Source organism: Rhinoderma darwinii, chromosome 8 (genome assembly GCF_050947455.1).
Source record: "Rhinoderma darwinii isolate aRhiDar2 chromosome 8, aRhiDar2.hap1, whole genome shotgun sequence".
Classification (NCBI taxonomy): domain Eukaryota; kingdom Metazoa; phylum Chordata; class Amphibia; order Anura; family Rhinodermatidae; genus Rhinoderma; species Rhinoderma darwinii.
In genome coordinates this window covers 8,586,363-8,643,005 of record NC_134694.1, presented here as the reverse complement: position 1 = coordinate 8,643,005, position 56,643 = coordinate 8,586,363, and the positions used below count along the sequence as shown (strand labels likewise).

Here is a 56,643-nt window from a genome sequence, read left to right as displayed (position 1 = left end):
TGGGCCTAATAGCAATACTGGAAACGTTACATTTGATGCAGAAAATGCATTTAATTGGGTGGCCTGGCCCGTCTTAGTCTGGTGCTTAAAAAAAACGGCATCACTGGTAATTTTTACAAATTTGGAGCATATATCCATTCCAGGGCTTATCACGCCAAGTTCTGGGCTATCAAGAGGGACTAGGCAGGGTGTCCTTTATCTCCTTTACTATTTCATTTAAGTATAGAACCTATGGCCAGATCTCTACTAAAAAACAAGAACATTCGTGGTATTAAAATAAGCAATTGGGAAGTTAAACTCGCAATGTTTGCAGAGGACCTTTTGGTCTTTTTACATAATGTAGATGAAGACCTTTCCAATGTCGTGGATATCTTAGACGAATATGGCCCCATCTCAGGATTCATTGATGAAGTACAAAATGCTAAAGATCATTCTGAAGTTCAGCGACGGGAATTGAAAATAGCAAAACAAGAGATCAAATATTTAGGCATAAGGATTGGACGCTCAAAGCAATTAGTTTATAGGAACAATATACAAACACTATTACTGAATAGTGAAAAAACTCGACAGAAATGGAAGGATCTTTAGTGAAGATGGTAATACTTCCAAAAATTTTATATATATTCCAAATGTTACTTTTTTTTAATAAAAAATTAAGAAATAGGAGCTTTTCTCCAATTTGTATGGAGAGGGAAAATACATAAAATGTCTCTTGAGAGATTACAAACTACCGGGTGTGGAGGTGGCTTACATTCCCGAATTTAAAAAAGTACAATTGGGCATGTATCACGAGATATCCCACAGAATGGATCCCATATTCTTCCTATTTTTTTAAATACTGAACTCGAGGAGGCTTTACTTTCGCCGTTCTCACTCAACTCTATAATTCTGTCACGGAACGGTGACATATCGGTAGTACAGAGGAATATGACTTTGTTTAGAGACATTTGGAAAGTTTGGGGTATGTGTTCTACAATATTTGGAATCTCTCCATATATTACCAGACTTTCCATAGTAGGAGATCATCCGACATTAGTTGATATTATACCTATAAGAGTGAAAATGGCAAGAACTTGGGCTGCAGGATATTATGCAAGTAATACACCGAGAAAATTGGCTTATTTATACCTTCCGAGAAATATGAAAACAATTTATCGGTGTCACCAAAGGACTATTTATACTACTACCAGTGGCGATTTGCCTTCTAATTTATGGAATCCAATGGATTTTTACTAAATAATACCTAAAATAAAATGGAGACGCTCAATATCGGGCATTTATTATATATTACATATAAAACAAACTATAAAAAGCTAAATAATAATTGTTTTAATAAATGGGTAAAATAAATTTACTCAGATATTAAAATATCAATACTTCAGATTCAGGAAAAAAATATACAAGGTTTGGAAAGATGCTAATGTTGAATTGAATCGGAGATAGTAAGTTTCAGAGTCTCAGAGTCTATGGTGCTTTTAATGTCGGATTTACACCCAAAACCACTGGGAACTAAGAAATCCTTGAGAAACCTCCTACTGATATTTTTGAAAAATGTGCATTTCCAAAGGCTGGACTCTGGCGCTTAATTTGGACATGTCCTTAAATCCAGAAGTTCTGGCGATCAGTGGTTTTGTTTATAAACACCGTACTGGACCAATTCGTAACTTTAAAACCCTGTCTTTAATTCTGACCTAGAAATTAGGAGAATGGTTGAACCTCATTCAGTTTAGAGCACGTCCACCACATAGACCTTATATATTTTACAAACAAATGTCCAAGGGGGCTGCACAAACTTTATATGACAGCTGACGTTGGGGTAGGGGGTAATATACAGATAGGATTTCTCATGTCCAATTCTAATTTTTAACCCAAGACACCAACAGTCGCTGATTTCTGCCTTTTCATAGAATTGACAAGGACTAAGTCGAGCCAATAATGCCCGTCAGTGGGAAATTTGGGCATTGTTAGTGTTGGCCAATCTAATGGAAAAATAATCTTCAACCATTTAGATGGAATAGAAGGGGACCCACGTAGTTATTTCATTTAATTATCCCGTCCGAGTATAATTCTCATAATTTCTAGGAACAGATTAGGCGCCAACGTAATGGCAAGTTTATGTTCGATTATGTCTATGTCTAGATTTAATTCGCCGATTTCCACCCAACTGTTCGTCTTTTGGGGCCATTCAACCTGTTTTTTTTTTACAGTTGTATGATGTTTCTTTCTGTTGAAGAAATCAAAGTATCCGTTTTTGTAATCTGGAATTTTTGGAAAATTACCAATTTTTGAAATTTAATCCATAAGAGCATAAAACTTGACTTTTATAATTATTGTAGCTGAATTTGGTTTTATTTCTGAATGCCAAAATCCTGTACTTTGTGTCTTCAAGAGCTAAAACAAACACAAACACAATAAATGATATGCCCATCAATTCCCAATCCTGGTTCAAAAGGCAAAACCTATGTGATCCTTTAGCCCATTGAGTCCACTGAAATTTTAATATGGACTCTACACAAAGACTTCCTCCAAGTAGAAGCTCAAGAGGAGTCTGCAGAACATGAAGACCACCTACAGATCTAAAGTGGGCCATGGACACACTAATTATTGTATTTGGGCTACTGTTTTGGGCCAATTGAAATTTGCGTCATAGGTCAGTCCAGTGAGTTGTACAGATTATTTTCTTATTGCTCTAATTGTAATTTTTTGTTTCAGAAAGAAGTCTACCTGTTTCTGAAAAATATATGGAAATTACTCTTTCTGTATACCCTTATGGGGGTCATTGTTCAGGTCCTTTTTTAATTAGCTACTGCTGGAATCCAAGGTTAGAGTACCTCTTAGGTCTTGAAGAACCTATAATACTTTGCTTTTCCAGCTAAAACAATGACATGTTGTCTCCCACCATGAAAACAACTGAATTTGGGGACAATAATCTTGTCCCAACTGGAAGACTCTCATAAGACCTGCTTAGATAATGGCTCCAACATTGAAATAATTGACCAAAATTCGCGCTCTAGATCCTAGCTGGAACCTGGAACAGTAAAAGTTCATTTATGGATCCATGTTGTGGACCTGTAAAAAGACACCCAAAAATATATACGGGTCCGTACTGGGCCTCCATATGCCTCCAATTTTTTTTCTGTAAAAGACACTGCAGTATTTTTTTTTATGCCAACGTTGGCAACATGCCCCATATTTACCAACCAACTGAATCAGAGGTGTAACTTTAACTTACATCTCCTGAATGCCAACTACTCTAAAAGTCATTCATATTGGCATACATATACAATGTACTAGACCTTTTGTCACCCTCGCCCATAAGTTGTGAACAATTTATGGTATTTTTGCAATAAAACGAAACCTGTTGGACATGTGACACTATTGAGACCCGACTCCAAGTGTCTAGACTGAGAATGTGGCTCTCTCTCCCCGGCCCCCGTTATCAGCTCATCTTCCTGGATCCTCTGCAGGTTCTTGCATATATATTAGTTTCCATTGTGAATGCAATGCACACAGGATCTGACCTGATAGCCATTTCTTTGAAGCTGCAGGAGTGTTAGAATTCAATGCCAAATTTACCTCCCCCACCCCAGTCTACCTGACCAGCAGGGCCCAATACTCCTTGTAATGTTAATGTACTCAAAAAACCTTGCTAAGTCCTGAAATATATGTTATGTTTATTCTATTAGCCTAGAACGAGTAAAGGTGGCCATTTTTGGGGTATATGGACGGTCGTATCTTAGCTGCCCATAGACATTAAGTTTTTGGTGGTGAATCCTGGTAAATTCGGAAGGACCACCAATAATTAGAAACTTTGACGGCCAGAAGATTCTTGCCTTGGGCTTTGTGTTGGGATCCGAACCTATTGTTTCTCCTAGTTAGTAAGCAATATGGAAATAGTGGGTACATTTTTGCATAACCAGACACATCTGTTGAGGAACTGTGGGAGTTGTAATGGTGGCCATATTCATTGTTAGCTATCTTTTACACAACAGATAACTAGAATTTTTATCAACTTGACAGAGAACGATAACTCAAACGGTTTATATTTACTGGGTTATATATGCCTTTCACATGCTATATTCTCCCAAGCAGGGGTAGTCGTTCACATCTAGTAGCACTTGGCATAGAAGAAGGCCATGCCAGTGCTATAGGGAGGGTGGTGGCAGTAAAGAACTATCCCTATTAGCACTATATGGACTGTGAAACGCTGTGCAGTTGTGAGACTGACCCAAGGGGTATATGCAGGGCCGGCTCCAGGTTTATATGGACCCTTGGTCCACAAACTTAGTAGGCCCCTTTGCGGGGAAACTCATGGCTGCAGTAGAATGGCAGAAAAAGTTACTTTGTCCCCCGATATAGAAGTTAGGCCCTGTTTATGCCCCCATATATAAGTTAGGCCGCCAGTTTTTATCACCATACATTTAGTGCCCTCTGTAGATAGTGCCACATAGCCCCCCACCCAGGTAGTGGTACACAGTCCCCCTCCCAGGTAGTGCCATAGAGCCCCCCTCCCAGGTAGCGCCATACAGAGCCCCCTGTAGATAGTGCCCTACAGCCCCCCTGTATATATCGCCATACAGCTCCCCATGTAGATATCAACGTCCGCGTGATCCAGTGACGTGGCCTGTAACCTAGTAAATGGCAGAGCAGGGCGATACCTCCCTGCTCTGCCATAGTGTTCAATAGTATCTGCCTCCTAATGATGCAGATACTATTGAATGTGGTGTCTCTACCCTCTACCGCTGTAGCAGCCATGGCGGCTGCTAGCGGCGCCAACGTGCATGGGGGGGCCCGTGACGGCGGGTGGCATGGGCCCTCTCATGCCGTAGGTCCCACAATAGCCGCTATGGCTTAAACAGTGGTTGTTATGCCACCTCCTAGTCAGGGGCTCCGTCTAGAAGCAGTATCCCCGACATGAGCTTCGGCAACGCTCTGGTCAGGGATTATAATCCTGGATGAGCCATGACGGCAGCATCAGCACCCGGCGGCCAAGTGGGCCCCCATAAGGGTAGTGGGTCCCAGCACTTGCCCGGATTTGCCAGGTGCTGACGCCAGCCCTGGTTATATGCTGTTGTTGTTGTTGCCGTATGACCACATAGTTACATAGTTACATAGTTACATAGTTAGTACGGCTGAAAAAAGACACATGTCCATCAAGTTCAACCAAGGGAAGGGAAAAGGGAAGGAAAAATTTCTACACATAGGAGCTAATATTTTTTTGTTCTAGGAAATTATCTAACCCTTTTTTAAAGCCATCTACTGTCCCTGCTGTGACCAGCTCCTGCGGTAGGCTATTCCATAAATTCACAGTTCTCACTGTAAAGAAGCCTTGTCGCCTCTGCAGCTTGAACCTTTTTTTCTCCAGACGGAGGGAGTGCCCCCTTGTTTTTTGAGGGGGTTTTACAAGGAACAGGATTTCACCATATTTTTTGTATGTGCCATTAATATATTTATACAAGTTAATCATGTCCCCCCTTAGTCGTCTTTTTTCAAGGCTAAATAGGTTTAATTCTTTCAATCTTTCCTCATAACTTAAATTCTCCATGCCCCTTATTAGCTTCGTTGCTCTTCTTTGTATTTTTTCCAACTCCAGGGCATCCTTTCTATGAACTGGAGCCCAGAACTGGACTGCATATTCTAGATGAGGCCTCACTAATGCTTTGTAAAGTGGCATTATTACATCCCTGTCCCGCGAGTCCATGCCTCTTTTAATACACGACAATATCCTGCTGGCCTTTGAAGCAGCTGATTGACACTGCATGCTGTTATTGAGTTTATGATTTACAAGTACACCCAGATCCTTCTCAACAAGTGAATCCGCCAGTGTAGCGCCCCCTAGGACATATGATGCATGCAGGTTGTTGGTACCAAGATGCATAACTTTACATTTATCTACATTAAACTTCATTTGCCAAGTGGACGCCCAAACACTTAGTTTGTTTAAATCTGCCTGTAATTCATGAACATCTTCCATAGTCTGAACTATATTACATAGCTTGGTGTCATCTGCAAAAATAGAAATAGTGCTATTAATCCCTTCCTCTATATCATTAATAAATAAGTTGAATAATAGTGGTCCCAGCACTGAACCCTGGGGTACACCACTTATAACCGGGGACCATTCAGAGAAGGAATCATTGACCACAACCCTCTGGATACGGTCCTTGAGCCAATTCTCAATCCAATTACAAACTATATTTTCTAAACCTATAGTCCTTAATTTACCCATTAGGCGTCTATGGGGGACAGTGTCAAATGCCTTTGCAAAGTCCAAAAACACTAAATCCACAGCGGCCCCTCTGTCTAGACTTCTGCTCACCTCTTCATAAAAACAGATTAGGTTAGTTTGACAACTTCTGTCCTTAGTAAAACCGTGCTGGCTGTCACTTATAATGCTATTTATTGTCACATAATCCTGTATATAGTCCCTCAATAGCCCCTCAAACATTTTCCCCACGATGGATGTTAAGCTTACTGGTCTATAATTACCCGGGGAAGACCTAGAGCCCTTTTTGAAAATAGGCACCACATTTGCCCTGCGCCAGTCCCTTGGCACTATACCAGTCACTAGAGATTCTCTGAATATTATGAAAAGGGGGACAGAAATAACTGAACTAAGCTCTTTAAGAATTCTAGGGTGTAACCCATCTGGTCCCGGAGCCTTGTGCACATTTATTTTATTTAATTTAGCTTGGACCATCTCTACATTCATCCAATTCAGTATATCAACTGATATATTAACAGCACTGGCACCGGCTACATCAGCTGCTCTTTCTTCTGTTGTATATACAGAGCTAAAGAACCCATTTAGTAACTCTGCCTTCTCTTGATCCCCTGTGATCAACTCCCCATTACCATTATCTAGGGGTCCTACATGTTCAGACCTTGGCTTTTTTGCATTTATATGCTTGAAGAATTTTTTAGGATTTGTTTTACTATCCTTGGCCACCTGCCTTTCATTTTGTATTTTTGCTAATTTTATTACATTTTTACAGATTTTATTAAGCTCTTTATATTTTACAAAGGCTACAGCTGTACCCTCAGATTTGTATTTTTTAAATGCCCTTTTTTTGTCATGTATTGCCCCTTTCACAGAAGGTGTAAGCCATGTGGGGTTTAATTTGAGTCGTTTATACTTATTACCTGTAGGAATAAATTTTGCACTATAATAACTCAAAGTAGATTTGAAAATCTCCCATTTATCATTTGTCCCATTATTTGACATTAGTTCTTCCCAGTCTATATCCTGAATTGCAGCCCTCATCCTGGGGAAATTGGCTTTCTTAAAATTAAATGTTTTTGCCCTCCCAGCCTGCGTTTGTTTTTTACAGTATAGGTAAAATGTAACTATATTGTGGTCACTGTTACCGAGGTTTTCACGAACATTGACATTCCCAACAAGATCTGCATTATTAGAAATGACCAGATCCAACAGATGTTATACATATATATATATGTTCATGTGTATTGAACTGTTGTACTGTGTGAATTGTGCTTTATACTTTATTGTGGTAATATGTTACTGTAAAGAGGCGGCATTTGTCTAGGGCAAAGGGCCAGGCTGGGAGACAGATGGGGCAACCTTCTGTTATTATTGCTAGAATGACAGCGGCCGTAGCAGCTCACTTGCCATTCCACGAGAGGGTCTGTCAATTTTACAGGGACCATTACCAGGGGTCCCCGTTAGTTGGCCAGTTGAAGCCCTTAATTGTGTGCACAAGTAAGTGTGTGCTATCTATGTCCAGCAAAAAGTCTCCGGGGTGACGCAAGGTCTAGAGAGAATGAGAAGCAGCCGCCGTGCAGGGCTGGGAGCTGCTGATTTATGGCCCAAGGTAGAGACAGAAAGAGAAACGCCATTCGAGACGGTGCAGTGTTTTAGAGAGTCGCTATTACCTCGTGATGTGGACCAGTGAGGAAGACACAAGGTCATACCAGGCCAACAGAGGTGTGACAGGAGAGCCCCTCATACTGGCAAAGACAATGTAGGCTAGTGGAGCGTTACCGCATCTAAACCCCACAGACGTGGGGCGGGCGGATGCAGCCATTCCTTGAGTGAGTGATCCCCAAGCTTATGAGACAGGTGCCACTACTGGGTTCCAGCCAGGCGGTGACAACCAAAGTTTCCTCCTGAGACTTTTCTAATTACATTGCCATTGCGGCAGTCAGAGACTGTGTTCCTGCCATTGTAACCACCAAGTGTTGAGCTTCATGACCGAGTAGAAACTGCTGGGAGTTGTACCTCATCTGAGAATAAAGATTTGTGTTGTGATATTCCTGACCGGGACTGAACAGCAACCCCTTCACCCCAGTCCGGCCATCTTACAACTTTGCCCACAAAGCTGACCTCAGTTGGTGGTGGAGTGGTTTGGCCAGTAGAAGATGCAACTGGTGGAATCGTGGCATGGGGTGGTTTGTTGCGAATTTGATGTGTACGGCCACCACTATATTTAGACATATATGACTTGGGATGCTGCAGAATGTGCAAGACTATAACCACCGAAAAAAACCGAGAAAGGTGCACATTATGAAGTAGCACACCCCCAATACAGTGTGTTGAAAAAATATTTTATTAATTTTATTATATTCGAAACAAAACAAGTTAAAAACATCTAAGACACACAAAGGCCAAATAGCTGTAATGTAAAGCAGGACAAGCCACAGAAAAAATATCTCTAACAGCATGAAACCCGGGTCTGCAAATAGCGCACTCAATACAACTATGTCTGTTATATTGGTTTGGACTGGACTGTAGAACCTTTAGTCCACCATTTAGTAATAAAACATTGAGGTCAAATAAACCTGAATTATGTATGTGCAGTATATCTGAAAAACAACCACGTAGAAAAAAAATAGTTCGAAAAAATATATTGGGTGCGCACCACTTGATAATGGGGTCTTTCTCTCTTTTTTCGGGGGTGGTTTGTCCACTGGTCCATGATGTCCACCATTGAAGATATTTGATCATTATTACCAAAAGTTGTGATTATCTGTGGGACATGCATGGGGCGCATCATACAAGAAGACGTCAGATGGGCCTTCATGGATATGTTGATTAAATAGAGCCGGTTCGTTAGGGTCAGTTAATCAGGATGCAAGACTTCGAGGTGTGAGTTGGTTTATTTTGTTTCCTGCATGTTGAATATTCGCATAGGGAGAAATTTGCAATTTAAAGGACTCTTAAGGATGAAGGGAAAGGTGTTGATATGAAAAGTAGATTAGCTCAAGACAAAAACTCTCCCTCCTCAGAGCAGGATAATACCAAATGGGCCTCGGGCCAAATCCATAATATGTCTCTAAATTCTAATGTATTATTGTCTATGCCTGGCCCTATTATAGGGAATTCCCATCTCCTTATCCATTACCATCAGATAATATTGTTCTGCTTGCCTGTCTATGAATTTGGGGGCATTTCTAGGTGTCCACACATTTGCCCAGTTTTTTTCCCAAAAAATGTTCCCTCAATAAAGGGATGTTTAGGAAAATATATCTGCAATAATGGGAGTTATCTTCCATGTCCAATAACAAGCAAGTGCTATATTTAGTTCTCCAACCAATGGTCCCAATTTCCACCAGTCAGAACCAATCACTTTAGTAGCAGAGATGATTATCGTTCTACCATTGAATAAAATTTTATGAAGAATAAAGGTGCCCACACACATTAGATGTACTTCTGCTGATCCCTCCAATTTTGATGGGACCGGCCGAACATCTAATGTGTATGGCGGTGACACTTGATGGCGAATTTCGTAAAAATCTCTACAGGAGATAAACCGCCACCAGAGGTGTCTGGCAGTGGCTTATTCTTTGATACCCATTAAGTACCCATGCATGCACGGTCGAGCCCAGTATAGATGTGTATGGGGTGGGCAGAAGGTATGGCTGTTGGCTGAATGAGCATTCAGCCGACAGCTATCTAAGGTGTATGGCAACTTCAAAGGGGTTCTCCATTTTGGACAATACCTACATTTTAGAAGATGTCCTTGATAATAAGCAGATCAAAAATTGTCCCATTTTGGGGGACCACAGCAATTAGCTGTAATCTATGGGGAAACCTGGCAGCATGTGATAATAAATTTTCCTGCAGCGCCACCACAGGGGAAATTAAGCATTACACAGTGACCGTTCAAATCAATGGGTTTTATGTGTAATACAGGATAGGACGGGTCCTCCAGAGAGAGACGCTCTTTGTAACCGCTCTTCACTATGACGAAGAAATGAGGATCCTAAACAGAGTACCCCTCTGTATTAACTCAGAATTCCCTAAAAAAGTATATAAAATGGGGGTTTCTAAACTGGACAACCCCTTTAAGTGTTCACAAGCCAAATGGCCCAACATATGACTGTACAAAAATGGATTTGTCAAATTTGATTACTTGGCCTATCATGGTTCACAAGGTCTTATTTATTCATATAAAGTGAGGCCGAATAGTCAATGTCTCTTTCTAAAATAATTTTTGGAGGACAAGTTCTATCATCATACCTATAGACCCCGTAGCGGTTCTCAAATTTTTAATTTGTCAACACTCTGGAATTAGTCGGGAACAGTTGACCAACTTCCCCGGGACCTAAAAAGTAATCAGACTGATATGACTAGATGGTTGTCATCCAAATGAATGGTGTCCTAACAAATGGTGGTCCACAAAATAGAGAACTGCCCGTTAATGTCTCTAAAAAAAATGTATGCACTCTATTAGGGTGTACTGACTTAATAGAGGGAGTCCCCCTTTCAGGACTTGGCATGTGATACATTAAATGGTGAGCCCATTGATTTTAATGCAAACTACAAGATGCTTAATTTCTCCTGTAATGGCGCTGAAGGGGAATTGATCTCTTACTGCTGAGTTCCCCCACAGATTATAACTGATCGATGGGGTCAAATCAGATCCCTTTCAGGTGACCCTTATGTGGACAACCCCTTTAACTGGGAACTTCCCAGAAAGCATAGCACTGGCTGATATACCCTAATGAAAAGTAATAATTATAAATAATATATAATAATTGACTGGAAGTCGTTATAAGAACCCAACTGTGACCTAAAAATAATAGGATAATTTATAGGGAAAAATTCCCTAAATTCATCCTATACAACATGGCACCTCGACCCCCAGCAAAAATATCATTGACTCCCGAATCTAGACTACATTTCTCCAGTTACCTCCAACTAACTTAATTAGTGAACAGATAACAATTTCAGAAGCAGATCATCCACTTCAGCTTTAAGGATGTAAACATCCCCTATTGTCTCATTGAATGTGTCTTCCCACCATGAATAGATTTCAATCTCTATTTTAATTCAACATTTGGTTCCAAAGGCTTTCTTTAATCAGACCCCCTCACCCCACCCCACCCTGGTTTGTTCACAGTTAAACAATACCTCTTCCAGTGATATGCAAAACAATCGAATGATGTCGTATGAACTTGATTGGGTGGTGGTCTTCTTTGGAGACCCTTTAAAAGGCTGAAGGTTTTGCAGGAGACTTGAGATGACCTAGATGTCCAGGTAAGTTGACCACATCTCTCTATGGTTCCTTTTTTATATTTTACCTTGTCTCTTCTCATTACTTTTCTAACCTTGACCAACTCTTCTTGGGTGGCAATAAGCCTACCACATTTTTTAAACCCTACTTGGGTGCACTCTACTAAAGTTTTTTTTTATTTCTAAAAGTGATTCTAAACTTTTTGCTACTTCATCTTCTAATTTTTTTTTTATTTCCATTTTTTAATTCTCTTTCCTCTACTTTCCTAATTTTTTTCTCAACTATGGGCCAGTGTCCCACTGAGCAAGGCTGGTTTAGAATTAGTATTTAAATAATCCTTACATTTAAATAATTTTTTTCCTGTTTTTTTTTTATGTGGTCCACGTTGTCTACAGGGCACAAATTCTAGTTTTGTCCTATTACTACATTTCAAATGTATTTTTTGTTTATTTTTGTTGTTTTTTTTTTTTTTACATTTTCTTTCTTTTCATTGAAATTCTACAAAAAAGCTAAATGTGATCCCATTGATGTAGTATAAGGCCATTCACTCTACTTTCATGGATGTCCCTTTATGGGCCATGTACCTATTATTATAGGTCAATATAAATAATTCTAATTATCGCCTGTTACTTTTTGTACCTCTTTTTATTATTTATATCATCATTGAATCATGTTATACTTAGGGTTTCTTTATTGGTTTCTCTTCTAGGCATCCCATAAACTAAAGTGCGGTCTGGATAACAACTCCCCTTTGGGGCATCCACAGCTTTGTGACTCTTGGGTCAAGTCATTAGGAAAAAACAAAGTTCTTCCATGTTATCTGCTTGTGGCCGAAAAGACCTTTGTGTCCTACCTTATAATCCTGGCTGTTATCTGCCTGCACATAACCCTAAACTAAGTGCTTTCCTGTGTGTGTGGTATTTGGGGAAAATGCTTAATTGTTTGGGGCATTGTGTGGGAAGGCCTACTTGGGTTTTCCAAGGGAAATGTTAACCTTGCTAAATTTTTTGGATGTCTTCTTGTCCAGTATCTCCAACTAATCTTCTCATTGTCTCCATTACACTTCTACTCATGTTCTTCTAATGTATTAACCATTTTGCTTATGTTCTTATAACCATTGCCTTCTATGGGATTTCCTCCCTCCATTATCCACATCTCCTACATTGGGGGTCCTATTGAGTGCCTTTTCATGGAACCCTCAATGTCACCAATCTTCATGTCCTCTAGTTTGTTGTTCCTCAAAGATCTTCCTACATCTGATTGTTTTTGTTTCGCACCTCAGCCAAACTAGGGTTCTCTCTCGTTATATCCTCCCGAGTAAGTGCTTACTAGTTCGGTTGGTATGCAAACAATATATACTTCGATTTTTGGATGTTTTTTTCTAATGTTTTATCCTATGTTTATTCCTTGAGTATTATCTTCCTTCACAAAACCCTGAACTGAGCACTCTTCCTGTGTTCTCATATATGGGGAAAGTGCTTTAATGTTTGGGGCATTGTGTGGGTAGCATTGAATTCAATGGAATGGGACAACCTGAAACATTTCCACCCCACCACCCAGAAAAAATAAGCCCTTGTAAGTAATGTTTATGGTGGTCAAATTGGTTCCCTTCTAAAAAATATGTATGTCTACTCAAGGCAATTTTTTTGGGGGAAAATTTTGTTCTTCATTTTCATGATTCTTTAGTTTGACCTTTCCTTGTCCCTTCCAGTTGACCTTCAGTTCTATAGATTAACCCCTCTTATAACTTGCCTATAATGTATGTACCTCCTTGTTGAGTTTCCTGTGTACCAGCCGAACTAGGGCCCTCTCTTTTTATCATCTACGAGTAAGTGCTTTCTAGTTCGGTTGGTGTATTGGCAAACAAAGCAGCAAAGATCAAATGTTTCAGGATGGTCATGTTGTAGAGCAATGTCTATACAAGTGTCTGTACAATACCCTAAACTAAGCACTCTCCTGTGTTACAATTGGGTAAGTGCTTCATCGTTTGGGGCATTGTGTGGGGACAATGATGTAGAAATATTCATCCCATTTTCGGTTATTCACACTTTACTTGATACTTTCTTCATCCAACTATCCTCCCCCCCCCCCCATGGCATCAATTTTGTGTCTGCACATCAACTAAACTAGGGCCCTGTCTCGTTATTGGCATCCGAGTAAGTGCTTTCTAGTTTGGTTGGTGAGTGGATATATTAAAACTAAAAGATATAGTACCAAAAAATAATGGAGGAGCCCAACAAGGTCTTGTCTGGACATTGGTTAGCCAAACAAGAGCGCTGTCTTGTTTGTACTAGTGAGAAAGTGCTTCTTGTTCGGCTGATTTGTGCACCGGGATATCCGACGTCATTTATTCCATCTCTTCACGGTTTCCCCTAAGATCTGAATTCAAAACACCTCAAACAAAGCCCTCTCCTGTATACATATCAGCTGGGTAAGTGCTTCTTGTTTGGGGCATTTTGTGGTCAGCTAAGAATTGGGGTCATGATATCCTCCTCAAAGAGCATAGCATGTCCACCTTAAATTTAAAAAAAAAAAAGTCCCTAAATATAAACCCTTGCGTCGTCCTCTTCTGTCAAGTCTACAAAAATTCTATTCGGCCATTTCTTAATGGACGAGTGGTATTTTAAAAAACTTGACATAGAAGGTCAACTCAAGGACATATATTTACAATAATATTTTTTTGAAAATTTTTTCATTTTATGTTTTACTTTAGCTATTCAGATACCTTCTCTACAGTTGCCCAACTCTTTTAATATTTCTACTATGCATACTATAAGCTCCAGACCTAATGAAAGTCAAGTTACAGCCATGTCGGGATGCTTCTGAAGAACCGTGGAAGGACAGTGGTCACCTCTGCTCATGGATCAGCCAAACCAAGGTGCTCTCTTATCTTTCACAGGAAGAAAGTGCTTCTTGTTCGGCTGATTCATGTACCAGAAAACCTGCAGATATTTATAGTACATTTTATATTATCTATCTATCTCTCTATCTCTCTATCTCTCTATCTCTCTATCTCTCTATCTCTAATGCATTTTTTTCAAGCTTATCTATCCAGTCTTTAAAAAGTTGAAATCATTCTCTGCACATTGGTATTGTATCTAAATGTGAATAAATAAAAAAAGTTATCGTTTACACGTTTTTTTTTGTGCCTTTTGTTTCATGTGTGCATATGTGCATACTTATGTATAACTATCCTATAAGGTCTATCAGATTTATATGAGTACATGGTGGATTGGGGCCCCTGGGGAAAACATTGTGCGGGAAGGTCTCCTTCTTGCCATACAGTACATAAATAATAGCACCATACACAGTTCAATATCACCACCCCATAGTGTATAAGGCATACTGCCACATAGTGCCCAAAAGGCAATGTCTTATAGTGCCTAAATAATTGCACCAAACAACTAGTCAGACCTAGAGGTCTGTTGGCTGCTTGGCATTTTCTACCCCATTAATGGCCCCCATACTGGGCCTCCCAGGTGGTCAAGGAACTGAAACAATTGCCTTCTTTGCCCCTGCTTTATTCCAGTCCTGTATCTTTAAGTGATTCTGTTGCCAAATGTACTGACAATGCCTCAGTCAACGGATCCTATTATTTGGTTATATTACATTAGGTATTATAAGGTCTTTTTATATGTTCAAAATATTTCTGTTTCCTGGGTAATACAAGCTATCAAGTCGAGTTGTCAAATTTCAGCCATTACTGGAAAACTAAGGGACAGCCAATATGGTCGGCATCACAGCTCCCACAGTGGTTGTCACCCAACTTTCATAGACATACCAGTTCTACCTAATTATGAAATGATACTTAATACTATCAATGTAAATCTGGCATTTAGGGGCACTGGAAAGCTCAGTATGACAAACATCTGAATAGAATTAAATGTCCACTATAGGACTTACTTGTGATTTTTTTTTCTTTTTGAGGGGGAAATGCTCTTTAGAAATAATTCATAATCCAAAATTTCTCATTTAAAATAAATAAATAAATGCATAAATAAATACAATTTACAGTAGTGAAACACAAGGGTAAAATGAAATGGTTAACTACAGTACAATACCCTGACCCTGTCCAGGTAGGCCAAAGCACCCCCACCGCAGCCCATTCCCAGCACCCCCCCCCCACTGAGTCTTTTTGCTGAAAGTCACACTGTTTATATTGGCCAAACCTTCATCTAACTTAATTAGTGAACAGATAACAATTACAGAAGCTTTAAGGATGTAAACGTTCCCTATTGTCCAACACCAGAGGTCTTTTAAATGCGCATTCCCACCATGAATAGATCTCAATCTTTATTTAAATTCAACTTTTGGCTCCGAAGTCTAATCTGACACTCTCATCCTCCTAGTTGTTCCCAGAAAGACAAAGCAGCTTCCAGTGATAAGAATGTAAAATACCTGATTACTGTCATGCAAACTCAGGCCCATAAAGAAGTATTTAAAAACCGTGAACCATTCCATGGGGTCATCTGCAGGAGTCGCAGTTAATTTCTAGTGTATCTTTGTATTGAAAATCCGGAACATTAAATAATCTAATATCAAATCCCAACATTAATATAGATTCAGAATTACTTTATTAATGAGACTGTTGGCACCGCCATGGGCACCAGCAGCAAGCCCAACGCTGAATACCTTGCGTTTCCAGACTTCCTACAAGGACATTTCTTCCCATAAGATCCTTCAATATGATGAATTACTAACTCTGCCCTACAACATTTAGGTTTATCCTTTTAGATTCATTAATGTTGTATTAATATCATGGCTGAGTGGATGTAACTCACATTTCTTGTGCTCTCCAGATTAAATTAATGCATCTAGACCCAAGTACTGTGTATTAACCCATGTGGAGGGAAAACTTGAAAATTTTAAATCTCCCGCAGCTGCCATAGATGAGCTGGTAAAAGCAAAGGGGCCACTTTAGTGCCCATGCCCTCTTCTCTCTCTATTGACAGAATATATGCTGATGGCACGTGGAGGCCAACAGATGAAATTTAGCTTCTCTATGGCTGACCTGCTGTATAACCCAAGTTGCATCTGGTTGTAAATCGTGATACTGTATATGTTAGGGGGTTGCCAATAATGCAGATTGTTTTGCTTTAAATAGGTGGAGCTTTACTTTAAATATCTTTAGGTCACAATTTTTTTTCTTTTTTTACTTATTTACTTGGAAATGCTATTAGCAGCTCTGCTATAAACAAATAAACTTACATGATAGATTTTATGGTTCTGCCACAGTCCTAAAGAATATTTGGCTAAAACGGGCCATGTCTGAGGCAAGAAAAGTAGGGTAAAAACAAATGAAATATAATAAAATTATAATTAAAAATAAATAATAATTATATATATATATATGTATAATATTAACATATCATATATATTTAGTTTATTATAAACTAGAGTTATCTTGAATATATTTCAACAGATCCCAACCTTTGCTTTTCAGAAACCCAAGAGAACAAGTCACAAATCTGACAATGTCCCCAATGAGATTTATGAGATTAAATAAAACTCTTTGTATTCCCAGAAGAAGAGACGACCTGAGTATAAAGGGTCAGAAATGACTATGAAATTTATTTATTGTGACAAATGATTGAAGGTGAGTGTAATATCCTATATATATATATATATTTTTTTCTCTGTCCATTGTGTCCTATTTTTCGACAATTTGGTTTGTTTTTTTGTTACCTTCAGTCTATTCATTCTAAGTATTATTATTATTATTATTATTATTATTTTTCAGTTTTAGGCTACATTCAGATGAGCATGTCTGATTTGCGTGCGTAAAAAATGCTGCGTTTATTTGGCATTACATGTCCGTGTGCCAATAGTGTGCTTTGCGTATTGGCATCAGTGTGTTTTGCATGTGCATGCGTTTTTCACGCCGGTGCAAGCACCTCTTTTTTTTTTTTTCTTCTTTCTTTTTTTCTTTCTCTGCATTTCTTTAGTAACTGATGCGTGAAACATGGACAGCACACGGATGTCGTCCGTGTGCTGTCTGTGGTTTTCATGCACCCATAGACTTCAATTAGTGCGTAGGTGCGCAACAGTGCACCAATATAGGACATTATAACAGACACGCATGTGTGAACAATCACGCATGTGTGAATAGCCCCATTGAAATGAATGGGTCCGAGGCTGTCAGTTATTTCAACACACAGCACACGGACGAGGAACACGCTCGTCTGAATGAGCCCTTAAGTTTTTGGATAGGATGCAGATTTTGGATCCAATCAAACAAGAAGAAACCAACCAACCAACCAACCAACCAACCAACCAACCAACCAATAATTCGACATTTTATCCATTATGCTGGGACAGGATAAAAATAATTCCTGTTATCCTCCATAATATGATTCTACATTTTTTTTAAGTTCACCACGGGGTGCACCATACCCGAATGCAACTGTCTATATCAGAGACGGAAAGCCCAGACCCCTGTACTGACACAGAATGCCAGTAGTGCTTATACAGTGCCCAGACAACAATGCTTAGGTACCGGGTCTGTGGCATCAGAGCCTTGTAGTTGCTATCACTTGTCCATAAAAGGGGAAGGAGGCCCCTTGATGGTGGAGATACCAGGGCATTTGCCCTTTTAGCTGTGGCCTCATCAATAATACAAATGGTTAAATATGGGTGCAATATAACCGTTTGTGGAAGACTTTGCTTCTTGAGTGGTAGGGTAGGCTTTTTGTTGTAAAAATGTAATAAAGGATGAGTAATAGGCTAGCCCTGATGACAGTATGTTACAACTCAAAAGGTTCTGGGAAGGTACTGGTTCACCTTGCGGAGATCCAGCTGGTATAGGAAGTCTTACATGCAATGATTCCTGGGAATAGTATGCAAATTAGCTCTCCTCCAGAAGGAAGAAATTTGTCTCTCTAGTGCCACCTATATCTCCATATTCTATCAAGTAAATTATGAGAAACATTACAATTAAAGGGGATTTTACTTTTGACAAGTCTGGTCAAATAGAACTAGGATGTGTATTTCACGTGTATTACACAAAAAAAGGGGTTCAAATCAGTCAATAGTGACCACCATTTATTAGCCGAAAGGTATAAAATTGCTAATGAGCATAATAATCATAAATATGACAGACCCCAATCCTTCGTTCTTCATCTTATTGCTTAGGAGCAGTCCCCTGCCTACAACTAGGAAGCAGACTTCAAACCAATTAGCTTGTTGCAATCAATTACTGTAGGTGGCAGACTTCAGAGAACAATGGCTTTTTCGTCTTTGTATCCATATTAGTCCCAACATATAGATGTGTTACACCTCTCTATAAGGCCATGATCACACAAGCAGTTTTAATGCAGTTTTTGGTTTCGATTTTTAGCCCAACGCAGTAGTGGGTACAGAAGAAAGGAGATGCATCAGTCTTTTCTTCATACCTTTCCTTCCTTTTGGATCCATTTTTGAGTCAAAAACTGAGCACAAAACTGTGTGTGTGATCGAGGCCTTACAGCGAGGTGCAACATATCTATTGTTTTTGCCTGTTTGATATTCAAGGGATTGGACATTTGTAATTAAACATAAAATGTGGACATATAAGCAAACACTCCTGGGCCCCCAAGATCAGCCCTCGGGGGGGTTACACGTTATGACATATTCTTTGTGAAGGCCTTGTGCAATGATGATGTCTACTCTTTCACGTGTCGTCGTTCTTGTTTTGTAAAGTGTCACTGTTGCTACAGCTGCTAGTAAGGCGACTGATCTACTTGAAGTTTCCTTTGCTTTTAGTTGCTACTAAACCTTTTCCACTCTGAGGATAGACCTAAACTATCAATCCATTTCTACTTTCCACAGGGACCAGTCTATGGCGGCCATCAACCCAACCAACACCACCACCATCATATTTGTTCTTCTGGGTCTACCTAACACCCCTCAGCTTCGTTGTGTATCCTTTGTGGTCTTCTTGAGTATTTATTTGATGACGTTAGTTGGCAACTTGGCTATCCTCACAGCTATTGTCTCAGATGCCCGTCTTCATACTCCCATGTACTTTTTCCTAGCCAACCTTTCTTTACTGGAGATGTGCTACACAACCGTCACGTTACCCAATATCCTCAACAACATAATAAGAAAAAGTAATCTGATTTCCTTCCAGGCCTGTATCTGTCAGGTTTATCTCTTCACGTTCTGCGCCACTGTTGAGTGCATTCTACTTGCCATCATGGCCTATGATCGGTATGTTGCCATCTGTATCCCATTGAGGTATGGGATTATCATGGACCAAGCAATGTGTCTACAATTGGCATCTACCACATGGTTCACCGGTGTCTTGAACTCCATCATCCAAACCCTCCCAACATCTCTCTTGCCTTACTGTGGTCTCAACAAGATTGACCGACTCTACTGTGAGGTCCAACCTCTGTTACAACTGTCTTGTAGTGATACTTCCCTCAACAAGATGCTGACCACTGGGTCGGCCTCATTATTTGGCATTGGGTTCATGACTTTTATTTTGGTTACCTATATCTTTATAGTTTCAGCCATTCTACGAATCCCATCCATGTCGGGAAGGTTAAAAACCTTTTCTACCTGTAGCTCCCACATCACGGTGGTCATCATGTATTACGGAGCTCTCATCTTCATGTACTTAAGGCCGACGTCCAGTGTCTCCTGGAGAATCGATAGTGTTATCTCTGCTATGTACTGTATGGCCATCCCAGTCTTGAACCCCATCATCTACAGCTTGAGGAACAAAGATGTGAAGCGTTCAATAAGAAACTTTTTGGTGTTGAAGAGATTGACTTGAGGGGTGACGGGTGCGGTGTTTGATAAATGTGAACATAAAAAGGTCAATCAATGATTAAATAGAATCAATAAATGCCATGTTTATGTTGTAGAAATTAGAAGAACGTACATTTTTTATTTGGCGTGTGGGCACTTTGATAAGAGAACAAACATGTTTATGAACTGATTGTTTATCACATGAAAATGAATAAGAGGTTGTCACCCCCCCCCCCAAGTTTTATACATATACTAGGGTCCTGCATTTACCAGATACCTCTCCTCTCCAACCTGGACACTCACTTTAATTAACCTCTTAAGGACCAGGCCAGATTTAGTTTTTTAATTTTTGTCTTTTCCTCCCCCGCCTTCCAAAAGCCATAATTTTTTTTATTTTTCCGTCGATACAGCCATAGCTTTTTGCGGGATGAGTTGAGGTTTTCACAACACCAATTATTATACTATATAATGTACTGGAAAATGGGATTTTTTTTAATTTGTGGAGTAGAATAAGAAAAACACTGTGATTTCTCCATTTTTTTTGGCTAGTTTATACGGCGTTCACTGTGCAGTAAAAATGGCAAGTTAACTTTACTCTGCGGGTCAATAAAATTACAGCGATACCAAATTTATATATATTTTTTATGTTTTACCATAACTTTGCCATAACTTTTTTTTAACAGTGTGCGGGCTTGTTTTTTTGCGGGGTGAGCTGTACATTTTATTGGTACCATTTTAGGGTACATGAGGCCTTTTGATCACTTCTTATTAAATTTTTTGTGGAAGACAGGGTGACCAAAAAAACTGCATTTTTTTACGGCATTCATCGTGCGGGTTAAATATCGATATAATGTAATAGTTCCGACTTAAGGATGTGGCGATACCAATTATGTTTATTTTTATATTTTTACGTTGTATTCAGGCAAAAATGGGAAAAAATGATTTATTTTTTATTTTTTTTAAAGTCCAGCTAGTGGACTTGAACCAGCGATTGTGTATTCTATTATATTGTGTTTTTATAGGCTTCTGGAAGGGCTGAAAAGGAGCAGAAGGATGGCAAACCTGGGGGCCTTCACTAAGCCATGACAACCATAGGCACACTGAGATTGCTGATTGGCTGTTGGAGGGGACCACCCCCTCTTTTTAACAGATTACATGCAGTGGTCAATGTTGACCGTGGTATCTAAGGTATTAAAACAAGCAGGATCAGGGCTATCAGCTGACACCTGCTTAGTATGGAGCAAGCTCAGTCCGTGAGCTCAGTCCATGAACCTGCTCTATACTTCCCCTTGCCGGCTATAACATAACCCTACGTCTAATGTTGGCACAGGGTTAAGCATGCGGTAAAAATTACATGTTAACTTTATTCTTAATATAAAATTTATATCGTTTTTTTATGTGTTTTATTACTTTTACAAAATATATATTTTTTTTAAAATAGTTTTGTGTTGCCATATTCTAAGACCCCTAATTTTTTTTCCGTCGATGGAGCGGTGTGAGGGCTTCATTCTGGCTGTAGGCTGTAGTTTTTATTGGCACAATGCATACGACTATTTGATCACTTTTGATTCCATTTTTTTGTGGAGGTAAGGTGACCAAAAAACAACAATTGGCGATTTACTGCTTTGACCGTCGGGAATAATTAACGTTTTATTTAATTTTTTTTGCTTTGTTACAAAAGCGGCGATACCAATTATGTTTATTTTTTTGCTTATGTTATATGGCGTTTTTTGAACTTTTAATATTTTTATTTTGTATATTGTTGAAAACGTTCTTAAACTTATTTTTCCATTTTTTTTTTTGGTCCCACTAGGGGACTTAATCGTGATCATTTGATTGCTTGTACAATACACTGCGATACTTATGTCTAGCAGTGTATGGTACATTTACATGGCAGACCTGGGGCATCAAAAGAGGTTAAATGGCCGGGATCGAAGCTCTCTCCGATCCCGGTCATTAGAGCGAGGTGTGAGTTATAATATACAACCTGCTTCATGCTCTCACCCTCGCCTGCTATGACGTACATATACGTCATTGTGCGGGAAGGGTTTAAAGCTGGCCATACACATGCAATAAATTTAAGGCTGATCCTCATTTGGCCAAAAAAATATTTAACCCGACATCACCATAAACATGCAAAGCGTGCAACGAGGAGAACGGAATGAGCGCCCTCTGGCAGAGGCTTATCACCCAGAGGAACAGAGGATCGGGCATGTTAAAATCCATTTGAGACGTCTGGGGTAGTTCGGAAGGCCCTTATACATATTAGAGGGTTGACTCACTTTGATCTAATGTGTATCTCCAGCTCAAGACTTGTTACCGTACCTAAAACATGAGGTGGTCTCCCGTGTGCCCCTAAGTTAACCCAAACAAAACTCTTCCAAACTTTTACCAATGGTCAACAAGTTTTTCGGTACCCCACAAAATGCCGGTCCATCGGAATGGAGAAAACTGAGTAGAATTGGTAGCAATATTTTAAGAATTTTTCTTGACATCAACTTACAACCCTGAACTTTATCAAAATAGACTTTATTTACCTGCATAATTGTAGAGCTCTACACAAGAAACACAATAATTAGCAATTGCAAAGATCTTGTATAAAAATGTAATCATTAGTCCTAACAGCTGATTAGAGAATGGGTTTCTATGAGTAATAAAGCCACTTTTACTCCATTTTCACACATTCGGTCCAATGTTTGATTCCCCCATTAGATTGGAAATTCTTAAAACTATGTGGGTGTTCACAGAGGCTGCCAGGAGCAAAGAGAGTGATGGTAGGTTGGCAGTTACTATAAACATAGGAGGCAAACTGTAGGGGGCAGTCCAGTTAAGAAGCCTACTAATAGTTGCTCTGCCTAGATATACTTGTACTTAGTGTTAAAGCCAAGATGGTACTTCATTGGGTACTTTTTAACGTTGGCATTTTCTAAAGAAATCGATGGGCAAGTTGAGAAAAATAGTACTCATTGGGTTGTAGTCTCATTGACTTCAATGGGGATGGATTGGGTATGTTTGTCCACCTCTTGGCCAGTATACATTCAATTGGGAAGGTTGCAGCCACCAGACCATTGACCTACATGACTGGTCATAATCTTCTTAGACCATAGACAAAGAGTTTCGGCATTCCAACAAATGATCGGATATCTCAGGATCGGATATATTGGCCAAGTTCTCTATATAGCATCTGGGCTATGTAGAGTAGAATGAAGCCCAATAGCAAATATTAAATCCCCCCTGGTACTGGTTAACAACAGCTCATGTCTACATCTCAGCCTCGATCATTGTAGGACAAAAGGGTGATGTGAAGCTCAATCATTTCCTCTCCACCTTGTTAGCGACCATTGGGGTGCCTATAAAGAGGCAAAGCCCTACAAATTTCCACCAGAGTTATTGGAAAGGGTATTGAGCCAAATTGAGCTAGGGCTCCAGATCTCCAAATTCACCATAGCATATGTAGACACAGTTAACATGAGAATGGTTCATTCTGTCATGCATGACTTATTCTGCTGAAGAGCTTCCTCGAAGCCTGCTGAACATCCTTGTTCCTCAAAGTGTATATAAAAGGGTTTAACATGGGAGCAAGAGTAGTGTACATCACACTAGCTACCCTGTCTTTGGTCAAAGAGTAGCTAGATGAAGGGCGAAAGTACATAAACAATATTGTCCCAAAGTAAAATGTCACCACTGCCAGGTGGGAAGAGCAGGTGGAGAAAACTTTTCTCCTTCCTTCAGCAGAACGGATTTTGAGAATGGCAAAAATAATGCGGACATAGGAGGCTATGATGAACAGAAAAGGACCAGCGACCACAATGGATCCTTCAGTGAAGATGACCAGTTCATTAATGGTGGTGTCTGAGCAGGAGAGTTTAAAGAGAGGCACCATGTCACACAAGTAATGGTTGATCTGGTTGGACTCACAATATGAGAGTCTTGATGTCAAGGTAGTATGTAGAATTGCATTTGCTGTAGACAGTATCCAACATATGGCAACAAGTTGGGCACTTAGTCTTCGATTCATTACCAGAACATAATGGAGAGGGTCACAGATGGCTACGTATCGATCATAAGCCATGACGGCAAGCAAGAAGTCCTCAACGTTGGCAAATGTCAAAAAGAAGTAGATTTGGGTCATACAGCCACCAAACAATATGACTCTTCTCTTCAGATCTATCAAGAAATTCTTCAACATTTGAGGAACTGTCACCAAGGACAGGCAGATGTCTACAAATGACAGGTTAGCCAGGAAGAAGTACATTGGGGCTTGGAGATGAGGGTCAGAGAATATTAGCGTAATGATTGCCAAGTTTCCTGTTATGCTAATGGTCAAGATGGAAAAGAATACCACAAAGAGCTCAAGCTGGTAATCATGGAGATCAGCAAATGTGGAGAGTATGAACTCCGTCACCGATGAAGAGTTGATGGTCTCCATATCTCTTGGGTTTGCGCTTATATTTCTTAGGCAATGAAAGAGAATGGCAATTAAAAATTAAAATTATGATTTGCTCATCAAAACCCAATTTTCATGATATTGGAATAGAACAATAACATAAAATTTATCATAATGGTCCTCTGGATCAGGTCCCTCAAAAATATGGGATGGGTTAGACATTTTGGTTGGGGATAACCTTCAATCTGCCCACATGTTACAATAATCTATATATAAGTCATAGTTTCGAGCTCCAATTTATATGAACAGCACCCAAAATTCCTGCCTCAGTTGGATACCGTGTGGATATCTGGGATTCATCTGGGCATAATGCACTGGTGCATGTATAGAGCCATCAACCAAATGTCCTATTGTTGGCTGTAATATGTTGGAGGTGCTGGCAGCTGTTGCCCACCTATATCATGTAGGGAACAAACAACATTTGTCAGATCTAAGTAATGTTACGACCTTTCGCAGAGTTGGACTTGGAGTACTTTGGGTTCACCAGAAGTATTTAATTTGCTCATCCTCCTCATAAAAAACTTTTTTTTAGGATTTCATACAGTGTTCACTAAGGATTCATAGATTATTTAAAAAAATTACCCCAAAGAAAGTGATGAACCACAACAGTAAGTCCCCATTGTTTACTTGAGGTGGGTTAACCCTCAGCTAAACCTCATGGTCTGGGATGTATTATTGTCAGAACCTGGATCCACTGGGGAATAGTCTGGTGTTCCGGTAGGCTATATCCCCATACTATGTTGGGGGATGTCACCGAAACCTAGCATGTCTTCCGCACCAATAACTAAAGCAAAGAGGCTTTGGCATTGAGTGGAGTCTCAAAACACCTTTTCGGAGCTGCTCTGAGATTTTTGTACTGGACTTCTTTGACAAAGAGCTTGTGATATAGCTGCATGGATTGCATGTTACCTATGAATTCAACAAGCCATATATTGTAACCAACAAGAAGCCACAAATGATACCAACTTATGATGGCCACTGGCATGGCAACACTGAGCTGCTATGAAAATTCACTTGGTACCCAAATAGATGCCCAAACTCCTAGTTGAAACTTTACGACATCCACCAATTCCCATATGAATCGACCACTATGTGTTACCTAGACTCGGGAGTCCAACTAAAAGGTTCAGTTTCCCTGTTTAATCACTGCAGCGCCCACTGGACCTTAACAGCAGCTCTCTAAAAAGACAATTTATTGTTATCAATATGGATACCCATCAGTCATAACATTAAAACCACTGACAGGTGAAGTGAATGACATTGATGATCTGGTTACAATGGCGTCTGACAAGGGGGGGGGGGGGATATATTAGGCTGTAAGTGAACAGCCAGCAAAAAAATGGGCAAGTGTAAGGATCTGAGCGACTGTGACAAGGGCCGAATATTAAAGTCTAGACGGCTGGGTCAGAGCATCTCCAGAACAACCGGTCTTGTGGGGTTAGGGGGCCGGTCTTTATGGTAGTGGTATTCCCTAATGGCAGTGCCCTCTTTCGGCAGAATAATGCCCACGCCACACTGCAAAAAAAATTCACGAATGGTCCGAGGAGCATGACAAAGAGTTCAAGGTATCTACTTGTCTCTAAATTACCCTGATCAATCATCTGTGGGATGTGCTGGAAAAACAAGTCTGATCCATGAAGGCCGCACCTCACAACTTATAGGATTTGCTGCTTACGTCTTGTGCCAGATGCCACAGGAACCTTCAGAGGTCTTGTAGAGTCCATGCCTCAAAAGAATCAAAGCTGTTTTAGCAGCACAAAGGGACCTACATAATATTAGGCAGGTGGTTGTGATGTTCTGACTGACCAGTGTATATCACCTCATTTAAGAGGAAAATGGGATAGGTCCAAATATTTACTGCTTTTTCCCCTTTCCCAGTGTCCACAATGCATTATCAGACAGTCACAGCACCCCAACACAGAACCAGCCAAACACAGTGACCCATAGCAGTGCCAGCCAGCCACAGTAAGCCATACAAGAACCAGCCAACCAACCAGAATGACCTTAAACAGTGCCAGCTTGCTAGACTGACTCATAACAATGGCAGCAACCATGACCCATAGCCGTGCCAGTCGGCCATTATGCCCTCATACCAGTACTAGCAACAGTACCTCTGTAAGTGAAGAACAAGAAGTCTATGACTGATCACTTCTGCCAGGGAGCAGGTGTAGCATAGAGGACTATCTAGGACTGTCCTGCTACAATTCTGTTGGTGCTTTTTTAATGTAGAAAAGGTAATAAATCTCTTACTCAGTGTATCGACCTGACTGTGTGTGATACATAATATTTTACTAGACAATGCGCACCATACATCATGGACTCTGGTACCATGGCCAAATTAAGAAATGGAAAAGAATGTTCTGGCTGTCGTACATTCCTCAGGACTGGGGTCATCACTTTCCTGATGCCACACGGTACAGGCACTGTGGTTGCCACACAACATTTAGCTGTAATGTCTCCCAATGACAGACTCACCTGCATCTGCCTATCTTTGAGCGAGCAGGAACCAGGGTCTCGGTTTATCACCTACATTTTATCAGTGGAGATAGCGTTGCATTCTCTTGGCGCCGTTCTTTTGGGACAAGTTGATTGATCTCTGAAGAATAGATGTGTAAAAATGCTAAAAATTAACCATGATAATTGGAAATATGAGCAATTCAGGGGAGACTTATTATCATATGCAATTCTTGGCTTAATGTTGAGATAATGATTATATTGATGGGTCATATTAAAAATTAAATATGTGGCTTTAAAATCCATCTGAAGGTGACTCTACCACCCAGCCGGCATAGGTTCACGCTCCATTGACACTGGGAAGTGGAGACTGCTCAGTTGTCAAGTTATTGATGTATTTGCATATGCGCTGCAGGAACGAACAGGGCTGATCGCCGTGAAACGGGGGCAGGTAGAGGGAGATCATCCTGGCGAAGAGCTTCCTTGAAGCCTGCTGAACATCTTTGTTCCTCAAAGTGTAGATGGAAGGGTTCAACATGGTGGCAAGAGTGGTGTGCATCACACTAGCTATCCTGACCTTGGTCAATGAGTAGCTAGACGAGGGGCGAAAGTACATGAACAATATTGTCCCGAAATAAAATGTCACCACTGCCAGTTGGGAAGAGCAGGTGGAGAAAACTTTTCTCCATCCTTCAGCAGAATGTTTTTTTTAGGATTGCAAACACAATATGGACATAGGAGGCTATGATGAACAGAAAGGGACCACAATAGATCCTTCAGTCAAGATGACCAGTTCATTAATGGTGGTTTCTTAGCAGGAGAGTATAAAGATATAAAGAGAGGCACCATGTTACACAAGTAATGATTGATCGGGTCGGACCTACAGTATGGGGGTCTTGATATCAAGGTGGTATCTAGAATTGGATTTGCTGTCGATCATAAACCAGGACGGCATTCAAGAAGTCCTCAACGTTGGCACAAATCAAAAGGAGTACATTTGGGCCATACATCCACCTAATAATATGATCCTTTTATTAAGTTCCAGAAGGAAGGAAAGAAGGGATTTGAGGAACTTTTACCAAGGACAGGCAAGTTGACCAAGGAGAAGGACGTTGGGGCTTGTACCTGAGGGTCTGAGGAGGTTAAGATAATGATCGTCAGGTTTCCTGTTGTGGCGATGATCAAAATGAGGAGAAATACTATGAAGAGTCCAAGCTGGTAATTGTGGAAATCGGCAAATGTTGAAAGGATGAATTCAGTCACCATGGGAGAATTTAAGTTTTTCACATTTATTGTGTATCTCTTGCCTCTCGATTGTTTTTGCTATTCCATAATGGGAAAAATAAAATTCTAAATTTTAATATTATCTGTGCTGTATATTTAAATATTGATCTAGACGAAGTTTAAATAAAATAAAAGGGTCTGCTTTTTTCCCAGAACAGCTCCACTCTTGTACACAGACTGTGTCTAGTATTGAATCTCAGTCCTATTCACTTAAATGGGGATGAGATGTAATACTAGTAATGGCCCATAGACATGAGTGGTGCTATTACTAGAAAAAAATCAGAACCCTTTTCCTAATCCTGGAAACTCCTCTAAAGTCAATGAGACCCAAGTATCAAAATGGACTTCTAGAAGAAGGAAACTTTTTGCCTGTAGACAGTCATTAGAGTCTATGTTTTCCAACTTTACTTAGTAGGATCGGTAGGGTTAGGCAGTGTTCACACTTGCGTCTGTGTTTCCATCTGAGGTATATACTGTAGGACCTACAGTAAGACATGAATCTAATGTCCCACCCAGCTATGGAGAACACTTCCACTTCATATGTTCTTCTCAGAATTCAGAACATAGACCCACAGTCGATTTTTTTTACCATTGGCCTACTTTCTATATAGGGAAGGAACACTACCCTTTCCAGGGTATGGTAAAAGGGGAGACCTTCCTAAAAAAATGTTTTTCCCAAGAGGGTTCATCAGATTCATATGTGAGGTTGTGGAGAATCTATTTGTGGTATGTTCTAACCAGTGCCTCTGTTGTCCTTTAAGTTTATTTATCAAGTGACAGCTGTAGCTTAGTTACATTACAAAAGTCTCCATATAGGCCAGGCCTTATTCATACATTTCCAGGAGGAATAACAGAGGAGCGTCACAACAGAGGAACATCACAACACAGAGTTCTAAGTAAAGATGCTACAGAATTGTTATCACATGGGAAATACAATGATTTCCTATAACAGACCTGTCAGGAGAGGTGAAGCTTCTCTATAAATCCAGTGACTCACAGGTGACATCTACTCTGATTGTAGATGTTCTCTTTCCTTTTCTTCTCCATCCGAGACCACCGTGGAAACTTCTCCTGACCTCTGCAGAGTTTTCTGCCGAGATACCTTTGGCCCCTCATTTATGCAGTCCTCTCCAGCCTCTATAGCAACACCCAGTTCAAAACCCCTAAATTGATAAGGCTTTAGACCAGATTCCTTATTATTTAGAACCCAGCTTAGACCCTCTAAATAAATCAGACCCCAGATTGTATCCCCAAAATTAATCAGAACCCAGACCAGAGAGGGAAAAAATATTTAGAGCCCAGATAAAACCCTCTGCTCCTGGTTCCCCACACCCAGGCTCCTCTTCAGCTCCAAGTGGTCTGGACCAAAGTCAGGACCAAAGCGACGGCTCCCGGAGCTGAAGAGGAACCTGGGAGTGAGACAGGTAAGTATATTTGGAATAGGCTGCTATCTGTTGGATAAATTAATAAATTGAGACCGATTAAAAAAATTGGAAAATTCGTCAGGGGGGGGGGGGGGTGATTGCCTCCATCGCCATGCCCCCCTAAATCTATCACTGATGCAGTGTGAGTAAAAATAACAGAAAACCAAGCAAAAATATGAGATAAAAATAAGATACAAAGATGTCGGATGTTAGATTTGCTGAAAATATATAATGTTTATTACATTTAGAGCTTCACTTTTCCACTTATATTAATTGGTCTCAATAGAGTAAGAAAAAATAAAGTAATTCTTATGGGATATGTTAAATTGAGGCAAAATGTCCCGTTATACTCACGAGAGAGACCTACCATATTCCTAATAGGAATCCAATGTCTACAAATAGAGAGTGTATTATGGCCGGACATCGACAGTATGTAATAATGCTGGAGGTGGGTGACTCTTCATTATATCTGTTCGTCTAAGGCAGTGACTTAATTCGGAAATGTCTACATGGTGTTAATTTATGTGTACAATGTATTGCAGGCACAATATATTAATATAAATTTGTAGCAGAGCTGAGTGAAGCGGCATGACTCATGGTGATATCATGATGTGTTAGGTGGTTTTCCACTTCAGGTGATCCTACTACATTCAGTTCTGCTACCTTCATTTGTGATCAATAATACGTTAAATTGAACTTCCACATTTTAACATGATGTCATTTTTGGATTTTAATGTATCTTTATAGACGTCAGAGTTCTGTCTTTCACATACAGAGCTCCGAATTCCCAGCATAGATATAGAGTCACATGATACATTTCCGTCCCAGGTCCTTACACGTAATAATTGGCGCCTAGAAAAACAAGGCTCAAAAAGTTTTGGAAAAAGACAACCCCATTTGGATGTGACTTTGGACCTTAGCACTTGACACTAGGGTCTATTTCTTATGGATGGTTTCACAAATAACCTATATATTTAGGATTGCAGTTAAAAGAGGACATGTGTATGTTCAGTATAGCTGTAGGATTGGCTCTCAGAATAATTTTTTCTGGCCGGCCAACGCTATACAAGGGGTTTTTCATTCCCAATCTTTTTAATACCATTCCAAAACTATACTGAAACAAAGTACACTTTTAGTAGGTTTCTCTAGTTGGTGGTCACCATTTTATTCAATGGTGGAATTTCGAAGAGACCAAGAACGACATTGAACAATAATTGACTTATCACTACGGTCCATGTGCCAGACTTTATGCATGATCTGATATGTCTCAGTCTAAGATTATGTTGTTTCTCTAGCAGGAGGAAGGTTGAGGATGAACCAAACCACTGTGACCAACTTTATCATTCTTGGCTTCTCAGCCTTCACAGATGTCTGTCTTCCCATTTTCTTCTTCCTCCTCTTTGTTTACCTGGCCACTCTGATTGGTAATGGAGCAGTTGTATATATTGTGCATTCAGATCTTGCTCTACACTCTCCAATGTATTTCTTCTTATGTAACTTGTCCATCTTGGAGATAGTCTACTCTTCGGTCACCATGCCAAAAATACTAATAAATCTCCTCTCGAAGGACAAGAAAATCTCATTTATTGGCTGTGCCATTCAGATGTTCTTCTTCTTGTCATTGGGAACCACTGAATGTCTTCTTCTGGCCGTCATGGCCTTTGACCGTTTCAACGCTATTTGTAGACCTCTTCATTATAGTTTGGTTATGAGTGCTAAGAACTGTTGTCATCTTTCTGCATTTTCATGGTTGTCTGGCGCCCTACTTTCCATGGGGCAGACAACGTTTATCTTCAGCCTGCCCTACTGTGGTCCGAATGTCATTGATCACTTTTTTTGTGACATACCTCCAGTCCTGAAGCTAGCATGCTCCGAAACATACCTGAATGAGATTGCCATTTTCAGCGTATGTGTTGCCATTCTTCTGACACCTTTCCTTCTAATTCTTGGATCCTACACCCAAATTATCTCAACTCTACTGAAAATGACCAGTGTGGAGAACCGTGGAAAAGCCTATTCCACTTGTATATCTCACCTAACTTCCGTCACTCTTTTCTATGGCACAGCTTCTTTCATGTACCTTCGGCCCCGATCCCTATATTCTCTAGAGACTGACCGTTTCCTGTCTCTCTTCTACAGTGTGGTGACGCCAATGCTAAACCCTCTTATCTATAGTTTAAGAAACCAGGAAGTAAAGGCTTCATTTCTAAGGATACTGAAGCGTCCTCACATTTTCTCTACAAAATAAAACCTTATTGGCCTAATCAAAAATTGTTTGACATTCACGGTATTGTTTTGTGGGACTCCTACCTAGAACATTGAAGCATGAAGAAGACAGATGAAATGTAGGCTATGTCATGAACATCCAAGTTTTATTTGGCAATCTTCTCATTGAGCAGAAGGGACCTAAACAGTCTACTGTATAGCAGATAGAACTTCCTACATGTGTTCCACCTATATAGCTCTATAAAGGGAAATTGTGGTTAACCAAGACAAAGTTGATAGGCAACCTGAAGGGACAAAGCCTCCAGAATACAGTAAGTGGCGGCGCAATAAAGATTCTGCAAAGATATGAGTGGGTCTTATAACTATGTATGTGGATATGCTAGAGCGGGGTTGGGCTTTAGAGATGGTTGACTAGTCAAGGTGGAACTAGACGTCTGTGTATAGTTTACAAGAAGCTAGGGAAACATTTTATTTTTTTATTCTTTTATTTCTTAAATTTCAAACTTTTATACAGTTCTCAAGGTCTAAACTATATTGGAGTAAAACAAATATTCGTGCAAAACTAGCGCAAGGAAAAAGTGGAGTAATTGACCATAGCAACCAATAAGGTTTCAGCTCAGATTTTTTAGAGGTCCTTTGGAGAATAAAAGCCTCTGAGTAAGAAAACCTATTGTCAAACACCCTCTTAGAACATTCTGAGTTAATAGAGGGGAATTTCTCATTTGGGACCTCCATTAATTAGCCAGAGCTGAGAGCATCTACAAAGAGTGTCTCTCGATCTGGAGGACTCAAAATGTTCATGAACTACATGCTTATTGATTTCAATGTAAATCATGTAATACTCCATTTTGCCTGTGGTGGCACTGCAGGGAAATTGAACACTTCTCACAGATTACAGCTGATCCCTAAAGATCCCAACAGCGGGTCACCCTGTGATCAGCTTATTTTCGATGAGCCCTTCTAACAAAAAAGTGAAGTACTCCTTCACTCCCCCGTGTTTATATATTTCAGAAAGCCCAAATATATACTTTACTTTATTGAAAATACAGAATGCTATCATGCCATCTACTGTTACTGCTCATATGTTCCATTAAATATTATTTGGTATAATGTTTTATGTCTTTGACATTAAATACTGTTTTGTGTTCATTGATGGCTTCAGGAGGATTATATAGCATTTTGGGCCAAATATACAGCACAGGAGACCAAAACTAGACAGTAAAATAGCAAAAATCTCAACAGCTACAATGTATTTGCCCTTAGTACTGATATAAGCAGGAATGAAAGTCGACCATACACAGAGGAAGATCAACATGCTGAAAGTAATATATTTGGTCTCGTTGAAGCTGTCTGGTAAGTTCCTAGCCAAAAAGGCAACAACAAAACTTATTGTAGCCAGGAAGGCCAAGTAACCTATGGTGCAGTAGAACATGACAACGGACCCCATGTTACAGTCCAAGAGGATAACACCATTTAGGACTTCATAGTTCCATTCTACAAATGGAGGAAAACCTATCTGCCACACCAGAATAATAATCACTTGGACACAGGTAGAAGAGGACACAACCAGAATGGCCGTCTTGGAACCAATCCACACTCTCAGGTTACTACCAGGTTTGGTGGCTTTGAAAGCAATGACTACTATGATAGTTTTGGCTAGAATGCATGAGACACATAGGGAGAATGTAATACCAAAGAGAGATTGTCTGACGGTGCAGGTCAGTTTGACTGGGCAACCAATGAATACCAAGGAGCATAGAAAGCAGAATATTAGGGACAACATAAGGACATAACTAAGATTACGGTTGTTTGCTTTTACCACTGTGGTGTTCCGAAACTTAAAAAATATAACAAGCACCATTATGGTGGTGATGGAGAACATAATGGATAATGATGCCATCACCAGTCCTAAAGGTTCCTCATAGGAGAGGAATTCAACAACTTTCGCGATGCACTTCGTCCTTTCGCTGTTTGGCCAAAAATCTTCTGGGCAACGGAAACAACGAACAGAATCTGGAATATAACAAATAAGCCTAGTCAAGCATAGTGACTGTCAACTTTAAAAACCTAATTGAGTACATTGTATGTAATGTTAAAGGGGTTGTCTGGTACAAATAGTCTTTTAAGGAATTATGAGTCAATAGAAGGGGGGTTCCCCATATCAGGACCCTCATCTATCAGCCAGAGTGAAGAGCAACTAGAAAGTTCCTCTCTTGTGGTTCCGTGTATTACACAAACAGCCTATGAATATTTAATGAGAACTGTGTAATGCTTAATTTCTCCTGTGGTGGCGCTGCAGGGGAATTGAGCACTTGCTGCCAGGTTCACCCATGGATTACAGTAGATCACTGAGGGTCCTGTGATCAGATTATTGCTAGGGGGTTCCTACTAACCAAAATGGATTGTATGAAGCAGAGAATCTCTTTAAGGGGGATAACATACAACAATGTATATGCTGGCCCCCATAATTTACTCCTATGGGCTATGGCCTACATGGCAAACTTAACTCAAAATTTTGAGTTACTCAATGGAATTAGTCAACAAACAGATGAAATAACTATAAAGACAAATGGAGAATAATAGTACGCACTCACTTGTTTCATTGGAAATCATTGACTCTGGGCACAAAACACAGTCAAAACAACAGACAGGTTGACCTTTCCGGGGCATCTTCCAGTGTCCTGGGGGACACGTGCCACTACAGACGGATAGCGGTAGCTGGAATGATATAATTGCAATATGTTTTTTCCTTACTTTAATATTTTTTTTCGAGAGGGAAATTTTATAGGGAATTTAGGTTACCTGTCCTCCAGCCCAGAAGATGGCACTGTCATTGATAGAGAGCTTTTCACTAATGTAATCATTAAAGGTCCCAACTTTCATAAATTGACGTCTGTTGTCCTCGAGATGCCAATTCAAAATGTCAAAGTCCCCGTAAATGTCTCCGTTACCATCAAATAACACATGTTCTCCAGCAGTATTCACAAAGTGAACCCTTTTTAAGTAATGAAGTAGCTGTTATTAATAAATAGATATATTTTGGGGTTACTAAATGTGTTTATGGATACAATCCTTACTTTACTTATCTTAGGGGTGTGCAATGTCTGAGGTAGATACATAGATCTCTATGGACATATGGACATACTATATCTTTATAGCTTTATCTGTATCACTTCCCCTGAAGTCACACAGGCTTCGGCCTTATGCACATGATAGAGCCATGGACATAGAGCCTATATGGTGGCATCCAGAGGTACATACCGCCCCATAGGGTACTGTATTATGGCTCCGTTTCATGTGGTGCATGAGCCCCTAAAGGTTTGAACTCAACACATTTTTGTAATCTGGGACCATGGAAGGAGATGTTTAGGGGTCACATACTTTTGGTTACCTTTAATACAGTAAATTGACATTGATGTCAACTAGAAGTTCTTCTTTAACTACTCTAATATTGGCCATCCTAAATATTTTTCAAATATTGGGAGTAAAACTTACCTGCCAGGGTTGTATGTCATGTTTATTGGCACAAGATTTTTCATGGAAGGGTCCTCCACCAGGACTGCAGTACAGTAGGTTGTGCAGAGCATGAGCAATGGCATGAACAGCATTATGGGCCATGTTTACGGATTGTGATGTTGGATCATTGAATTCTGCCATGTCATTGGTCACCACCTTCTCCAATCCTGTACAAGTCTCATTCCCTAGACCAAAATTTACCAGCGAGGAGACATTCACCTCAGCTTCAGGCCACTTGCAGTTGAATAGCACCTCCCAAAAATGTTGGACATATAGCATTCTCGGGTATTTATTGGGATGGAAAGACTGCAGGAAATTGGAAAAACTGGGAGGAATTTTTCTACTCCTTGCAATTCCTATGGTGCCTTTAAATATGTTCCAAAAATACTTTTGAGCAATGGGTGTGGTGTACCATGCTTCCGTGCCTATCCAAACTTTTCTATTGAGATTTTGTTCAAGGACCTCCCGAAAAATTAAAAAAATTTCTGCATTACTACAATAGAGAATAATTACGTTGGCTGTTGATCGTCCAAAAATTTCTACCGTTTTTTGGATTCTATTGGTGTTGAAATTTAAATTCACAGTTTCAAAAAACTCAAAGCAAATTCCGTTCTTAGTAGCTTCTCTTCTGAGTTGTAAAGCTCCTTGTACAAAGTAATCTGCTGAGGAAGTAATCACCCCTATCCAGGTCCACCCAAATCTCTTGCACAATCCAATCAAAGCTTGAGGCTGGCTCCCCGTACTTACAGAAGTCCTTAAAAACGATGGGAACTCAATTTTGTTGCTCAAGGATGGAAGAGAGGCCATGTAACTGACCTGAGAAAAAAATTACAAAAATAGATAAGAGAAGAGCATATTAAACAGATCTTGTATCCTATTGTATAAAAAACAGGGCCTACGGTAGGGCCGGTGTTAGTGTCAGGCGAACATTGGAAGATGCCATTGCCCACTGGGTTTAGAGGGTCCAAGAACATCTGGGTTAACATTCTCTATGCTTTCAAGCCGTCACCCATGGACCCACATACACCTGGAGACTGCTCTGGTCTACAGTAACATGAAGCAATGTAATGGTATAATAACTCAATTTCTGGTGCCTAGTTGGATAAAACTACAGCCAGCTCAGAAGGGATAAAGAATTGAGGTAGTCATCTAGACTTGTTAAGTCTTTATGAAGACTTTTCATTAAAGGGGTTCTCCCCTTTGGACAATCCCTTGTTGTTAGAAGGGTTCCTTGAAAATAAGCTGATCCCATGTCGTCTCACTGCTGAGAACCCCAGTGATCAGCTATAATCATTGGAGAACTTGAAAGCAAGTGTTCAATTCCCCTGCAGCACCGCCACAGGGGAAATTAAGTATTACAAGGTGCCTATTAGAATCAGTTCCCTGTCCATATAAAGCTGGGTCCTCCAGAGACAAAGAGAGACTTTTTTTAAGCTGCTCCCCAGCAGTCATCTGAAATAAGGACACCCTAAGATCTCTCTAGTTAACTGGTAGGATCTGGTTCATCAGCCTGGCTCATGAGACAATCTTTCATACAGCAATATCACAGCTGATCTTGTATAATAGTTATTATCTTGAAGAGATTTGAGACTGGTTGTCTACCTACTTGAGGTAACCTCCATAGACCAAGCACTCTTGCTATTGCCACTGAAGAACTTGATATATCTCCAATAACTGCTGGGACAATAGGCTGCGGTCCACAGTTGTAATTTGGGGTTTGGTCTCCACTACTTGACGTAGTCTGGAAAATTGCCTGAAGCGATGCTGAATCAGAGAAGCAAGAATCAAACATCTGGAACCCCAGCGTGATGTTTGGTAGCAGAGCTGGATTTTCATTTACTTCTTTGATAGCAAAAACTAAAGCGAGGATCGACTTGTAAAGTTCTGAGCTGAACCTGAAATATGGAAGGTGAGTTTGATCATATATTTCTGGACATGTGCACAGGTGTCATGTAAATATTGATCTAAAGAGGTCACGGAGACACATGGACTGCACTAATCTTACCATTTAACCTAAATTATTCTCATAAATATACTCCCACCTGCTCATGCCCATAGGGGGCAGTATTAGAATATTACTGCTATAGTGAAAAAATTTGACATGGTTTTGTAAGGCACGTGTATGGTGCCCTACTGCACTTCTGTATAGTGAAAGGCCCTTTTATATGGGCCAATGATCGGGCAAATGAGCATCTAAATGAACCCTCGTTTCCGATCATTGCCCTGTGCAAACAGGTCAACGATCAGCCAATGAATGAGCAAATGCATCAGCTGATCAAATTTTTTATGCGGCCAAATAAATGGTTGCTGGTCGGAAGCACATCCCCCAGTGTAAACACGGAGCCGTGCTGCCAACATGATGCAAATGCATGGGGACGAAGGTTTGTATTAATGTTCGTTCGTCCCTAGACATTAACTATCATTCCTTCTTGTAAATGGAGCTAATGACTGCCGATCCTCGCGCTGCACCGTCAGGAGACACTTGTTTTTCCGGCTAATATTGGGCCATGTAAAAGGACCTTTAGGCCGAATGGGCTTCAAAAGTTGTAACTTTTCTGATCCCCTCCTCTTGTTACCCCATACAAACCAGACCAGTGTTACTCAGCAGGGGCTTCAATAAGCACAGAAGATATGAACACTGCGCTCCACCCGTATGCGTGATGTGAGGGACATTAACCCCTTCTCGACATTCCTTGAGCATGTACAATGGAAATTGGAAGGGAAAGTGTGGAGCGGGCTCAGTAGTACTCACAAATCACATGGACGTTGAGGTGGACTTTTGGAGAATGTGACCACTGGCCTAGTAAAAGATGTAGTTAAAGGGTTGATCATTCCCAATATGATGTCTCCTTTTTCAGTGTAATCGGCCATAGAATAGATGGTGAGCGAACAGCTTGACATGGATGTCCCAACAAGGCCAAATGACAGGGTTATAACACAGAGATGAAAATAGAGACGCATTGTTTCCCTGGAAAGACAAGCAGGGTCAACATTCATAGATATAGAGAAGTAAGCTACATACATGGTCACTGAACATACATAGTAACTGTACATACATGGTCACACTACATACATGGTCACACTACATACATGGTCACTGTACATACATGGTCACACTACATACATGGTCACTCTACATACATGGTCACTCTACATACATAGTCATGCAAGATACATGGTTACTACATACATGGTCACTGTACATACATAGTTACTCTACATACATAGTTACTCTACATACATGGTCACTCTACATACATAGTTACTCTATATACATGGTCACGCTACATACATAGTTACTCTACATACATGGTCACTCTACATACATGGTCACTCTACATACATGGTCACATTACATACATGGTCACTCTACATATATGGTTACTGTACATACATGGTCACGCTACATACATTGTCACTCTACATACATGGTTACTCTACATACATGGTCACTCTACATACATAGTTACTCTACATACATGGTCATGCAAGATACATGGTTGCTACATACATGGTCACTCTACATGCATGGTCACGCTACATACATGTTTACTCTACATACATGGTCACTCTACATACATGGTCACGGTACATACATGGTCACTCTACATACATGGTCACTCTACATACATAGTTACTCTCCATACATGGTCATGCAAGATACATGGTAACTACACACATGGTCACTGTACATACTGTACATGGTCAACCTACAAATGTAGTCACTCTACATACAGGATCACTCTACATACATGGTCACTACATACATGGTCACTCTTCATACATAGTAACTGTACATACATGGTCACTCTTCATACATGGTCACTATAAAATACATGGTCACTCTAGATATATGGTCACTGTACATACAAAGTAAATTGATATACTTTGAATCTTTACGCTTTGCCCCAATGTCCTCGGTAATTGGGTAATTATCTATTGATTCACTGTGGGAAAGAACTGCTTAATAAAATGTCCGTCTATTGTTATGTGCTTATTATACCTTATGGTGGTGCTGAGGCCTCTTTACTAACGGTTCCGGCACCCTCAAAATCCTTGTATGAGAAAGAAAATGGCTGAAAATTAAACACAGACATGGATAACTGGTAGGCAACACTCTCTAATCACCGTATTACCATCCTCATCACCAATGATTATCAATTATTTAAGAGGTTCCACTATTTAAAACCTTAAGGGTCACCATTGTCCTCCTATAGTTGTCTTACCTTGATGTAAATTGAAACAAAAAGATATATTGAGTTTTACCATATTCGCTATCGTATTAGGGTCTAATGTTCCTATAAATAGTAGTATAACCTGATTTATTTTTTGTTATTCCAAAAAATTAAAATCTTTAAAAAAAATGCTTGATTGTATTCGGATCTATGATTAGGATTTAATTACAACAAGCTATCTCCTAATTTACACTTTAAAAAAATAACCCCTATAAAAATAACAAAAAAAACCCTTCCACCCAAAAGCTCATCGATGAGTTTATTGTTGTATTCAGACATAGACAAACAGAGAGAGAACTTGCCTTCTCCAATCCACAGATTCACGGAAGCCCAATGTGGAGCCTACTGAAGCCTTGATGTGAGCTGCCCAAGGTCCCGTTACAAAGGGATTTATATCATGAATGGTCAGTAGGGAGAGATTATCGTTGTCCTCAAGGAATTTCCTACAACGCCCAGTAACACATTCTATAATTGTCATTTATGATTGTCTGTACCATATATTTAATATTGGCCATTATGATTTCCACAGTATAATTATATCATTCAGTATAATTGTAACTATATGTTTAGGAAGCTGGCACCAGATGCTACTCAACAGTTTTGATGGCCTAATTTTTGCTCATTTTTATGTATAAAATGATAATAAAAAAATCAAATAATATATATTAATTTATATTACATTTTTATATTTATATAATAAGCATTTTGCTTTAATAAAAAATATTAAACAAGAAATATAAAATAAAATAAAAACATCTAAAGAAAAACTAAAAACAAGAACAATCGGAAAAGGATGTTTAGTAGCTACTTTGGTATTATAATTATTCGGTATTTTTAAATTATGTTGGAAAATAGAGTTTTTTACATTTTTGGCTTCCAATAAAATTGCCACTATTGTGTGTTGAGATAGGGAAATTAGATTAGATTGCTAATTGTAGCTCTATTAGTAAAATAAAAATTACGATTCCACAAGTGTACATGATCCTGATATATGAAATGAGTATTTAAGCTTAAAAATAATTTACATTATACTTTTAAATGCAGCTAATAATAAATGTATTCAAATAAAAAATAAAACATAAATCATTTAATTTAATAGGAAATCGCCAATATTAAAATTATAATTCTTAATAATCAGCTATTATTAATAAATAAAAATATTACTTTTATTTTATTTATAATTCTCAATTGTTAATAATAAAATGTTTCCAATTAATAATAATGTCAAAATATACCGATATAAAATATATATATTTTTAAAATGATTAATTGTTTATATAAGATGCATTTAATCCAGGTGAATAAATATAAAAAAATATCATTATTAATACATACAATATTTTATTTTCATTTGATTTAAAATGGTTAATTGCCTATTTTAAAATTAATAACATTAATAAATATAATCTTAAAATATAATTATTCATAAATGTAAATCTGTGTATTTAAAATCAAAGCATATTAAAAAAAAATTATAAAATTATTTACATTTGTTTTTTACTATTTGTTGTTTTTTCTGTTATCTACAACTTAGCTCAATTTTTTTTTTAAATTATTAGATTTTTTCATTTTACAACATCCCTGTCTTACTTTATTTTACACTTTCTGACTGCCCACCCGCTATTTGATAGGAAGCAGCCACAGCGGTGGGTTCTAGAAAAGATGCGATCCAATTACGTTTTCTAGGACAAAAAAACAGATGGAAGATTTACATGCCAGGCTACACTGTGTAATATCAATTTATGGCCAAATAAACTGGCAGGTACAATCTAAGGACAATGTAATTTTAATATGTATATAATGACAACGTTTTATTTTAAATTACTAAAAAAAATTGTAAACATTTTAAAAAATGTTTTTGAATTTCAAATTTCTTTAGGGTTATACAATTAGAGTTAAGCACTTACAACTTTATTCAATTTAACATATATTTGTGATAAATCAATTTCCCTTTTTCATTGTATGCTCTTTTCAACAAAATGGGAACAGAAATATTATGTTTTTTAAATTCCTTTATGTATAGAAATAAATGAAAAGATTATCTAAAAGCCATAACAAAATAGTTTTTGAATAAACATATTAATAAATAGAAAAAACATACACTACCGTTCAAAAGTTTGGGGTCACCCAGAAAATTTTGTGTTTTCCATGAAAACTCACACTTATATTTATCAAATGAGTTGCAAAATGACTAGAAAATATAGTCAAGACATTGACAATGTTAGAAATAATGATTTTTATTTTAAATAATAATTTTCTCCTTCAAACTTTGCTTTGGTCTTGGAATGCTCCATTTGCAGCAATTACAGCATTGCAGACCTTTGGCATTCTAGCTGTTAATTTGCTGAGGTAATCGGGAGAAATTTCACCCCATGCTTCCAGAAGCCCCTCCCACAAGTTGGATTGGCTTGATGGGCACTTCTTGCGTACCATACGGTCAAGCTGCTCCCACAACAGCTCTATGGGGTCGAGATCTGGTGACTGCGCTGGCCACTCCATTACAGATAGAATACCAGCTGCCGGCTTCTTCCCTAAATAGTTCTTGCATAATTTGGAGGTGTGCTTTGGGTCATTGTCCTGTTGTAGGATGAAATTGGCTCCAATCAAGCGCTGTCCACAGGGTATGGCATGGCGTTGCAAAATGGAGTGATAGCCTTCCTTATTCAAAATCCCTTTTACCTTGTACAAATCTCCCACTTTACCAGCACCAAAGCAACCCCAGACCATCACATTACCTCCCCCATGCTTGACAGATGGCGTCAGGCACTCTTCCAGCATCTTTTCAGTTGTTCTGCGTCTCACAAATGTTCTTCTGTGTGATCCAAACACCTCAAACTTCGATTCCTCTGTCCATAACACTTTTTTTCCAATCTTCCTCTGTCCAATGTCTGTGTGCTTTTGCCCATATTAATCTTTTCCTTTTATTAGCCAGTCTCAGATATGGCTTTTTCTTTGCCACTCTGCCCTGAAGGCCAGCATCCCGGAGTCGCCTCTTCACTGTAGACGTTGACACTGGCATTTTGCGGGTACTATTTAATGAAGCTGCCAGTTGAGGACCTGTGAGTTCTCAAACTAGAGACTCTAATGTACTTGTCTTGTTGCTCAGTTGTGAAGCGGGGACTCCCACTTCTCTTTCTACTCTGGTTAGAGCCTGTGTGTGCTGTCCTCTGAAGGGAGTAGTACACACCGTTGTAGGAAATCTTCAGTTTCTTGGCAATTTCTCGCATTTCTAAGAACAAGAATAGACTGTCGAGTTTCACATGAAAGTTCTCTTTTTCTAGCCATTTTGAGAGTTTAATCGAACCCACAAATGTAATGCTCCAGATTCTCAACTAGCTCAAAGGAAGGTCAATTTTATAGCTCCTCTAAACAGCAAAACTGTTTACAGCAGTGCTAACATAATTGCACAAGGGTTTTCAAGTGTTTTCTAATCATCCATTAGCCTTCTAACACAGTTACAAACACAATGTACCATTAGAAGACTGGAGTGATGGTTGCTGGAAATGGGCCTCTATACACCTATGTAGATATTGCATTAAAAACCAGACGTTTGCAGCTAGAATAGTCATTTAGCACATTAACAATGTATAGAGTGTATTTCTGATTAATTTAATGTTATCTTCATTGAAAAAAACTGTGCTTTTCTTTAAAAAATAAGGAAATTTCTAAGTGACCCTAAACTTTTGAACGGTAGTGTAAATGGTACAAAAATTCTAATAAAAAATCTACAATGATTAAATAATAATCAATTATTTAAAAAAAAATAAAAATATAAAATAACAATACTATTATTAGAGCTTTTTATTATTACAGTTTAACTAAACTTGGACAATAAATGTTTGTGTGTGTTCATCATATAACATTTTGGACCAAATAAACAGCACAGAAGTTCAAAACTAGATAGAAATATGGCAAAAATCTCAACTGCTACAATGTATTTGCCCGTAGTACTGAGATAAGCAGGAATGAAGGTCGACCAGACACTAAGGAAGGTCAACATGCTGAAGGTAATATGTTTGGCTTCATTAAAGTGTGCGGTAAGTTCCTAGCCAAAAAGGCAACAACAAGAAGGTCAAGTATCCTATGGTGCAGTAGAACATGACAACGGACCCTTCATTACATTCCAGTAGGATTTTCTCAGCTATGGTTATGATAAACATATAGTAGAGATGGAGGAAGACTAAACAGCCACACCTTGATAATAAACACCTGTACAAAAGTGGCAACAATCAAGATGGCCGTCCCAGTACTTCCCCATATACTCAGGTTACTGCTGGGTCTGGTTAATGTAAAAGCAATAATCACCATGATGGTTTTGTAAAAGATGCCAGAGATGTATAGAGAGAATGTATTTACAAAGTGTGATTATCTGCCAGCCTGTCTGGGCATCCGATGAACGTCAAGGAGCGGAGGAAGGACATTAAGTAAAGCAGGTGTAATGTCTGTGGTCGCTGACCACGAACTTCTTGCATCCAGTCGACGCCCTTCTCTCCAGAGATGCCTGCACATGCGGCCGTCCTGTTCCACAGTGACCACCAGGGTGTGCTCGCGAGCTCAGTCCAACCTTGGAGCTCACACAGGTGTGAGATTGAGCTGATTGCTCCCAGAGCAACCTGGACTATAAGAAGGGCTCTGCCCCTTCCTGCCTTGCCTGAGCCTTGTTGTCGTTTCCCTAATTTGTCTATGGAAATGGTCTCCTAGTGTTTTCCAGTTCCCAGTGTTTCCCGTTCCAGCTACCTGTAACCTGTATCCCGTGCTATCCTGGTCAAGTGCCGTATCGAGTTGGAGCCGTGCTGCGCTGAGTACCATGCCTGTCCTGCTTCACCACACCTGGCACCTGCCTGCTGCCTAGTCCCAGCCGAGCCTGTCTTACTACTGTCTGAGCTACCACAGGTACACCTATATGAACTATAGACTGTGATCTGTGTCCTGTTGGACAGCTGCCATACCTTCAAGGCAGTACAGCCCAGTGGGCCACGTACCCTTCGTGACAGTAGGCACAAGCCATGGACCACGCTGGTCGATCCAAGACCATGACGACGTCACAGGAGATGCAGGAGGATATGCTAGACCTCTGGTCTCGACAGGACCAACTCCTCCAGGCATTGAACATTATTGCACATCAGCTAGAGGTGCAAACTGCCGTTCCTCCTACTACACCTCCTGGCAGTACAGATCCTCCGACTACACCTCCTGGCAGTGCTGACCCCCGATTTTCTTTGCCGCTTCCTGACCGCTATGATGGAGACGCGAACACCTGCAGTGGATTTTTGAACCAGTTCCAGATCCACTTTAGCCTGTATGCAAGGGCATTTGCGTCTGACGGCGCAAGGGTCGCTTTCATCATCTCTCTCCTCACTGCCAGGGCTCTTGCATGGGCGAACCCTATATCGGAGAGACAAGGACCAGAGACCCGTGACTTCCAGGGGTTCCTTCGGACATTTCGCACGGTGTTTGCGGAGCCTGGACGAGTGTCGTCTGCAGCTGCCTCCTTGCTAAAACTATGCCAGGGAGACACCTCTGTGGGCGAGTATGCCATCCACTTCCGCACCCTGGCGGGAGAATTGTTGTGGAACAATGAGGCCCTGGTGGCTACATTCTGGCAGGGACTGTCTCCTGAGATTAAGGACAAGCTTGCCACCCGAGATCTACCGTCTACCTTTGATGACCTCATCCTTCTGGCCTCCCGGATTGATATAAGGATCCGAGAACGGTTCCAAGAAGCTTGTCGGGAGGGGCAACTCCCTAGCCCGTTTCCTACTTTGCAACAACCCCTGTTGTCCTCAGATGCTGATCCTCCAAAGGAGTCTGTGAGGACGGACCAGTTTAAGCTGTCTACCTAGGAGAGACAACGCAGATGCACCTCGGGACTCTTTCTATATTGCGGCCTCAGAGGCCATCTTGTGCGTCTGTGCCCCCAAAAGCCTCAGAACCTAGTTTTGGCGGGAGAGACAACCCTGGGCAAAAAAGTACTTTTTTCTAAATTGTCCATTCCTGTGACCATAGTGTCCGGCGAAATAACGCACCGGGTCTCTGCTTATCTGGAATCTGGATCCACTGCTAATTTCATTGGAAGAGATCTGGTGGATTTTCTCCAATTGCCCACAACCCCTCTGGAGAGAGATTTGAGGGTTGCATCTGTAAATGGACTACCTCTGCTAGACCCGGTTGTAGCTGTGACCAAGCCGCTGAGGCTCCAAGTGGGAGCCCTCCATTCCGAGCTCCTCTCGTTCTTTGTCCTGGCTAAAGCTGTCGACCCTGTGCTGCTGGGCCTGCCCTGGCTCCGACTACATGCCTCAGTTCTGGACTGGAATTCTGGAGAGGTTCTCCAGTGGGGTTCCGAGTGTCTCAACCGCTGCCTGGTACGGGTTCATCCGGCTCAGCCTCCTCTGCCTCGGTCCTTGGCAGGATTGCCTTGTCATTATTCCACGTTCTCGGATGTCTTCAGCAAGAAAGAGGTGGAGACGCTTCCCCTACACCGGGCGTCCTATAGAGCTGATTCCTGGTGCATCCTTTCCCCGTAGTAGGGTATATCCTGTCTCCTTGCCAGAGACTCAGTCCATGTCTGCTTATATTAAGGAGAACATGGAGCTGGGTTCTTCTCCGTCAAGAAAAAAGGATGGTTCTCTGCGGCCCTGCATTGACTACCGGGTTCTCAACCAGATCACAGTAAAAAACAGATATCCGTTGCTATTGATCTCTGAACTGTTTGATCGCATACGAGGAGCCAAAAAAATTTCTAAGCTAGACCTGCGGGGCGCTTATAACCTAATCCGGATTCACTGGGGTGACGAATGAAAGACGGCATTTAACACTCGTGACGGACACTATGAATATCTAGTAATGCCCTTCGGCCTGTGCCTGATGCCCCCTGGCAACATATTGCTATGGACTTTGTCACGGACCTGCCTCCCTCTGCGGGATGCAGTGTGATCTTGGTGGTGGTGGACTGATTTTCGAAGATGGCTCACTTCGTTCCGCTGGTCTACCGGTCTACCTTCTGCATCTTGACTGGCCGCCCTCTTCATCCAACACATCTTCCGCCTGCACGGCTTGCCTAGGCATATTGTGTCTGATCGGGGGGTTCAGTTCACCTCAAAGTTCTGGAGAGCCCTCTGTGGACTCCTCGGTGTGAAGTTGGACTTTTCCTCAGCCTACCATCCTCAGTCCAATGGTCAAGTCGAGAGGATCAGCCAAATCATGGAGAACTACCTACGACACTTCATCTCCAAGCAGCATGGTGACTGGGTGCAGCTTCTTTCTTGGGCCGAGTTCTCGTATAATAATCATACTAGCGAGTCCACAAGACATACACCATTCTTCATAGTTTATGGCCAACACCCACTACTCCCTCTTCCGGTGTCCGCTATGTCCTAAGTGCCCGCAGCTGATTCTGCTTTGAGGGACTTCCTGCGGATCTGGCAGCAGACCCGATCCTCCATTTTGCTGGCAGTGGATCGCATGAAACGTAAGGCAGACACAAAGAGAAGAGAACCTCCCCAGTTTTCTCCAGGTACCAAGGACTGGCTGTCCTCCAGAAATATCCGGCTGAGGGTGCATTGGACCCTTCGAGATCTTGCCACAGATTAACCCGTTCTCCTACAAGCTTCGGCTGCCTCCTATCCTCCGGATTCCCAACTCCTTTCACGTTTCTCTTCTGAAACATGTGGTCCTGAACCGCTACTCTAAGACTCAGCCCTGCAGTTGCCCCCAGCGGTTCTTCCGAGATATTTGAGGTTAGGGAGATCCTGGACACCAAAAAAGTAAGAGGAAGAACCTTTTATTTAGTAGATTGGAGGGGGTTTGGTCCAGAAGAGAGGTCCTGGGAGCCAGAGGAGAATCTCAATGCTCCTACCCTCATTAAGAAGTTTCTCTCGTTCTGGTCCCAAGAAGAGGGGGCGTAAGAGGGGGTATACTGCAACATCTGTGGTCTCTGACCACGAACTCCTTCTCTCCAGCGATGTCTGCACATGCGGCCGTCCTGTTCCACAGCGACCACCAGGGTGCGCTCGCCAGCTCAGTCCAGACAAGGAGCTATCCTGGTCAAGTGCCGTGTTGAGCTGAAGTCGTTCTGTGCTGTGTACCACGCCTGTCCTGCTGCCTAGTCCCAGCCGAGCCTGTCTTGCTACTGTCTGAGCTACCACACTACACTATACGAACTATAGACTGTGACCTGTGTCCTGTTGGTCAGCTGCCATATCGTCAAGGCGGTTCAGCCCAGTGGGTCCACATACCTAACGTGACAGGGGGCAGAATTATAGTAGTTATATTCTTATATATAGTGGGCAGTATTATATTAGTTATATTCTTGTATATAGGGAGCAGTATTATAGTAGTTTATTTAAGTCTTGTATATAGGGGCAGTATTATAATAGTTATAATCTTGTATATAGGGGCAGTATTATAGTAGTTCTATTCTTGTATATAGGGGCAGTATTATAGTAGTTATATTCTTGTACATAGGGGCAGTATTATAGTAGTTATATTCTTGTTCATAGGGGGCAGTTTTATAGTAGTTATATACTTGTATATAGGGGGCAGTATTATAGTAGATATATTCTTGTATATAGGGGCAGTATTATGGTAGTTATATTCTTGTATATAGGGGCAGTATTATAGTAGTTATATTCTTGTATATAGGGGCAGTATTATAGTACTTATATTCTTGTATATAGGGGGCCAGTATTTTAGTAGTTCTATTCTTGTATATAGGGGCAGTATTATAGTACTTATATTCTTGTATATAGGGGGGCAGTATTTTAGTAGTTCTATTCTTGTATATAGGGGCAGTATTATAGTAGTTATATTCTTGTATATAGGAGGCAGTATTATAGTAGTTATATTCTTGTATATAGGAGCAGTATTATAGTAGTTATATTCTTGTATATAGGGGCAGTACTATAGTAGATATATTCTTGTATATAGGGGCAGTATTATAATAGTTATATTCTTGTATATAGGAGGAGGTATTATAGTAGTTATATTCTTGTATATAGGAGCAGTATTATAGTAGTTATATTCTTGTACATAGGAGGCAGTATTATAGTAGTTATATACTTGTATATTGGGGGCAGTACTGTAGTAGTTACATTCTTGTATATAGGAGCAGTATTATAGAAGTTATATTCTTCTATGTAGGGGGCAGTATTATAGTAGTTATATTCTTGTATATAGGGGCAGTATTATAGTAGTTATATACTTGTATATAGGGGCAGTATTATAGTAGTTATATTCTTGTATATACGGGCAGTATTATAGTAGTTCTATTCTTGTATATAGGGGCAGTATTATAGTAGTTATATTCTTGTATATATAGGGGCAGTATTATAGTAGTTATATTCTTGTATATAGGGGCAGCATTATAGTAGTTATATTCTTATATATAGGGGCAGTATTATAGTAGTTATATTCTTGTATATAGGGGGCAGTATTATAGTAGTTATATTCTTGTATATATAGGGGCAGTATTATAGTAGTTATATTCTTGTATATAGGGGCAGTATTATAGTTGTAAAGGATCTGCCAGGCACAGCTTCTGTGTCAACGCCCATAGGTAATCAGTCTGCACCTGCTTCTATGTCTGTGAGACTGACTCCATCTTCCACCACTCAGGATGGCAGGCTTAGGAGTGGGAGAGCCTATCACAGCCTGGCCAGACGGAGCTAGCTCCCGCCCTCTGTCTATTTATACCTGCCTTTCCTGTTCCTCCTTGCTTGTGATTCTTCTCGTTTGGTTTCCTGGCCCTGCTGCAGCTTCTGAACTATTTGACCCTGCTTCATATTGACCCTGGCTTACTGACTACTCTCCTGCTCTGCGTTTGGTACCTCGTACACTCCTGGTTTGACTCGGCTTGTTCACTACTCTCCTGCTCTGCGTTTGGTACCTCGTACACTCCTGGTTTGACTCGGCTCGTTCACCACTTTTGTTGCTCACGGTGTTGCCGTGGGCAACTACCCCATCTCCCTTAGCTTCTGTGTACCCTTGTCTGTTTGTCTGTCGTGCACTTATTGAGCGTAGGGACCGTCGCCCAGTTGTACCCCGTCGCCTAGGGCGGGTCGTTGCAAGTAGGCAGGGACTGAGTGGCGGGTAGATTAGGGCTCACTTGTCTGTTTCCCTACCCCCATCATTACAATAGTAGTTATATTCTTGTATATAGTGGGCAGTATTATAGTAGTTATAATTGTGTATATAGTGGGCAGTATTATAGTAGTTATATTCTTGTATATAGGGGGCAGTAGTATAGTAGTTATATTCTTGTACATAGGGGGCAGTATTATAGTAGTTATATTCTTGTACATAGGGGGCAGTAGTATAGTAGTTATATTCTTGTACATAGGGGGCAGTATTATAGTAGTTATATTCTTGTACATAGGGGGCAGTATTATAGTAGTTATATTCTTGTATATAGGGGGCAGTATTATAGTAGTTATATTCTTGTATATAGAGGGCAGTATTATAGTAGTTATATTGTTGTACATAGGGGGCAGTATCATAGTAGTTATAGTCTTGTATATAGGGGCAGTATTATAGTAGTTATAATTTTGTACATGGAGCTCAGCATTACAGTTATATTCTTGTATATAGGGGGCAGTATTATAGTAGTTATATTCTTGTATATAGTGGGCAGTATTATAGTAGTTATATTCCTGTATATAGGGGGCAGTATTATAGCAGTTATATTTTTGAACATGATCATCTGTAAATTGACTACTTTTCTGGGTTAGAAATCCACTCTGTGGGATCATTACTTTTCTTTTTTCATTACTCGGCAAGGGCCAAGATTGAAATGTAATCTTCTTAAGGCAAAAAGAACATGAAATGTGTTTTCCATCCTGAGGAATGATAGGAGTGACCTTTAAAATTAAAAAAAGTTTGTTATTTGACCTGCAAAGACTACTTTTTAGTGAAATCAATGTATATGCTGTATTGATTGAGTTTTGTTATATTTAGTTTTTTCTACTTGATACAGATGCTATTGGAATATTTTTAGTCTCAATGTAACTGATGTGGGGATATGACTACATATAAATGTCTGGAGATATTAGTATGTTTAGAGTTACTAAATTCTGGCTCATTTATATGCTATAGGGACACAGGGTGGTCTGCGGGGAGTCTGTTCCTCCTTTTCTGTGTGTATATAGTGCACATATTAGAGAGTCTACAATCTTATTGAGGTGCATATTGTGACCGGTGCTGACAGGTAAGATGCTAAAGACCGTAATATTGTACTTATGATTCTATCACTGACAAGTCTATAGGGTGGTTGCAGTTGACAAGACCTCATACAGGGCAGACGTCTGATACTGCAGGGTATATTATTAAAATAATTTTTATAGATTTTCTCTAAAGAATCAGCCTATCCAGCAGGGGGCACATACAAAATATTAATATTCTAAACCAAAATTTTCCAATTCCAATTCTTTAGCCCAAAAAAATTAAAATTTTGAATTCCAGAAAAGTGTTGTTTTTACACTTTTGACATCAACCTCAGCAGATATGGGAAGGGCTTAGCTAAGAAGAGGTGTAAAATGTGCCCAATTTCTTGAAGATGTGTAGCATTTTTGCCGTACATTATTGGTGCACATGTTCTCCAGCCAGTGGTATAGGCTTTGAAGATAGTTGGGTTTAGCTAAAAATGTAAGACAAAAGGCATAACAATTAAGGAATATAAGTCCATTGTGTAATGTTAAGAAGTGTGGTAAGTTTTGAAATAAGTGGTGCTCTCCGGATGTGTGAGGAAGAACAACCCAGAATAGAGGTGCAGCACAGGAGAAGACCTGGAAATATCAGTGGGAAGTTTTAATAGGGGAGGAGGACAAAAGGTGTAGGTTATTAGCAGGATGACCATGGGGTAGTAAACAGAGTGTAGCCTTTTTACCTTAGTTCTGGTATTCTAATCATGATACATAAAGATCAAGCTGAACAAGGCCATAGGTTCTCCACCCGATAGGGAGCAGTGTGTGGAATGGAAGAGGACATGGGAAAATAAAGTTGATCTAGTTAACAAGTCCACTTTGACCCCTCAGCATGGTCCACATCGTACATGATGAGTATCTTAAATTAAACAATCAGTCCCTGGTTATGGAATTCATCCTCCTTGGGATTGTTTATGTCTCCCCTTGGAAGTCATTCATTTTCACGTTTTTTTTCACCATCTTCTTCATGACCGTGATAGGGAACAGTCTCATTATTTTGGTGGTTAGACTGAATATTTCTCTCCATACCCCCATGTACTTTTTCCTATCAAACCTTTCCTTTGTGGAACTTTGCTATACTTCTATAACAATACCTAATATCATGTCCGGGATTATAAGGGAAAGTGGTGCCATCTCCTTCGCAGGTTGCATTGTCCAAGTCTATCTGTTTACATTATGCGCCACTGCCGAGTGCATACTGCTGGCCGCCATGGCATGTGACCGCTATGTGGCAATCTGTCGGCCTTTGCGTTATACATTTATAATCAATAGGATAGTGTGTGCATATCTTGCCCTATTTGCCTGGTTGAGTGGGATTCTAAACTCAACCATCAATACCTTGGTCACCTCCAATCTAAATTTCTGTGGGTCGAATTCCATAGAACGTCTGTATTGTGAAGTCCAGCCTCTGGTACGTCTCTCCTGCTCTGACACCTACCTCAGCAACGTACTTGCCACACTTTCAGCGGCTGTGTTTGGAGTCAGTTGTCTCATCTTCATCCTTACGTCCTATACCTTTATTCTGGTGGCCATACTGAAGATGCCAAGTAGATGCAGCAGACATAAAACCTTCTCCACCTGCACCTCACACATCACTGTTGTTGTCCTTTACTATGGGGCGCTCATTTTCATGTATCTTTTGCCTAATAATAGTTCTTCACAACAGTTTGACTTGGTTGTTTCAGCGATCTACTCTATGGTGACTCCTATGCTGAACCCTATCATTTACAGTCTGAGGAACCATCAGGTTATAGAAGCTCTGAAGAACATGATGAGATGCAATTATTCACGAAAACCGATCTTGCAGCTTGATTAGGGCTTAGTATCCAAATAGTATCTAATCAGTATCTAAATAGTAGCCAACAATGCAGCGTTTTTAGATAGAAATTATAGATTACCCAGATTTGTGTCAGAGCTCAAAATTGTATACTTGGCCAAATTGCTCCATAAACAATATACAACAAATTAATTTGGAATTCATTATGTAATGAAAATGTATTTTTTCAATTTATTCTTTCTGAATATTTTGATACCATAGATGAAAAAAATATATAATTATGAGGGCTTATGAGGGCTTATTTCTTATGGCTATTGTCAAGGCTTTATTTTAATTTTCCAAAAATTCTTTAAATTTACCCAAATATTCTATTATGTATCAACTGCTTGTTATTTGTAATATTATAGCTTTATTAACAGCTTTTATTATTATTATTATTATTATTATTATTATTATTAGTAGTAGTAGTAGTAGTAGTAGTAGTAGTAGTAGTAGTAGTAGTAGTAGTAATAGTAGTAGTAGTGGTGGTAGTGGTAGTAGTAGTAGTAGCAGCGGTAGTAGTAGTAGTAGTAGTGGTAGCAGTAGTAGTAGTAGTAGTAGTAGTAGTAGTAGTAGTAGTAGAAGAAGTAGTAGTGGTAGTGGTAGTGGTAGTAGTAGAAGTAGAAGGAGTAGTAGTAGTGGTGGTATTAGTATTAGTAGTAGTGGTAGTGGTGGTAGTAGTGGTAGTGGTAGTAGTAGTAGTGGTGGTAGTGGTAGTAGTAGTGGTAGTAGTAGTAGTGGTAGCGGTAGTGGTAGTGGTAGTAGTAGTAGTGGTAGTGGTAGTAGTAGTGGTAGTGGTAGTAGTAGTGGTAGTAGTGGTAGTAGTAGTGGTAGTAGTAGTGGTAGTGGTAGTAGTAGTGGTAGTAGTGGTAGTAGTCATAGTGGTAGTGGTAGTAGTAGTGGTAGTAGTGGTAGTAGTCGTAGTAGTAGTAGTAGTAGTAGTAGTAGTAGTGGTAGTGGTAGTAGTAGTGGTAGTAGTGGTAGAGGTAGTAGTATTAGTAGTAGTGGTAGTAGTAGTGGTGGTAGTGGTAGTGGTAGTAGTAGTAGTAGTAGTAGGAGTAGTGGTAGTAGTAGTGGTAGTAGTAGTATTAGTAGTAATAGTAGTACTAGTGGTCATGGTAGTAGTAGTAGTATACTAGTAGTAGTAGTAGTATTAGTAGTAATAGTAGTACTAGTGGTCATGGTGGTAGTAGTAGTAGTAGTAGTAGTAGTAGTAGTATACTAGTAGTAGTAGTAGTAGTAGTAGTAGTAGTAGTAGTAATAGTAGTACTAGTGGTCATGGTGGTAGTAGTAGTAGTAGTAGTAGTAGTAGTATACTAGTAGTAGTAGTAGTAGTAGTATACTAGTAGTAGTAGTAGTAGTATACTAGTAGTAGTAGTAGTAGTAGTAGTAGTAGTATTAGTAGTAATAGTAGTACTAGTGGTCGTGGTGGTAGTAGTAGTATAGTAGTAGTAGTAGTAGTAGTAGTATACTACTAGTAGTAGTAGTAGTAGTAGTAGTAGTAGTAGTAGTAGTATTAGTAGTAATAGTAGTACTAGTGGTCGTGGTGGTAGTAGTAGTAGTAGTAGTAGTAGTAGTAGTAGTATAGTAGTAGTAGTAGTAGTAGTAGTAGTAGTAGTAGTAGTAGTATACTAGTAGTAGTAGTAGTAGTAGTAGTAGTAGTAGTAGTATTAGTAGTAATAGTAGTACTAGTGGTCGTGGTGGTAGTAGTAGTATAGTAGTAGTAGTAGTAGTAGTAGTAGTATACTAGTAGTAGTAGTAGTAGTAGTAGTAGTAGTAGTAGTAGTATTAGTAGTAATAGTAGTACTAGTGGTCGTGGTGGTAGTAGTAGTATAGTAGTAGTAGTAGTAGTAGTAGTAATAATAATAATAATAATAATCTTTATTTATATAGCGCCAACATATTACGCAGCACTTTACAATGTAGAGGGAACATGAAAACAATATCAGACATTACATAGTGACAAAGTTCATTTACAATTCAAACCTGGGGAGTGAGGACCCTGCTCGCAAGAGCTTACAATCTATGAGGACATAAGGGAGACACAAAGTGTAACAGTGTTTGTTCTGTACAATGGTCCGGCCATTTTTATACACATGCGGTGGTAACATAAAGCTGCATGAGCCGGTCACCAGCCAGTATCCGTGTATGACGGACATGAAGAGAAGGAGTGTGAGGGAATCTTATTCTGATGACTAATCTAAATGGAGGGCCATGAAAAGGAGTCAGATTAGGGTGTAGTAGTAGTAGGGTGTAGTAGTAGTAGTAGTAGTAGTAGTAGTAGTAGTAGTAGTAGTAGTACAAGTACAGTTTCCAAAAATGACACATTTATATAAATATTAGTTGCAATACTACTATCACTGGTATGACAACAAAAATAATGCAAATAACAGCAATAAAAATATAATAAAAAGACCAAAATATCTTAACATTTATAAAAGAAATAATAATAACAGCAGCAACAACAATAATAACATTTCTGCTACTGCTATTACTAATTCTCAGTAATAGCTTTACTACGTAAGCAACCTTACTATTTAGTAAAATAAGATCCATTCAGGAGAGATACTTCTTATTAGCATAATTTTATGTATAACTACTATTAATACTACTGAAAAAATACAACCGTTTATAATAATAATTAAAAAAAATATAGCAATATAAAACAAAATAAAACAAATTATAAACACAATTCTGCTGCTGTTACTCCTGCTGCTGCCACTACTACTACTAATAATAATAATAATATACTACTACAACTAATAATAATAATAATAATAATAATAATAATAATATACTACTACTACTACTGTTATTACTACGAATAGTAATAATTATTCTTATTTCATTATTAGTATTTTTCTTACATATTAATAACTTTTACAGTTATTCAGTAACCTAAGGAGGGTCGGCAAGGACAAATAGTCATTTTACTACTGCCACTATCCTTACTACCACTATGAAAATAGTCATAATAATAGTAATAGTAATTATAATAATAATTCAAATATTAGTAATATAAGATGACCAAGAAGATGATAATAATATTACCAATAATAATAGTAATGATAATAATATTTTTATTATTCAGTAACATAAGATAGCCAAGAAGAACATATTCTCATGAGTATGATTGTTTATACTACTATTACAATTTTTAATACATAAACATAATAATCAGAATAACTATGATAATAATCATTTAAATTAATTATATAAGATGTCCAACAAAGGACATATTTCATATTATCAGTACTAGCAGAACTGCAAACATAATAATAATAATAATAATAATAATAATAATAATAATAAAGTACATATCTTCGCAATGAGGATGATAGAATCAACTTGCAATTCATCAGGGAAGGAAACGTTTTTCATATCTATTTAGAAACACTCCAGTTTCCTCTTCCAACCCTCGTGTGGTTATGTGATCATGGTTCACTACATACAGACAACTGTAATCCTCAATGTGGCCATTTCCAGCTGCCAACCTGCCCCTCCGAGATTATCAATATAAAACTACAAACTCAAACTTCCCCAAATAGCAAAGTGAACAGCTTCTTTTTTTTATCTCTTTCTTTATATGTTTGTGTTACAGTCTTTAGATATATTCTATACTGAGATACATTTACTTACTAAATTCTGTGATTTATATTCTTTGTATCCATGTCACTACTATTTTACTAAGAATATTAATACAATTTTCAATTTTACTGTTATTTATTTAATAATATATATAGTTTTTATAGGTATGTAGCCGAATATGCTATAAAAATATTTTTGAAGAACATATTGGGAACATATTTTAAAAAATTCTTGCTAAAATTGATGAA

The 56,643-nt window shown here is 39.5% G+C and overlaps 4 protein-coding genes across 4 annotated transcripts; 2 read left to right on the top strand and 2 right to left on the bottom strand.

The window, feature by feature from the left end:
• The first annotated feature begins 19,293 nt into the window (after positions 1 to 19,293).
• Positions 19,294 to 20,235, top strand: LOC142658959 (olfactory receptor 5V1-like). Its single transcript, XM_075834564.1, has one exon. The coding sequence runs from the start codon at positions 19,294 to 19,296 to the stop codon at positions 20,233 to 20,235; it is 942 nt and encodes a 313-aa protein (XP_075690679.1).
• A 3,462-nt stretch (positions 20,236 to 23,697) lies between these two features.
• On the bottom strand, positions 23,698 to 24,639 carry LOC142658958 (olfactory receptor 1Q1-like). The gene has a single exon (XM_075834563.1). It carries the CDS (start codon positions 24,637 to 24,639, stop codon positions 23,698 to 23,700), a length of 942 nt encoding a protein of 313 aa, XP_075690678.1.
• A 3,359-nt stretch (positions 24,640 to 27,998) lies between these two features.
• On the top strand, positions 27,999 to 32,067 carry LOC142658957 (olfactory receptor 10C1-like). The gene is made up of 3 exons (XM_075834562.1): positions 27,999 to 28,199; positions 29,732 to 29,819; positions 31,097 to 32,067. The coding sequence occupies exons 1-3, from the start codon at positions 27,999 to 28,001 to the stop codon at positions 32,065 to 32,067; spliced, it is 1,260 nt and encodes a 419-aa protein (XP_075690677.1).
• Positions 32,068 to 33,159: 1,092 nt separating this feature from the next.
• On the bottom strand, positions 33,160 to 52,491 carry LOC142658956 (extracellular calcium-sensing receptor-like). The gene is made up of 8 exons (XM_075834561.1): positions 52,430 to 52,491; positions 40,099 to 40,239; positions 38,314 to 38,529; positions 37,168 to 37,456; positions 35,541 to 36,377; positions 34,848 to 35,060; positions 34,640 to 34,763; positions 33,160 to 34,058 (listed from the first exon to the last, which is right to left on the bottom strand). Exons 1-8 carry the CDS (start codon positions 52,489 to 52,491, stop codon positions 33,160 to 33,162), a joined length of 2,781 nt encoding a protein of 926 aa, XP_075690676.1.
• Between the last annotated feature and the right edge of the window lie 4,152 nt (positions 52,492 to 56,643).

Excerpts from the sequence above, each read along its gene's own strand:
- LOC142658957 (XM_075834562.1), top strand. The coding sequence starts at position 27,999 with ATGGGGGTCTTGATATCAAGGTGGTATCTAGAATTGGATTTGCTGTCG. Across the intron at positions 28,200-29,731 it reads GGAACTTTTACCAAGGACAG|GCTCCTCTTCAGCTCCAAGT; the intron begins GCAAGTTGACCA and ends CCCCACACCCAG. Across the intron at positions 29,820-31,096 it reads GGAACCTGGGAGTGAGACAG|ATTATGTTGTTTCTCTAGCA; the intron begins GTAAGTATATTT and ends TCTCAGTCTAAG.
- LOC142658959 (XM_075834564.1), top strand. The coding sequence starts at position 19,294 with ATGGCGGCCATCAACCCAACCAACACCACCACCATCATATTTGTTCTT.
- LOC142658956 (XM_075834561.1), bottom strand. The coding sequence starts at position 52,491 with ATGAAGATGAGACAACTGACTCCAAACACAGCCGCTGAAAGTGTGGCA. Across the intron at positions 38,530-40,098 it reads GAATCTGTGGATTGGAGAAG|GGAAACAATGCGTCTCTATT; the intron begins GCAAGTTCTCTC and ends TTGTCTTTCCAG. Across the intron at positions 36,378-37,167 it reads GTCTATGGAGGTTACCTCAA|GTCAGTTACATGGCCTCTCT; the intron begins GTAGGTAGACAA and ends TTTTTTTCTCAG.
- LOC142658958 (XM_075834563.1), bottom strand. The coding sequence starts at position 24,639 with ATGGAGACCATCAACTCTTCATCGGTGACGGAGTTCATACTCTCCACA.